The following is a 72,089-nucleotide window of genomic DNA, read 5'->3' on the forward strand; positions in this document are numbered from 1 at the left end:
GAAGTGCTTATTGCAGGACTCCACACTTTACTAGCCAGTCTTCCCTTCAAAGGGAGAGAAGTGCTTATTGCAGGACACCACTCTTTACTGGCCAGTGTCCCCCCCCTCACTCCCCTTCATTGGGTGGGCTTTGCTTTTTAATACTTCCAAGGAAAGCAAGGCATCTTACATCGGCATCTTCCTCTCCAACTTATCCTCAAAAAAAACCTTCGAGGTAAGTCAGTCCAACTCTCTAAGCAACACATTACACTGGCTTTGATTGCACTTATTTTTGTGTTTTGATTTCCTTTCATTTGTATATTAACGGTTTTTAATGCTTTATGTTGGTATGTTCTGTGTTTTAGAATTAAAATTTTGTATACTCGTTTTTACCTTAATTTTAGAATTTTTGTAAACCACCCAGAGAGCCCTAGCTATGGGAGCGGTACATAAGTGCAATAAATTAATAAATAAAATGTAGATTTTCACTCCTCTGTCCCAGGATGATGGTCTGCTGCACCTCTGAAATCAAAGACCAAGACTTCCCTGGCCATTTCTCTGCTGTCCACTTGCTGGATGGATTGAAGAGAAAGTGAATGCAGGTGCCAAAGAAGGGATGCCTGGAAGTTCTGCTGTAAAGACGAAAGAGGAAAGCACAGCCATCAGAGGGAGGGGACCTATTATTGCCAGCCTTCACACTTTACTGGCCAGTCTTCCCTTCAAGGGGAGAGAAGGGCTTACTGCAGGACACCACACTTTATTAGCCAGTCTTCCCCTTATGGGAAGAGAAATGCTTATTGCCAGCCTTCACACTTTACTGGCCAGTCTTCCCTTCAAGGGGAGAGAAGTGCTTATTGCAAGAAAGCACACTTTACTGGACAGTCTTCCCTTCAAGGGGAGAGAAGAGCTCATTGCAGGACACCACACTTTACTAGCCATTCTTCCCTTCAGGGGGAGAGAAGTGCTTATTGCAGGACACCACACTTTACTAGCCATTCTTCCCTTCAAGGGGAGAGAAGTGCTTATTGCAGGACACCACACTTTACTAGCCATTCTTCCCTTCAAGGGGAGAGAAGTGCTTATTGCAGGACACCACTCTTTACTAGCCATTCTTCCCTTCAAGGGGAGAGAAGTGCTTTTTGCAGGACACCACTCTTTACTAGCCATTCTTCCCTTCAAGGGGAGAGAAGTGCTTATTGCAGGACACCACACTTTACTAGCCATTCTTCCCTTCAGGGGGAGAGAAGTGCTTATTGCAGGACACCACACTTTACTAGCCATTCTTCCCTTCAAGGGGAGAGAAGTGCTTATTGCAGGACACCACACTTTACTAGCCAGTCTTCCCTTCAAAGGGAGAGAAGTGCTTATTGCAGGACTCCACACTTTACTAGCCAGTCTTCCCTTCAATGGGAGAGAAGTGCTTATTGCAGGACACCACACTTTACTAGCCATTCTTCCCTTCAGGGGGAGAGAAGTGCTTATTGCAGGACACCACACTTTACTAGCCATTCTTCCCTTCAGGGGGAGAGAAGTGCTTATTGCAGGACACCACACTTTACTAGCCATTCTTCCCTTCAGGGGGAGAGAAGTGCTTATTGCAGGACACCACACTTTACTAGCCATTCTTCCCTTCAAGGGGAGAGAAGTGCTTATTGCAGGACACCACACTTTACTAGCCATTCTTCCCTTCAGGGGGAGAGAAGTGCTTATTGCAGGACACCACACTTTACTAGCCATTCTTCCCTTCAGGGGGAGAGAAGTGCTTATTGCAGGACACCACACTTTACTAGCCATTCTTCCCTTCAGGGGGAGAGAAGTGCTTATTGCAGGACACCACACTTTACTAGCCATTCTTCCCTTCACGGGGAGAGAAGTGCTTATTGCAGGACACCACACTTTACTAGCCATTCTTCCCTTCAGGGGGAGAGAAGTGCTTATTGCAGGACACCACACTTTACTAGCCATTCTTCCCTTCAAGGGGAGAGAAGTGCTTATTGCAGGACACCACACTTTACTAGCCATTCTTCCCTTCAGGGGGAGAGAAGTGCTTATTGCAGGACACCACACTTTACTAGCCATTCTTCCCTTCAGGGGGAGAGAAGTGCTTATTGCAGTACACCACACTTTACTAGCCAGTCTTCCCTTCAAGGGGAGAGAAGTGCTTATTGCAGGACACCACACTTTACTAGCCAGTCTTCCCTTCAATGGGAGAGAAGTGCTTATTGCAGGACACCACTCTTTACTAGCCATTCTTCCCTTCAGGGGGAGAGAAGTGCTTATTGCAGGACACCACACTTTACTAGCCATTCTTCCCTTCAGGGGGAGAGAAGTGCTTATTGCAGGACACCACACTTTACTAGCCATTCTTCCCTTCAGGGGGAGAGAAGTGCTTATTGCAGGACACCACACTTTACTAGCCATTCTTCCCTTCAGGGGGAGAGAAGTGCTTATTGCAGGACACCACACTTTACTAGCCATTCTTCCCTTCAGGGGGAGAGAAGTGCTTATTGCAGGACACCACTCTTTACTAGCCATTCTTCCCTTCAGGGGGAGAGAAGTGCTTATTGCAGGACACCACACTTTACTAGCCATTCTTCCCTTCAGGGGGAGAGAAGTGCTTATTGCAGGACACCACACTTTACTAGCCATTCTTCCCTTCAGGGGGAGAGAAGTGCTTATTGCAGGACACCACACTTTACTAGTCATTCTTCCCTTCAGGGGGAGAGAAGTGCTTATTGCAGGACACCACACTTTACTAGCCATTCTTCCCTTCAAGGGGAGAGAAGTACTTATTGCAGGATACCACTCTTTACTAGCCATTCTTCCCTTCAGGGGGAGAGAAGTACTTATTGCAGGACACCACACTTTACTAGCCATTCTTCCCTTCAGGGGGAGAGAAGTGCTTATTGCAGGACACCACTCTTTACTAGCCATTCTTCCCTTCAAGGGGAGAGAAGTGCTTATTGCAGGACACCACACTTTACTAGCCAGTCTTCCCTTCAAGAGGAGAGAAGCACTTATTGCAGGACACCACACTTTACTAGCCAGTCTTCCCTTCAAGAGGAGAGAAGCACTTATTGCAGGACACCACACTTTACTAGCCATTCTTCCCTTCAGGGGGAGAGAAGTTCTTATTGCAGGACACAACTCTTTACTAGCCAGTCTTCCCTTCAAGAGGAGAGAAGTGCTTATTGCAAGAAACCACACTTTACGAGCCAGTCTTCCCTTCAAGGAGAGAGAAGTGCTTATTGCAGGACTCCACACTTTACTAGCCAGTCTTCCCTTCAAAGGGAGAGAAGTGCTTATTGCAGGACACCACTCTTTACTGGCCAGTGTCCCCCCCCTCACTCCCCTTCATTGGGTGGGCTTTGCTTTTTAATACTTCCAAGGAAAGCAAGGCATCTTACATCGGCATCTTCCTCTCCAACTTATCCTCAAAAAAAACCTTCGAGGTAAGTCAGTCCAACTCTCTAAGCAACACATTACACTGGCTTTGATTGCACTTATTTTTGTGTTTTGATTTCCTTTCATTTGTATATTAACGGTTTTTAATGCTTTATGTTGGTATGTTCTGTGTTTTAGAATTAAAATTTTGTATACTCGTTTTTACCTTAATTTTAGAATTTTTGTAAACCACCCAGAGAGCCCTAGCTATGGGAGCGGTACATAAGTGCAATAAATTAATAAATAAAATGTAGATTTTCACTCCTCTGTCCCAGGATGATGGTCTGCTGCACCTCTGAAATCAAAGACCAAGACTTCCCTGGCCATTTCTCTGCTGTCCACTTGCTGGATGGATTGAAGAGAAAGTGAATGCAGGTGCCAAAGAAGGGATGCCTGGAAGTTCTGCTGTAAAGACGAAAGAGGAAAGCACAGCCATCAGAGGGAGGGGACCTATTATTGCCAGCCTTCACACTTTACTGGCCAGTCTTCCCTTCAAGGGGAGAGAAGGGCTTACTGCAGGACACCACACTTTATTAGCCAGTCTTCCCCTTATGGGAAGAGAAATGCTTATTGCCAGCCTTCACACTTTACTGGCCAGTCTTCCCTTCAAGGGGAGAGAAGTGCTTATTGCAAGAAAGCACACTTTACTGGACAGTCTTCCCTTCAAGGGGAGAGAAGAGCTCATTGCAGGACACCACACTTTACTAGCCATTCTTCCCTTCAGGGGGAGAGAAGTGCTTATTGCAGGACACCACACTTTACTAGCCATTCTTCCCTTCAAGGGGAGAGAAGTGCTTATTGCAGGACACCACACTTTACTAGCCATTCTTCCCTTCAAGGGGAGAGAAGTGCTTATTGCAGGACACCACTCTTTACTAGCCATTCTTCCCTTCAAGGGGAGAGAAGTGCTTATTGCAGGACACCACACTTTACTAGCCATTCTTCCCTTCAAGGGGAGAGAAGTGCTTATTGCAGGACACCACACTTTACTAGCCATTCTTCCCTTCAGGGGGAGAGAAGTGCTTATTGCAGGACCCCACACTTTACTAGCCATTCTTCCCTTCAAGGGGAGAGAAGTGCTTATTGCAGGACACCACACTTTACTAGCCATTCTTCCCTTCAATGGGAGAGAAGTGCTTATTGCAGGACACCACTCTTTACTAGCCATTCTTCCCTTCAAGGGGAGAGAAGTGCTTATTGCAGGACACCACACTTTACTAGCCATTCTTCCCTTCAAGGGGAGAGAAGTGCTTATTGCAGGACAACACACTTTACTAGCCAGTCTTCCCTTCAGGGGGAGAGAAGTGCTTATTGCAGGACACCACACTTTACTAGCCATTCTTCCCTTCAGGGGGAGACAAGTGCTTATTGCAGGACACCACACTTTACTAGCCATTCTTCCCTTCAAGGGGAGAGAAGTGCTTATTGCAGGACACCACACTTTACTAGCCAGTCTTCCCTTCAAGGGGAGAGAAGTGCTTATTGCAGGACACCACACTTTACTAGCCAGTCTTCCCTTCAAGGGGAGAGAAGTGCTTATTGCAGGACTCCACTCTTTACTAGCCAGTCTTCCCTTCAGGGGAGAGAAGTGCTTATTGCAGGACACCACACTTTACTAGCCATTCTTCCCTTCAAGGGGAGAGAAGTGCTTATTGCAGGACACCACACTTTACTAGCCAGTCTTCCCTTCAGGGGGAGAGAAGTGCTTATTGCAGGACACCACACTTTACTAGCCAGTCTTCCCTTCAAGGGGAGAGAAGTGCTTATTGCAGGAAACCACAATTTACTAGCCAGTCTTCCCTTCAGGGAGAGAGAAGTGCTTATTGCAGGAAACCACAATTTACTAGCCAGTCTTCCCTTCAAAGGGAGAGAAGTGCTTATTGCAGGACACCACTCTTTACTGGCCAGTGTCCCCCCCCTCACTCCCCTTCATGGGGTGGGCTTTGCTTTTTAACACTTCCAAGGAAAGCGAGGCATCTTATATCAGCATCTTCCTCTCCAACTTATCCTCAAAAAAAACCTTCGAGGTAAGTCCGTCCAACTCTCTAAGCAATACATTACACTGGCTTTGATTGCACTTGTTTTTGTGTTTTGTTTCCCTTTCATTTGTATATTAACGGTTTACAATGCTTTATGTGGGTATGTTCTGTGTTTTAGAATTTAAATTTTGTATACTCGTTTTTACCTTAATTTTAGAATTTTTGTAAACTGCCCAGAGAGCCCTAGCTATGGGAGCGGTACATATGTGCAATAAATTAATAAATAAAATGTAGATTTTCATTCCTCTGTCCCAGGATGATGGTCTGCTGCACCTCTGAAATCAAAGACCAAGACTTCCCTGGCCATTTCTCTGCTGTCCACTTGCTGGATGGATTGAAGAGAAAGTGAATACAGGTGCCAAAGAAGGGATGCCTGGAAGTTCTGCTGTAAAGACGAAAGAGGAAAGCACAGCCATCAGAGGGAGGGGACCTATTATTGCCAGCCTTCACACTTTACTGGCCAGTCTTCCCTTCAAGGGGAGAGAAGGGCTTACTGCAGGACACCACCCTTTACTAGCCAGTCTTCCCCTTATGGGAAGAGAAATGCTTATTGCCAGCCTTCACACTTTACTGGCCAGTCTTCCCTTCAAGGTTAGAGAAGTGCTTATTGCAGTACACCACACTTTACTAGCCATTCTTCCCTTTATGGGAAGGGAAATGCTTATTGCAAGAAAGCACACTTTACTAGCTAGTCTTCCCTTCAAGGGGAGAGAAGGGCTTATTTCAGGACACCACACTTTACCAGCCAGTCTTCCCTTCCCGGGGAGAGTAGTTCTTATTGCAGGACACCACACTTTACTAGCCGTTTTTGCCTTCAAGGGGAGAGAAGTGCTTATTGCAGGACACCACACTTTACTAGCCGTTTTTGCCTTCAAGGGGAGAGAAATGCTTATTGCAGGACACCACACTTTACTAGCCGTTTCTGCCTTCAAGGGGAGAGAAGTGCTTATTGACAAACTTCACACTATACTGGCCAGATTCCTCTTTATATAGAGATCACTGTTTTATTGCCCATCTGCACACTTCCGTGGCCAGAGACCCCTTCAAAGGGAGAGCACTGTTTCTTGCCGGCCTTCACTCTTTAGGGGCCATTCTCCCCTCCTCTGTCTCCCCTTCATGGGGTGGGCTTTGATTTTTAACACTTCCACGGAATCCGAGGCATCTTACATCGTCATCTTCCTCTCCATCTCATCCTCGAAACAACCCTACAAGGGAGGTCAGTCCAACCCTCTAAACATATTACACTGGCTTTGATTGCACTTGTTTTTGTGTTTTATTTCCTTCTCGTTTGTTGATTGTAAATTTTCACTCCTCTATGCCAGGTTGATTGTCTGCTACACTTTTGAAATCAAGGCCCTCCTGGCTGTCCTGGATGAAGACTTCCCTGGCCATTTCTCTGCTTTCCACCTGCTGGATGGATTGAATGGAAAGGGAATGCAGCTGCCGAAGAAGGGATGCCTGGAAATTCTGCTGTAAAGATGTGAAAGGAAAGCACTGCCTTCAAAGGGAGGGGACCCCTTATTGCCGGACTTCACACTTTACTGGCCAGATGGCCCATCAAGGGGAGACCAGGGAAGCCTTCGTTTTCAATTGCATAATTCAGTTCTCCAATGAAAATGTGTATTTTATTATTGTAAGCCTCTGTCTGGGGTCTCTTGCCCTGAAAGGTGGCCAATAAATGTTTTAAATAAAATGAAGAAAGAAATAAACATCTGCTTTTTTCCTTCAACCCCACTCACTTCTGGCACCTGGCTTCCAAGAGTTGCTCTGAAATTTAATTTGGGCTCTTGTGCTGAATCAGGTTTGGCACTCCCTTCTACCACAGCCTCCGTTTTCTAGGTGTATAGGGGGAGGCCTTCCTTAGTTTTGGGCCCCCAAAACTCTGAGCAGTTGTGTTGACTTAGCCCAAAAAGTAGTGTGTTTTCTTCCAATAGGTCCCACAGTCTTTGCCAGTTGCCAATCACCAGAGAGGTCCCTCAAGTTGCTCACTTGCCCTAGTCCTACATGCATTTCCTGCACCAACCTGACTTTCAATAAGTGCGAGTGAATTAACCCGAACAACCCTTTTACTTGCAAAAATACCCTCTTCAATTATCAGGGTAGATTAAGCAATAACAATTAATAAATAAATTATGATAAATAATAACACCGTGTGTGTGTGTTTGGGGTTTTTATGGTTCTTACAGCCTTCACCCTCCCCACCATGCCAGTGTCCTTGGTGCATGGGAAAAGCCCACCCTAAGAGCTCCCCACCATCCTGACCGCAAGTCCAGCCCCACACCAAGGCAATGCCATTGCAGAAGAACTTCTATCCTGCTGTGCTGTGTTGCTGGGGGATGCAATCCGTCTGCAGCACTATGTTTTCCTTTTGCTACCCCCGTCTCAGGGTGACCAGATACCAAAGAGAACTGGGCTACTGGGCCTTTCACATGTGTGTAGAAAAGGGCATTTCACCAAGTGCCGCTTCTCACGCATTCACCCTCTTGGCAGCTTTCAAAGGTGCAGAACCCCGATCCTTCTTGGCCTCTGGCAACCCTGCTCTCAATTCAGTTCACCAGATCCCTTTAGCAAGAGGAAGTCAAAGTGACAGAAGTGGATTTTCATTCTGGGACTGGGGGCAACCAGCCATCTCCCTGTTCACTGTTGTGTGGGAGTTCGGCCTGTTTTCCCCTGATCTCTCCTGGGTCGACGTCAGGAGCATGGGAGAGCAGTCTGGGTCCAACATGGGTGTTGCCGCCTGGCTTGAATGGCCCCCGAACAAGACACATGTCAGGGGGAGGTCGCACGCATACTCCTGGGCAGTATTCTCTCCCCCCACCGGCATGTTCCCCACCCCGCCCCCCAGCATAGCTCTCTGTCTAGTCTTTCTCCCACACACACTTACTCTACCTCCTTATCAGGATCTTTTCTCTTTTTTAACTTTTAGAAGAGTTTGGGCACTGCAGAGCACAGCTGCAGTTGTGCTGCGAACCTCTGTCCATGTGGCAACGTGCCCCAACCTGTTTTAAAAGTTAAAAGGAAGTTTTAAAAGGGGAGGGGTGAGGGGGGAGATGGCACGGGGGAGAGTGAGCGCTGAGTGGCAGGGGCAGGGGGGGAGAGACTGTATTTTTGGTCCCGGACCTCTGCCCGGCCTTTCTGGCGTCACTGTTTGACATGTAGGGGAAAGAACTTTGGTTGTCAAAATATGCAGTCAAACCTCAGGTTCTAAATTCAGAAACTTTATGAAGCTCAAGGTTAGAGGGCAAGTTTAAGGGAAGGGGGGAAAGGTACAAGTAGCAGGAAAGCAACAAAACAGTTTACTCTGGTGTCCCACTGATAACTGCAGAGGACATATGTATACCAAAGAATTAAATTGGATCATTAGCTATTCCTTTTCCCTAGAAAATCCTGGGAACTGTAGTTCTACACCCTCACCACACTACTTTTTCCGGTATTCTTTGAGGGAAGCCATGACAATTCAGCAAATATAAATTAATAAAAAATCATGCCGCCTTACCATGGCTTTCTGCATTCGCTTTCTTTTGGGGTTATGACCGTCGCCATTACACAGGCAGCCACGTGGTTTCAAATTGAATATTCCTCCCTCGGCATGCTTCATTCAACTGCTTAATGAGGATGGCAAATTGATAACAGCGATATATGAAGGAAAATTAACATTGAGCCCAGTTGGTGAATATATCCCCTTAGAAATCACTAAACCAAAGCCGTGTAGCATACTGAAACTGAGCCCTGGTGAAGATTGACAAGACCTAGATAAAAGTTGATGTAACAATCAAATTTCACCTCCTGATCTAACTAAAAGGTTCCATCTGGAAGTGCAAACAGAGTCGCTTAAACTACTGTCTTGGAATATCGCGGGGTTGGAGAACAAGCTGAATGATTTGGAGTTTGTACAATATCTGACCAACTTTCATATATTTAGTCTACAAGAAACCAGGGCACAAAAAATAGAACTACAAGGCTATCAAATATTCTCAGTACCAGCAAAAAAAAACTTTCAAGAAAGGGAGGAGCTGTGGGGGCCTCGCTTTGGGTATATCTGCCAGTCTAAACGTTGTGACCCAGGAAATAGTTACTGACTCACCATTTTTGCAAGCCATTCAGTTGACTATCCAAAAAGGGGGCAGACTAACATGTATAAACATATATATCCCCCCAGAGGATCCAATTACCATCCTGCTAACATTTGGGACACATTGGAGGTCCTTTTAGATACTGTTATCAACAGTATCTTTTATGCCCAATTACTGTAATGGGAGACTTTAATGCTAGGATATGAGATGAATATACTATTGCATTAAATAACCTAACTCTAAACATGGAAGATATAGCATACTTGCCACCTAGGAAATCCAGGGATAAGACAATAAACAAGGCGGGTATCTGTCTAATTAGATTAATGTTCAAGTTTACAATGTTCATAACAAATGGTACTGGTTTAGATGAATCAGCCGGAAACTTCAATTCCTACTTTGGCTCAGTCTTCTCCCAAAAGCGGGTCTATGACCCCCCCCCCCCCTGGAAAAAGTGAAGTACAAGCTGACGGGGCAAAACTACAGTTTGAGATTGATGAACAAATGGTCAAGTTCAAATGGTCAAATTTCTTTGAACAGGTTCAAATCTCTAGGGCCCGATGAACTGCATCCTAGAATAATAAAGAAGAATTCTCAGAACCACTGTCTATTCTTTGTGAAATCACTGAAGATGGGTGAAGCACTGGAAGACTAGAGGAAGGCTAATTTTATCCTTATCTTCAAAAAGGGCAAAAAGGAGGGACCTGGGAATCACAGACCAGTCAGTCTGACAGCCATCCCTGGGAAAAATTTTGAGCAGATTATAAAGAAGTCAATCTGTAAGCACCATGAAAACAATGCAGTGATTATTAGAAGCCAGCATGGATTTCTCAAGAACAAATCCTGTCAGACTAATCTGATTTCATTTTTTGATCAGGTAACCTCTGTTGTGGGAATGCTGTGGACATAACATATCTTGTCTTCAACAAAGCTTCTGACAAAGTGCCCCTGATATTCTGATTAACAAACTTGCTAATAGTGGGCTAGATGGAACAACTATTAGGTAGATACACAGTTGGCTGCAGAATCAGACTCAAAGAGTGCTTATCAATGGTATCTTCTCAAACCAGGGGGAGGTAACGAGCAGGGTACCACAGGGATCAGTCCTGGGCCCAGTTCTCTTCAACATTTTTATTAATGATTTGGACGAGGAGGTGCAGGGAATGCTTATCAAATTTGCAGATGACACAAAATTGGGTGAGATAGCTAATATCCGGAAAGACAGAAACAAACTTCAAAGTGATCTTGATAGGCTGGAGTGCTGGGCTGAAAACAACAGAATGAAATTTAATAGGGATAAATGCCAAGTTCTACATCTAAGAAATACAAACCATATGCACAGTTACAAGATGGGGAATACTTGGCTCAGCGATACTACAAATGAGAAGGATCTTGAAATTGTTGTAGGTCACAAGCTGAATATGAGCCAACAGTGTGATGTGGCTTCAAAAGAAGCAAATGCTATTTTGGGCTGCATTAATAGAAGTATAGCTTCCCAAACACACGAGGCACTGGTTCCCCTCTATTCAGCCCTGGTTAGGCCTCATCTTGAGTATTACGTTCAGTTCTGGGCACACTTCAAGAAGGATGCAGACAAGCTGGAGCGTGTCCAGAGGAGGGCAATGAGGATGATCAGGGGTCTGGAAACAAAGCCCTATGAGGAGAGACTGAAAGAACTGGGTATGTTTAGTCTTGAGAAGAGAAGACTGAGGGGAGACATGATAGCACTCTTTAAATACTTAAAAGGTTGTCACACAGAGGAGGGCCAGGATCTCTTCTTGATCATCCCAGAGTGCAGGACATGGAATAATGGGCTCAAGTTACAGGAAGCTAGATTCCAGCTGGACATCAGGAAAAATGTCCTGAATGTTAGAGCAGTACGATAATGGAACCAATTCCCTAGGGAGGTTGTAGGTTCTCCCACACTAGAGGCATTTAAGAGGCAGCTGGACAACCATCTGTCGGGTATGCTTTGAGGTGGATTCCTGCATTGAGTAGGGGGTTATATTTGATGGTCTTGTAGGCCCCTTCCAATTCTACTACTCTACGATTCTACTGAAACAGCATCATCTAGTGGCATAATTATAGAACAATGCCAAGTTTACACATTAGGAGATTGCATGATTTCTCAGATATTCCCACATTATATCTGGTTTTTTTAAAAGCAGTGATTTCCAGGGGTGGTCCTGGAGGCTGATGGCATCTTGTAATGGACCCGCAAACCTCTGTGAGTGGCCAATCATGAGCATTCTATAAATTGTTCATTTAGAGAACCTCCAAGATGAGCAATGAACAGACTTGGATGGAGTGTATGAGATGCATGTTGTGTGAGAGAGCGCTTGCAAATTATGATCTAGAGAGGTGGCTGAAGATCTGGGGAGAGAACACATGTGTGTGCGTGCGTGTGTCTGCACACGCACATTTGTGTGTGTGCATGTTTGGGAGTTGATTTAGGAAAGAGTTAAAGTGATTGGCAGGGACATGGCTGGCAGTAGAGAAATGAACTCAGTTTAATTGACCTGAATAGGAATTAGCTTAGGTAATAAATTTGGGAAAAGTTGATAGGGGTGATCTTCTTATCAATCTGTTGGAATAAACTAAATTTAGAGGGATTTATTTAGAGGTGATTTCAGGAAATAAATTGGCCTGCCTTCTGTGAAATAGGCATTCTGCAGGTTCAAAGGAATGTTTTGGTGATTGGGGGCTCAGACCCTTGGAGTTAGGTTCTTGGGTAAGTTACGTGCCTTTCAGTCTCACCAGTTTGCCTTCCACCCCACACATCATTTTGTGAATGGGCACAGAGCCCTATGGCAACCCTTTGGTAATAACATCCACAGCACTTTCTTAAAATTTCAAATGTGGAAACAGGACCGAAAACATTGGGGATCCCCTGATACAGGAACTATTAAAAAAAAAAAAACCTGAAGTGGATGAATGACTGATGAAGTTGTTGGAGTTGCCGGAGATGGCAAAACTTACGTCAATAATCAATGAAAAGTCAACATCTGTGTTTATAACCGAATGGAAACCTCTTATAGACTTTTTGTGGGGGACTAAAAAAAAATGATTTCTTTATCTGTGGATTCAACGAATAAGAAGAAAACTTTAAGATACTAGGAAGAGGGGAATTTTTCTTCTTCTTTTCTTCTTTTCTTCTTTCTCTTACTCTAATTATAGAGTAAGAGAAAATATAGTTACATATTTTTGTTGTGGAGGAAATAGGAAGTCCATTTTCATTTTATGTGTTTTTTTGGTTTTTTTTATTGTTTTTTTGTAGTGTCTGCCTGTTTGTTTGTGTTTTGAAATAATAATAATAAAAAAACATTTAAATCGCAAAAAAATATATCCTGGTAAACGTATTTAATTCCCCATCTTTAAAAACAAACATGTTTATAAATCGTAGCACAATTCTTAAGTGATGGATTCCAGACTGAATACCAGATTCCATGCTTTTGAGTGGAATCTGAGAAAATACACAGATTGCGCCTATTTCCTATAATGTGCTAAATTTAAATATACCACCAGTAAAATGTTATGTTAAAGAAATATCATTCTTGTCCTTTCCACCCTCTGGCATTTGTGTCCTGTGACCTTTTGTGCTATTAACGCCCACAATCATTGTTCTATCAATGCTGTAGTAGACTCCTGACACTGTTGCAGATACTCAGCAAGCCCAGAGTCAGCAAGGCAGGCTTTGAACCAGACTCTTTTGATTCTTCTCTGGGAAGAGGGAGGGGGGAAACATTGCTTCTACCAGCAATTTCCGTTGCCTGAAGACAAGCATATGAAAACCTGCTGATACAAGCTGTGATCCTCTTCCCTACCACCCACATCATAAGTTATCAAGAGACAAGTGTGGGTTTTCAAAGCCGTGCCCCTCACAGGTGTACTGCTCCCCATTCATCTCTGCCCTTTGGGCAAAACAACACAGATACACAGAAATTATCTTTAATAACACTCCAGTGCTGACTTCTTAACCACCCTTCTCTGGAAAGGGGGAGTTTCACGCTGATGGCAAGCGAGCTTTCCTCTCGTTAAATTAATTCATGCTGAAACAAGAAGAATTGCACCTAGTAATTTCCTGGAAAATGTGGTGCTGGATTTTGGAAACTAGGAAGCTGCCTTATACTGAACCTAACCATTGGTGTATCCAGCCTAGTGCTGACTGCACTAACTGGCAGTGGCTCTCCAGAGTTTCAAGAAAAACCCTGTCCCAGCCATACTTGGAGATGCCAGGAATCAAACGAGGGACCTTCTATACGCAAAGTGTGTGCTCTACCACTTGGGAGTGTGTAACTATGAGAACAGGTGGGGACAGACACAGGATTATGTATGTAGGTGTTTATTGGATTTTTCACCCCATTTTTTTAATACAATACAATCAGTTGGTGCTGCACAAGAATCTGGAGCCAAGTCATGGATCCTTATGATTTTTGGACAGAAAATCCCCCAACTTATTGTCAAATCACAGAGCATGTCTACCTCCATGGACTGAACCATGAAAATCATGGCTCCACCACTCATTTGTGCCACCAAAGTGCAAAATCATGGATCTGAGAAATGGATCCTTATGACTTTTACATGAAGCCCCTGCCCTGCCCCATACCCCAATCAAATCACAGGGAACATCTGACTCCACTGACTGAATCATGAAAATCATGGATCTTCCACTCGTTGGCACCACTACAGCACAAAAACATGGATCCTCATTATTTTTACATGGAAAACACCCCAAACCACAATCAAATCACAGAGCCCATCTGGCTCCATGGACTGAACCGGAAAAATCATGGACCTGCCACTCATGGAGGAGGATGCAGCACAAAAATATGGATCTGAGACATGGATCCTCATGATTTTTACACAGGACTGCCTCCCTCCCAACAAATCACACGTCTGCCTCCAAGGACTGAATGGGGTCATCTGGATTGTGGGAGGCTAAATTTCTCCTTGCCCTCATGGTGGCTATTTATTTCCATTTAAAAAAATAACAACGAACAACCGCAACCACCACCATGCATGTACAGTACAGCAATGCATTTAATATGACATCTATTTTAACCTTAACTATTTTATTATGCAACGGTGAAGTTCTTCTTTCCAAGTGAATTCTATTAGTAACTATAAGCTCCATCCGACGAGCATTTTACTGCACGCTCGTTACTGGGCACTCACATGACATTGTCTGCCTCTCACACATCTTCCGCCCCTTCTGGCCTTCGTTGTCCCACCCACCCACCCAGAGAAAGTCTGGTTGCTGCTCTCTCCTACCAGACTGAATGGGGCTAATTACTTCCTGTTTTCAGGAAGCGACGTTGGAATGGCAACAGAGAAGGAACGGGAGCCATGTGGTTGACCTAGATGTGATGGGGCTTTATGTGTGCTGATAAGGAAAGAGTAAGGCATGCTAAGGAATCTTTGGGCCAAAAATATATTCAACTTACGTAGGGAGGGGATAAAATAGGAGCAGCATACAATTATCCCGAAGGGATGCACAAACCAGTCATGCCCTCATCTAGTTGCCCGTGCTTAGGGGGGCCCAACCGTTTTGTGTCAATGGGCGCATTTTGTAATGTTGAGCAAGCATAATTTGTATTCTCTCAAAATGGCTGCCACATGGCAGCTTGTTGATTCATAAAATGGTTGCCACGGTCCGTGACTGATCACAAAACACTCATTTCCCTGAAGGCAAAGTGAGACTACAAGAAAAACAGCTTGACCAAGAACTGAAGAACAAGACAGAGGTGGGATTTGAACTGTGAAACACAAAACCACTCTTTTGAACCCAAATAAAGATGGTACGGATATTTAGCAAGAATCTTGGCACACAGAAGAGAAGTCTTTTAGGCCAGTATTACAAGGCAAGGTAGCAAAAGCAAGTAACCAACTGCCACAAGCAAATGAGCCAACATACGGCACCATAGATTAGAAGTACAGTAAATCTCATTATGTGGATCTGCAAGTGTTTCTTCACCTCTTCAAAGGTAGGGCTCAAACTTAAAAACTTTGTATTTTTAAGGTGAAAATGACAAAGCTGCACACAACAGGATATATAAACAATATTTCCTCAAGTACCAAAAGGTAGTTTTTAACCATCTTTATTTATATTTGCATCACATTGTGACACTGTATAAAACTCAGGATTTGTCTCTATTTGCATTAGGAAACAGACATACATGACATGTTCCTACACATACTCAGAAGATGAGAAATCCTTGGCTGTAGCATCCCTTGAGTTCATAATTATTATTAATTTATCAGCAAGAAATGTTTTTAGTCAAATACGACCAAATATTTTCAGAGAAACTCTCATGCCTATTCCATAAACACCGTTAGCCTGCAATATTTTTGCTTGTGTCCTTTATTAGTTGTGAACATGATTCTGTTATCCTTTTCATAAATACATTTACTCAGAATTAAATCCTGATTACAATGGTGTTTTTTAAAAAAATTCCAAGTGAGACTATGATCATATGTGCACTTAATTGAGAGTAAGTCCCATTGAAGCCAGTGTACTTACTTCCAAAGTCAGTCGGCACAGGATCAGGCTCTGACTGCATCCTTACAGCCAATTCAAACGTGCAGAAATAACTAGTAATATAACTCTTTGGGGCCTATCAGTTAAGAGTTATACATTTGAATGCATCCCTGTAGTAAAGAGAACTAAATATGTTCCACAGTTAGCTTAGCTGAGAGAAGTGGTTAATTTAAGCTTGAGCCTGACACACTAGTAAACCAAACTGTCTTGTTTGGTTTACATGTTGGAACATACTTTAACACCAAATCTCCATCCAGCATTCTGAAGCAGTAGAGCCCAGGTAAAGCTGTTCCACATGCTGTTTCTGCACATCCAATTGGCTCAACTCCAGGAGGCTTGTGAGGAACCCAGAATGACTAAAATTATTTAAATTATTTAAATAATTATTAAATTATTTAATTTAAATAATTAATTTAATAATTAATTTAATAATTATTAAATTATTAAAATAATTTAAATTATCTTAAATTATTTAGGACACAAACTTATGCATGTTTAGACAGGGGGGGAAAAGTTCTACAACTCCCAGCTTCCCTCTAGCTAGCCATGCTGAGTGAGAGATGCTGGGAATTGTAGGACTTTGAATGAATAAACAACAAAAAACAGGCATAGAATTGCACCCTTAAAAATGGTGCTGGGTAACTGCCAGTCAAGTTCTAGTCGCCCCTTGCTTACTGTGGATAAAGTTACTAGATGAGACTCTACTGCTTCGTGTATTGTTTATTAGGTATGTATATTTTTAATTGCTATTAGTGAAGCATAAAATAAAACTCCAAAAAGCTACTTCTTGCTTTTAAACTGCGAATCAGTTTTTATAAAACTTTGCCTCAAACCATTATAGATTTTCTTCAGGTTAAGGTTACTGTAATAACCATGTGTTTTTTTTTTTGCAAATCAATACAGTGAAATCCGGAGACGCTTTGCCTCTTAAAACTATGTAGTCAAGACCACTGTTCATTTTCTCTTTGTTTTTTTCCTCTCGCTTTCCATGCTACTGTCACTGTCACTTGTTTCTTGAGGTCTCTTCCTTTTAGGTGTACCTTCCTTAACTAGATACTGTTGGTGGTTCTTTGGTTCAGGGTAGACACATTCAAAAGAGGCTTGTCCTGGATTCAGGTAAGACGATACAGGAAAACTTGGAAATGGTGGTGGTGGTGTCATCATCTGATAATAAGGGAACTGCTGTCCCATTGGACTGTAAGGAGTATATTGCTGTGCTAAGAAATATGCCATCTAGAAAACAAAAGATAAGTTATAAATATCATTTTAAAGTTTGGTATATAGATAGTTATTGCTTACATTGGTTCCAGAGAACAAAATATATTGAATCAGCTTGTTGGTATGAAAACTTTCCAATTATACTGACTTGGTTTGCACTTGGTTTGGGAGGGATAGAACCCACATCTGGCATGCAGAAAGTCCCAAGTTTGATCCCTGGCATTTCCAGGTAAGGCTGGAAAAACTCCTGCCTGAATCCCGGAAGAACTGCAGCCAGTCAGTGTTGACAATACTGGCTAGGTGGACCCATTGTCTGATTCGGTATAAAGCAGCTTCCTATGTTCCTAAAGCTAGTCCATGGTTTATTTAACTCATCCTTAGCTCATGGTTTGTTGCCATACCAAGGGTTTGTCTCACAGACAAATGAACAAACTGTTTTTCTCAATTCCTGTTTTGTTTCCCTCCTCCTGCACCCACTATTCCTATATCCCAAATACTCTGGCATGTAGGGTGGCTGGAATTTTTTTTACCACTCCTGCCTGCCTCTTCTGTAGCTTTGTGAAACAACCCATGATCAACCCATGGGTTGGGGTTCACACGTGATGACAACCCATGGCTTAAACAATCTTTGCATAACGCATGGTCTGTTCTAGGTTGTTTAATCCTCACATAACCCATGAACACCAAGTTCATATGACACGACAACCCCTGAGTGGGGGTTGGATATGCAATAAGACACCTTTCAGTCCCATGGCTTGTTTTGGGTTAAATAACCCATAACAAGCTGCGGCATGTCATGTAAACTAGGTCACGGTTGGTTAATGTGAACCCAGCCCACAGAATTCTTTGTCCGGTATACTGTAAATGTAAGACACTGTTAGCTACACATGCACAATAAAGATGTTTGCAGATACAAAGTTAGTCATTTTAAAGCAGGCTGTGGCCTGCTGACAAAGTAATTTCCAGTTCAAACAACATGACAGGTTGAGGAGCTGAGGTTTTAAAGATGAACTTTAAAAAGCCTGAAAAACAAACAAACCTCTGCGTACCACAGATTAATCACCTAGATCACGTGTATCAGAAATGCCACTGCAAACAACCAAGCTTTTGCTTATGGTGTGTGAATAATGCCACCTTCCCTTATATATCAGTGTCGTACAACTATAGGCTAACTACTTTACTCTGCCACCATACTGCTCCAGCCCGGAATGCTTTGTATTAGTATAGCCAGAGGGCATCAACCCATCAGAGACGGCTAGACCACTAGAAGATGCTGAAGACAACATCATCACACCTCAAAGGGTATTGCTGCAGGGTGTAGCTGATTTCTCCCTTGAGTTGTGATAGGATGTTGGTACAATGGACAAACTGCCAGCTATAACCTTGGTTTAACTTGCAAGTTGGTAAGGAGTCTGGTAAGGGCCTGGGAGCAGGTAGAGAGTTAAACCTAGTTGGCAGTGCAATAGGAAAAAGGAGAAAGAGTTTCTACAAGTTATGCGTTTGACAGTTCCTTGCATTATACATCCAAGGAAATTATTGTTATTGTTGCAAACATTGCAAAAATTATTATAGTTGCAAACATTTAAAGTCACTATTCCAAACTTACCATGTTTTGAAAGGTAGAATAACTCTGATGTGGATTATTATTCACCTGAAAAGGACTAACAGGTAATGGAGTTCCACTATAAGGCTCTACATTCCTATAAAAAATGGACAAGGAGTGAATTCTCATGGATTTACTCATCAAACCAACAAATACATATAGATGTTATTTGGGCTCTTTATAGTGCAATTATATACATGTCTACTCAGAAGCAAGCCTCACTGAGTACAATGGGTCGTATTCCCAAGTAAGTCTGCATAGAACTGCAGCTTTAATGTCTCTTTTCATCTGAGTGGATAAGAAATTCAACAGACTTCTTATCCATTCAGACGAGAAGAGATATTAAGGCTGCAATCCCACACACACCTACCTGGAAGTAAGACCCACAAGGGAGTATCCTGTTGTGCCCATGCTCTCGTGGGACTCACTGCTTGTGCAACAGGGCATTGGTATTTATACAAAAATAACCCAAAATTAGTGGAAATGCTAGTTTCTAGAATGAGGCAGTTCAGCGGAGATCCCAGATGGGAGCTTCACTGACCTGTCCTGATTTGGAAACTACAATTTCTACTAATTTCCAGCATTGTTTTTAGAAATGCCCAAACCCCATTGAAGAACTGTTGGGTCCTGTGAGTGCCACAGAACCAGCTGAGGTGAAGTGACCCCATTGGGTACTCCACACTGTGAAACATATTTCCAGATAAAAACATACATACTATAGGACTAGACAGGCATTAAAGTTGAACATTCCACCTAATGGAAGAATTAGTTCTGAGAGGAAAGGGGATTGGATTATTGCTGGAATGATTAGGAGCTACAATTAATTGCCTGTATTTAAAGCTGATAACAATCAGCACATTTATGAAAATTATATTATTATTATTTTATTACATTTATATACCACCCCATAGCCGAAGCTCTCACAAGAAACAAAAATGATTTTATATAACCAAGACTGGGAGGCTCATGATAAAAGCTTAAGCCTACAATCCTATACAAACTTACCTGGGAGGAAGCCCCACTGAACTCAAGGGGGTTTACTTCTAATTAGACACACTTACAATTGCAAAGACAGGCAACTCCTATTCATGCAATCCTACGCTCACTTACTTGGGAATAAGCCCCATTTAATTTAGTGGGACATTTCCAAGTATGTATAAGATCACCCCAAAAGGCTACTTTCCAAGTGTTTTAATGGTCTCTTTCTATATGGCACTAGAATGCCATATAGGAAAGTCAGTAAAAAAAAAACCCTCCTCATTGCATATGTACCAGTCTGTATGTACATGAAGCAGGAGGCATTAGAGCGAAGTTTTGTCTGTAAACTAAAGTCTTTGATGTTTTCAAATTGGGGGAAAATACTTTCACTATGGCTGCAATCATATGCACACTTACCTGGGTATAAGTCTGAACTAAATGGGGCGTATTCCTGAATAGACATGATAGGATTGCACTGTATGTATTTCTACTACCTGTATGTTGGAGACTGTTCATCGTTTTCCACATTCTGACAAGGATTGCTTAACTCTAGACAGTGAGAACTCCCTGTGAATAGAATAAAAATTGAATTTTTATGATTGAAGTTTTTCATTAAGGTCACCATACTGAATATAATATTGCAGTTTTTATCTGAAAACACAGTATGTTACAATCAAGATAATATCTGCTACCAAGTAATTCTATTTATTACTCCTTTATTGCAAAGGTGGGAATCCTTAGAGGGCAGAAAGGCAATATTATCAGTTGATTAAAAATAATAATAATAAATCATTATGTACTTTCTATTTTTTCTCTCACACTATATATGAATCCACCAGTATAGAAAAAATACACCCTTCCCCCCTTCCCAATAGCAGGTATTATCTTTTGTTCAGCTGGACACTTTTACACAGATCACCTCTCATGCAGGGATTTGGCACGATCCATCACTTTATAAAGAATTACATTTTTGTAAAGAATTATTGGCTGGTAGCTAAACCTACCAAACCGATATTGCACTTTAATTGGTCTTCCATATAAACGAATCCCATTCAGCAAAGCTATGGCATAAGGCACTGACTCTGTGTGCTTAAAGCAGACAAATCCAAAAGTCTTGGGTTTTCCATCTTTGTCCTTGCATATGGTCACTTTGGTTACCGGTCCAGCCTGCAAGAAACTTAAACATTACTTTCTCATAAATCCCAGGTAGGAAACAGCTTTTTATTTGCAGTTTTAAGACTTGCTGGACCAGCGCATAGAAAGATACACAATGTTGGATAGAAACCATTACAGAAAACCAAACATTAAACAACTGGCATCATGCTGCCAACGTAGCGGTTTTTCTTCTATATACAGATGAAATGCACTGCCATTCCCATGGCCTGTTCACAGCCTGCACAGTTATCTCACATTTTATCCTTTTTGGCTTATGAGTCTAATTTATGTGGACTTGGGCAACTAGGGAAGCACTTTAAGAATTGTTTGTTAAGATGTAAGCAATCCAAACACTTAATTGGAAAGGTAATTTGATTGCTGCACATAGGTTAAACTGAACAAACAACAGTCAAACATAAAATTGCAGAGGAATTTACTAACAAATGTAAAGGTTATAGGCAAATGTAAGATATCCAGATAGGCTGTATCACCTGGCGATTGCAGATTGTATGAATAGATTGTATGCATATTGCTCTGCTACTTATACTTTTTTCCCATACTAGATTAACAATGGAGGAAAGCTGCAGAAATCCTGAATTTTCATATATGTGGAAGAGTTGCAAGACAGATCAGTCTGCAGCACAAAAGCAGAATGAGTCAGTATTTTCATAATCCAATCTACATTTGCTCGTCAGATATACAGACTTGATCTCTGATCCAGCAGAATGAGAAATGACAGCAAGAAGCTTTACAACACAGGGCAGAAAAACTTAGGTTAACAAGTAGTCTTGGTCCATTTATAAGAAAAGTTTTGTTGCTGTTGTATTAATCAGTACATAGCATAATTCAGCAATGAGACTATGAAAAGAGGTAACTATATGCTTGAAGGCCTTATCAGGCTCCATTCATTGTTATGGTCAGGAATGTCTTTCATCGCCTTGGTCATTAATTACCTGTTTGTTGGGTCCTATGGTTGTTTGAGGGGGAGTGTACCACAGGTGGTATGCAAACCAGCAGAGATAGGAACCAATGAAGAGTGAGGAAGAAAGCAAGGAAATTGCTCTGATTGGTTGAAGGAATATAAGTGGACATTATTCCTTCTTTCAATTATTCAGTTTTCTTTTTTTGTTGAGATATGATTGAGGGACAGGTATTCAGATACCTATTCCAGATTAAAAGCTAGCAGTACATGATTTTTTTTTTAATCTTTAGCATCATCTAATTATAACAGCTTCAGCCATTAATTTGTGAATTGGCGAAAATCCCAAAAAACCCCACTAGATATGATGAAGCGCACAGCAATCCACAAAACCTGATTCTTACTCTCTTGACAAAGAAACTTAGAAGTGGACTATGATCAGAAAAAGACCACTCACAGAAAGAAACAAGATATCTTTGATATTTTGACACTAGTGAATACTGACAAATACAGTTTATGCTCAACATTATGGCTCTATATGCTTCTGAGTGTTTCTAAAAAGAAATGACAACTCTAACACAATAATAACTTAGCCCCTAGCATTTCCAAGCAAAACCATCATTTGCTTTATCTCTCTCCTGTTTCATAGAAGTAAAATAGATTCCATCCTTCTGCTCAGGATTGCCTACTGAAGATGATGACGTTCTTCAAGGACAGGAAGTATCAAATCAAGCATTCTGATGTTTGTTCTTTTATACATGTAGATCTTCCTGTTCATAGATAAATAAAAAAAATATGCTAAAGCAAGCTACATACACAGCTAGGTTCTTAAAAGACTTCACATTAACAGTTATTTCTCCTTCACCAGCTACAACCAAGTACTACTGGATGGGTGAAAAGTATATGTGTCACCATTAAGTTGTCAGAAGGATTATTAGGTGCCAAAATAAGTAAGGAAGATAGATGGAATTCACAGTATGTCCAATTGGATTTTTTTTTATCAAATGACAATTCAGTAAAAAGTGATAAAAACATGAGGATTTAAATGAGTCAGACTGATGACTGAGTTGAACTGTTATGTTCCATACCATTTCAACATAGGCTTTAAAAGTGTTTTAGTGGAATACAAAGTAGGACCTTCACATCAGGAAGATCTAAATATTTCTGCTTCAATCATGAGATAACAAGAGCAATATAAGTAGCAGAATGGAAGCAAGAAGAGGAGACTGAGATAAGACAATGGCACACCAGGCAAGGGGAAATGTTCCAGCAATATTACTCTGGCAGGGAAGGGAGGGAACATAATTCAAAGAAGATACAAGAGTTGGCCTGGAGCAGTAATACATATAAGAAAGTCGTGAACCTTCACTATTTATTCTCTGTTTATTGTTAAGGGTGGGGTAAACTCAGGGCAGGTGCCAGACTAATTTGTGCCCTAGGCAAGGCGAGCGATTTGCGCGTGCACACCCACCCACACCCAAAATTGCCAAATTCGATTCAGCTGTTCAAGAAGAGTTTCTGAACTATTATATTTTCCTTTTATTATATTTTTTTTCTTAAAACAGCTAATTTGTATAAAACTGTGACCCTTAAAGGTCAGTACTGTGCCCTTCTCAGGTCTGTGCCCTAGGCGGCTGCCTAGTTGGCCTTTAACAAGTGTTTGACATGAGGTCTTGTGAACTCATCTGCAGGCTAAAACACAACAAGTTCAATGCCTCAGTGCTATCTTTTAAAATGGAAAGCACCAGGGGGCGACATGTTTACCATAAAGCAACGAGGATAAATGAGAGTATAGGAGCGACTTGATCCCGCATAGCCCCGCCCACTCCAAGCTGGCCCCGCCCGTCTTGCCCCGCCCCGCCCCGCCTCCCCCTGCACCTGCAGGAAAAGCTCGAAGAGAATCTCCTCTTGCACGCGACTCTCCAAGTTCCCCACGAAAAGGGTCCGGTCAGGCTCGTCCGCTCTCCCTGAGGTGGCCATGATCGTGCCGAGTAGTCCGGTTGTGCGAGAGAACCACTCAACGCGGGAGCTCCATCCGTGCTGGGAGGAGGAGGAGGAGGAGGGGGCGGGGCTGCCGGCGAGCCGAGGACAGCGCTCGTGAGGCCGTAAAGCGTACAGCGCGCGCGCGCGCACGACACACGCGCAGCTGCAAAGAGCTGGGAGGGCCGTCCGCGCGCTTTGTGGCAAATTGAGCTGCTGTGTTACTTCGTTCAACAGTATGAAAGAGCCTCGAGGCACCTCAAAGAGTAACAAATGTATTATGGTATAGACCAGGTCCCCCACCCCGATATGTGTTGACTACAACCCCCATCTGCCTCAGCCAGTGGTTAAAGATGGGAGTTGCCCAAAAGCATCTGGAGAATCCCAGATTGGGGCAGGCGGGCTTAAGCGTTCCTGGACTAGAGGCCACCTCTTCAGATGCAGCAGGGTTGCCCTACGTTGGCGGGGGGTGGGGTGTGCGCGCGCCTGTGTGTATACACATACACGCGCACACACACGGGTGGGGTGGAAGATGGGTAACAGTGAAGTCAGCGGAAATTGAAATGTAGAAATCTATGGCGGTGGCACAGCTGCGCTTTTAACTGGTCGTTTATGAAAGAGTTGTTGCAGAAAGCACAAATGGTGGTGGTGGGTGGTTGTGTCTTACGACCTCGCTATGCTACCATAGCAACGAACTGTGTTGGAGAATTCCCGTTATGAAGGGGCAGGGTAACGGGAAGATTGGGAAGCCTAGAAAGCGATGCCTAAAGCTACAATCCTGTACTTGCCCAGTTGAACTCAGTTGGGCTTTCTTCTGAGTAGAAATGTGTACCACTGCGCTGTACCTCCTTCCTTCCTTGATGGCGTCAAAGAATTGCCCATACCGTGCTCTCTGAGCAACCCCAGGTTTCTCTGAACCCCTCTTTCTATTAACCCCCTTTCCCTCTTCACCTATTCACACATACTCTCTCTCTCTCTCTCTCTCTGTGCAATCTCTTTTTGTTATCCTTTCTTCCCCTCCCTTTTCACTTTCTCTTTCCCTCTTGTTGCTGAAAAAAATCCATTTGAAACTTGCTTGTACCTATAGTTGAAACGTTCACAGCAAACTTCGGATTCCATTGTGAGGGGAATATACTTGCAAAGTATCAATAGGAATTACGTTTTTATTCTAGAAAAGAAATGTCAAACTTGGTTTTCACATTCGAGAAGAGCTATATCTTTCAATTCAGTTTGTGATTTTTGAGTTGAGAACCACATTGAAAATAGAGATGCCTCTTCTTATGTTAAATATCAATTAAAAATCTTGCTGGACTGCAGTTATTCTACAGTCAAACTCATTTCAGTGATGGTCACCTGCCTCTGTGTGTGTTGAGATTTAGAATTGGAAAATTCCTAAACTTTGGGTGCCATCATGTGGCACATCCTGATACTGCACTGTTTGTAAAAAGATTTAATTGTGGTGTGATTAAAGTATGGTGAAATTCTAGATCAGCAAACCTACTTTTAGTCATTCATGTAAATAATTTAAGCTGAAATGTATTCTCATTTAATTCAGTTTAGTACAAATTGCTTTCAGCAATTTAATTGAATTCCAGAAGTTGTTTCAGTACAAATCTGGTACCCTCTAGGTGCTTCAGACTTCAACTCTGATCAGTTCAAGCCAGCATGGACAGCAGTCAGGTGTGCTGGGAATGGTTATCAGAGACATCTGGATGACACCAGGTTGTGGATGGCTGAGCTAAAGCAGATTAGTAATGCATATATATATATATATATATATATATATATATTTACAAAGTTATTATATAAGAACAAAGCACTCACATATTTCTCCAATTTAGAGGTAGTGGCCATCTGGCTGCACAACAATTCATAGCTTGGTCAAAGAAACAAGTTAGTAGTGGAACACATAAGATCATAAGAACCATGCTGGATGAGAGGAGTACCGTCCCCAATACTGGAAGTAATATATAGCCATCATAACTATTTTCTCCTCTCATACTACTAGAACCCAGGGTCATCCCATGAAGCTGATTGGTTGGAGATTCAGGACAAATAAAAGAAAATACTCCTTCAGTATCAGAGACAATATACCCATGTACACCCATTTTTAGGGAACACAGGCAGGATGATGCTGTTGCTCTCGTGCCCTGCTTGTCGGTTTCCCATGGGCAGCCGGTTGGACACCATGTGACCAGAATGTTGGATTAGATGAACCTTTGGTCCGATCCAGAATGGCTCTTATGTTCTTATCACTCAGCAGTGCATTTCCAGCAGTCAGGCTTGACATCTTTGTGTTGGGGACATCATCACTGTTTAATGTGTAAAATGCAAAACATGGTTTAACTTATATAAACCTATACTGATACAAGTCGATGTATGTTATGTATGCCCTGTTGACAAAAATAATATCTCCTTAGCCAGAATTTGAAATATTTTCTTAAATGTGTCCATGCCCTAGGATTCTGATTTCCTTAAATAAATCCATGTGCCTATTGATTTCACTCTTACTGCCTAACCATGCATAATCGCTCTTGTTATAACACTACTAATAATGAAGTAATGGGGTGGGGGAGTGAGTTGTAGTAGAAGTTGGGATGTCCAAACAAGCATCACACACTTTGTGGTGGAAAGTGATAACTACTTGTTTTTGTGTATTCTTGTGTGCTCTAAGGGAAATGGCTGTGGTGTGTGTGTGTGTGTGTGTGTGTGTAGGGTGTTAGTACACACCTCTGCTTGGCTCCCTTAATTCTCCACACCTACATGTGGTCTCTATTTGAATGTGCCCTTCAGTACATATATGTAATGCAAATCCGTGGGGCACACAGTAGCCATCCATGTGTACTCTATACATACAGCCATGTCTGTGTAAGTGTTATTACATTGCATGGGTGCTGTCCAGGAGTGTCTGGTCATTCCTGTGTACACCCACGCTTGTATGAAAGCTGTGCGTGCTGGCAGCCTCCCAACCTGATTGTCAGGGTTTTGAGATCATAGTTGTATTTTATTGTCATAGTATTGTTCTGGTGTGAGGGAATGATTCTTGATTTTGTTGACCTACAGTTGCTTAAGGTACGTCAGTCACCCACTGCCCTCTCCTGGCCTGGCCACACTCTTCTCTGCCTAAATTTTACTTCTGCCAGCTTTGTATTGTGCCGTTGTGTCATCCTGAACTGCTGTATTATTGTATGACCCAGGAGCCAATGTTTGCCCACTGGGTGCTGTACACCCCTCCAAAAGAACAACAACCCCCAAATCCAGTAGAGTATGATTTTCCCTTAAAACAAGGTATGTGTTCATTGTGCAACTTATTTTAAAGGGGGTAAGTGTCTTATTTGCAGTTCAGTGGTGTGACTGTGTCACTTTGGAAGGTGGCAGGAGCTGCAAAACAGGCTGGGGGTGGGCATATGCAGCCCATGAGCCACATGCTGTCCAATCCTGTTGTAAGGTCATGAGTATTTTGCTCTATGGCTGCAACTCTGACTCACAGCATAACTTTGCTACAAGGGATCTTCATTGTATTTGATCCTATTCACTTTATGCCATAAAATGCATTTTGAAATATTTTTATTAATTAATGTGTACAGCATATACCCGATTTTATAGCATGGGTCCTTTTTGGTTTTTAGTCTTTAGTATCAAAGGTGGAATTAAACATGCATAGAATATATAGTAGTGTTCCATCAATTACACCCTCCAACCCACTCTTCAGTCCTGAGGAGTTTGCCCCCCCCCAATATCACTGCTGATTGTTTGATCCAGCAACTGGTAATTCATTGTTATTCATGATCTCCATTCCTGTTTTACTTAGGGTGCAAACCTATGTATGCTTAGATAGAAAAAAGTTGGGAGTTGTAGATCATTTTTCTGTATAAACATGCATAGGATTGCAACCCTAGAAAATTAGGCAGAATTTCTTTTAAAGAAAACCCTCTCCTGTTTTTTGCTTTAAGAGGCAGAAGCAACGACCATATTAAATGTTTTTAAGAACTAGGAGGAGCACTAAAGTTAATTGACATCCCTGGGATATTTAGTAAGCTATTAATAGTGAGCCAGAAATGGTGTGTATGTGTTTAAATCAGAGGGGGTGCCTAGTAGAATCTCAAGATTTTCCAAACAATTACATTACCAAAATGGCTGTCTGCTACAAATCTTATCCTATCATCTTTTCCATTTTTTGATGTTTATAATGTTCTAGATGTTCAGCAGACTTTTAAGAAACCAAGTAAAAGGTTTTCTCCACACTTTTCTTCTTCTGGGGCTGAAGGGAAAGCATGTGATATATTTTGTTTCCTCTCTAAATTCTACAGAGCTGGCACAGAACTGTTCCCATTGCATGCCACCATAGGAACGGTTCGGAAAATTCATGTAAAACCAGGTTCTAGGAAGTCAGAGGGAACGAGTTCCTGTGATTTAAAAGATGCAGCAACTCTGAAGAAACTGAAACTGCCTCGCCTATTTAAGTTGGAAAGGAGGGGCCACGGATTGCAAAAGCATAAAGATTGGGTTTCACTCTACCAAGTACTTCCTTCTATGCACCGCACCTATTTTATCAGTGAAGTTTAATTGGAGTACGCTGAAGTGAAAGTCCCTGCATGACAGAAGCAAACCTCACCATCCTCTCGGATGTGGATGTTATAAGCTGCTTTTCAAAGATTACCAATGTTGGGGTTGTGTTTCTTCACCTTTTTCATGGCATGTTGTGTGAGAACAGGTAAGGTAGCCGTTTAAAAGCTCTTCTTGTTTTGTTTTTGTGTTGTTCTAACAGAGGAAAGGTAGTGTACATGTTTGAAATGGACTAACCTCCACTGTGTGAGTCATGATTCTAAATGCTAGTTGGATGAATGTGATCCTTTCAAATATAGTACAAAGGTCTTCTCTTTTGTGCAAAACAAATATACTTTATTTTTGGTACGCTGTACAAAATATTCACCTAGATTGATTTTGTGCGGTATGAACTGGTGGGGGACGACGACTCTTATTATTGAGATGTAATAGAGTAGCTATAGAGTCCTGGCTCAGTGAAATGCAGAAGATCCCAGGTTCCATCCCTGGCCATATCCAGTGAAAAAGATCTTACCTTAGAAAGTCAGCCCATTACTGGGCTGGATGGACCAATGGTCTGAGTTGATATAAAGTGCCTTCCTACGTTCATATGACTTAAAAATTTAACACCCTGATTCTGAGGTATGTTTAATCAAAACACGTTGCACTGAATGTAATAATGGAACTTACTCTCAAGAAAGTGTACATAGAATTGCAGCAGCCTAAGCATGTTATAAACACGTAGCTAGTAATGATTTACTTCTCCTGTTAACCATTCATGTAATTCTGTCTATAAAAACATCTTGCTGCATTGGACACATACAGTTAAATGAAGACCAGTGTGAGATTTTGTGCTTGGTATTGACTTATATAATACAGTGAAACAACGCAATTTGCAGTGTTATGGTAACCTTTTAAAGTTATATGTGCCCAAATGTATTTTTGCCACTAGCAAGTTACACAGAAAGTATTTTCAGCCTAAAGAGATGATCTTTGACACAACAGGAACATTTTATCACAGAAAGGGAGGGGAGAAGAGGTGGAAGCCAAACAGTCTAGTGAAAACAAACATTCGAACTAGAAAAATACACCCTTTCTACCAAAAGCTAGCACAGCGTAGGCAGGTAGGAAGTTTGCTTCTCTGCAACAGTGCTGTCTGACAGAGTTCACTTGTCTGAAGGTCAGTAATTGTAAGCACATTTTTAGATACAAAGCAGAAGAATAAACTAGCAATTCATAATGGTCAAATCTGTGGTAATGTTGTGAAAATAAGGAAGAAAATTAAGCCAGTGTTATAACAGATGTGTGTGTTGGGGTGGGGGGAGGACACCCAGACCAGTTAGCTATGGGTTGAAATCCTTTCTTAGACATGTAATTTGCTGAGTGACTTTGGGAAGTCACTAATTCTGAGTCTAAGCTCTTGACTGGTCTGTCTTGAAGAAAATCATGATAATCTTCTCATGCAGGCTCCCCTTGGTGCTTTGTAGAAAAGGTGAATAAAATGTGTTTGTGTATGTTTAAATTACCTAACTGACAAAGTCTTTCTTTTCTCCCTTATTTCATGTTTCAGATATGGGACAAGAATGCCCTGTATTTACTGATCTTAGCCTGGGTGATGCCATAATCGGTACAGATCTGAAAGTGCACCTGCTTTTGTACACAGAAAGAAACAAGGACTGTGCTGAGAAGCTCAATGAACGCAACCTAACAGGTTCTACATACCTCAATGTGTCCAAGAAAGCTATTTTCATTATCCATGGTTACAGATTTACAGGTTCTCCACCAATATGGATTACCAACATTAAAGATCTTCTGCTCAAAAAAGGGGACGCCAACGTCATAATAGTAGATTGGAATCAGGGTGCCACAACAGTGATTTATCCTAAGGCTGTTTCCAGAGCTAAGGAAGTAGTAAAAATCTTGAAAAACGTGATTGACCAAATGTTGGTAAGGAAGTCATGTACATCACAGATATTAGAGATCATAAGAATGTTCTTATTATCCCATCTAGCCCAGTTTACTTATTTTATACTGGTGACATTCATTCTTGGGAAATGTACACAGCCTGAGGGTATAATGTGATGTGTGATATGCAGACTGTCACCTGCAATACTTGCACAGTTGTATATTTTCCGATGTATAAGTGGAGTGTACTTATGTGAGGAGGCCATGGCAAATCGTATCTTCCCAGGACATGGACACAGAGTAAAAGGTACATAAGTATGCTTCTCAAACTTGACCTTTCATAGCGTTCATATTTTTTTCCTAGATGAAATTCCTTTCTATATAGAAAATGAAAAATAGTGTGAAACAACCCTAAGAGCTAATGCCACAAACATCATGTGATGGCCGCTTTTTGTTTGATTATGCAATGATTCCAATCTCCTGGTACTCCTGCCATGTCTGTCATGTGTAATTTGGATAGCTTTAGAATGGCAGGAAAACAGTCTAATCTGGAAGGGCTGTAGCTCAGTCATAGAGCATGTGCTTTGTATACAAAAGGTCCCAGATTCAATCCCTGGCTTTTCCAGCCAGGGCAGGGAAAAATTCCTGTTTAACTCCCTGGAGATCTATTGGCAGTCAGGGTAGACAAAACATAGCTGTATAGCTTGACTAACAAACTGGTTTGGTATATGGCAGCTTCCTACCTATGGTAGTCTATGATAGGAACAGCTTGCCATAAGTTCGGAGTCACAGTGCAATAAAATACAAAGTAGCTGCCATGTGTCTAAGGTTAGTGTTTGCCAAAGTACATTACCCAGGATACAAATTTATGCAGCTCATATTGTTCAGATCTATTACAAGTAAAGCCACCCCACCCCAAATATCTTCTCCGGTTCAAGATTTGAAATGATATTCTGTGCGTGCACAGTCAATATTTAGCAGGCCAGACGCCTAAAGCTCTGGTTGATTACTGTGAAACTACATGAACTGCAAACCCAGTTGCATTGTAGGCACATGCACAGAATTTCTGTTAAACCCTTGCTCTTGTTGGAAGTCTCATTGATTGCTGTGAGCTACATGGATAGACCAACAAGTAGCCTTCTATTTAGGTCTATTCTCTCAGTTGTTTCTTGCAAATATTTTATGTAGTTGTTGTTCCTGATCAAAACCTCTCTCTTGTTCCTTTGGGTGTTTATTGGGGTGGGGTGAGGGCTGGCACTTGAGTTTCCAAGTGGCTCTCTGCCATGGCTGGTGCTATAGAATAATGTGCATGTGATCAGCATTCATACGACATCAGTGCAAGCTAAGAAGGAACTGTGTTTTCTGAATGCTCACTGAGAACATCTCTCTTCTTCTTCTCCTTCTCCTACACACTATTGTTGTTGTTGATGCTGTTGTTATCACTAATAGTAATCAAGAACTAATAGAAAAAATCATAGCATAAAGAAAAGGACAATTTATTCTTTTTCTCTGAATATAATGGCTGCATTGCTTAGTGCTCAGAAGGAATTGTTAGTCAACGTTGCTGTAGATTACTTCGGCATGAATATATCACTATTTCTTGGTATTGCTCTAGAAGCAGCAACAGAGTTGGTTCTGTGCTACAAAGGACTTCCCTTCTGAAGTTATTAAACAAATGGCTCAAGGTCTCATCCTTGAAAAGTCTTTGGCCTTCCCAAATGAAAACATGGCTGTTTGAAGAGGAGGAGGAATAAGTCCTGGATTAAACCATATTTACCAAACTACACCAAATACCCTACCATTCATATTCTGATAATCTTCTATCTGTGTGTTTTTACCCACAGGCAAATGGAGCTTCTCTCGACTCAGTTTATATGATTGGAATAAGCCTTGGGGCTCATATAGCTGGATTTGTTGGAAAGGCATACAATGGCCAAATTGGCAGAATTACAGGTAAGACTTACAGACTGGGCATCAATCCAACCTGCATTCCACATGTAGAAATGGCCTGCCCTGGCAGTTGAACCTTGCTTCTAGACTGGCAGTGGAGCAGCATTCCCCACCTCACCAGAGCAAACTAGCTTTAGGGGTGGGGGCATAGAGCAAGCTGCTTGGTACACACAGTTGCTACCTCTCACTGCATGCTCCATCTGACACCTGCATGTTGTTCATTCCCCCCCCCCCAAAAGGGGGGGCTACAATGTAGCACTTCCACCACAAACGTGCATCATCACATGAGCTGAGCAGCGAAGGCATATGCATGATGCCTGCTGGAATGCATGATGTCACCTAGATGCCTCCCCAATGGCACTATTTGTGACACATTGGGAGCAGATGGCTAGGTGAGATCGATAGACAGGCCATCAGGAAGATGGGAATGGTCAGGAGGGGCTATCAACCCCCACCCCTCAGCAACTGCTTCCTAATGCAGCTGTCTCACTCTGCCTAATGGTAGGGCTGGCTCAAGGTATCCCAGCTGTGACTTGCTTATCAATGTGAAATTAATCAGTAATAAGAAATGAGAGTCTGTCACCCTAATTCGGAATACTTTGTTTTCTCTTACTGCTACCATTTGTGTGGCTTGAATTGATTAAGCTTTAAAGAAAGGACATTTTTTATTACATAGTGACATGTTTTAGCCTAGCATAGTCTGCTTCTAGTCATTATTTTTTAAATAAAAGATGTTTATTTTTCATGCCAGCTCTTGACCCAGCAGGGCCATCGTTTACAGGAAAGTCACCAAGTGAGAGACTGGATCACACTGATGCCCAGTTTGTTGATTGTATTCACACTGATATTGATGGTAATTATTATACAGTTTTCTAAATGATACACAGACCACATTAACTTCCTGGGAATGTCTTTTGGAAAGTGTATGATTTTAGTAGGCACCAAAAATCCAGAAGCACCTGCGTTATTTGTAGTGGTAGAGAGTTCCAGAGGGTGGGTGCTATGTCACAAAAGGTCTCATTCTATGCCATGATGGACCAAACCTTGGACATCTTGGGTACCACCTTTTTCTGTCTTCTCCTCCTCTTCCTCTTTCTCCATCTTCTCCTTCATTATTTTTTAAACATCCTGACAAATGTGTAACTGAAAGAAGGGAACAGGTGCAAATATTTTGGATGGGCTTTTTGTGCTTAATAAGCATGAAATCATTTATCCGAAAATACCTTTTGTGTTTTCCTTCACTCATGTATTGCATTTTCGTTAGCTTTTGGTTACAGGAAACCCTTGGGAAACATTGATTTTTACCCAAATGGAGGAACTGATCAACCTGGATGTCCCAGAACAATACTTGGTGGTAAATACATTAATTATAATACACAAGAACATCAGGAAGGGTCATGGTATGGAATCATTTGGGGTTTCCAAGATGCAGCTGGTGAAGTTATTTAATCATTTTGCTACCAAATAACTTAGCATTAGGAAAGCATTTTGACTTAACTTATTGTGTCTTAACATTGTGAGATAACACAGATTTCCTGGCAGGATGTGAAAGTGTCCTGACTGACATTCTTTACATGCATCCTTGATGGTGTCATTCCCACTTTTGAAGTGAAAGGGAACAGCACCAATGGCAGAACTGAAGTTTTAATATAGATTTCACCTGCCTGTCTTGGTGCTCTCGCTTCTAACAAGGGATGCTGTGGCGTTACGCCCCACAAGTCAGTTCCCTAATGTATGTCTGGAATTGGTAAGTCTGTGGTGCTTAGAATGTTGACCTGAGTGGGTGGAGTTAGAATGTCTTAGGAGGGGTGAGGAGTGATATATAAGGGAAGACTTTTAGGTACTCTTAGAGTCTTTAGCCTTTAGTGCTTTAGCTCTCTGTGTGTAGAATACTTGGGTTCTGGAGAGTTTGAGGTTCAGTATAGAGAGTGGTGTCTTTTGAGTGGGGTGTGCAGATAGACAGTTTGTGTAAAATAAACAATACTGATAATATTCAAGAGTGAATGTGTGTGTGACAGGAAAGTGTGTATGTGAATGGGTGAAAGGATTGGATGAGAGGTTTCAAAAAGGTTTTTAAATGTTTTATTTTGAAACAAAGCTTGTGAACTTTTAAAATAAATTTTAATTATTTTGTTTTAACTATCACAAAAATCCCACGTGTCTGTTTGGCATTTATCATCTGAAGTTTGTTCATTTAGCACCCACTCTGACAAAAATTCACCTTAGCACGTATAATTCACAGCACATTATTTTATTATTGAAATCCTTCTCCATTTAACCCCTTTCTCCACATAGTTTGGAGAAAGGCAGTGTTTGTCCCTCACCTCAGGAGCATCAAGCGGTGGTGCTTGGCTTGAGCAGGGAGTGTCCACGGCCGGGTCTGTTGTTCAGAGTCTGTGTCGTGGCAGATGCCACTTATGGACAGAAAAGAAAAACCTTTTTGTTTGTTTTTCTATGCCTTGTTTATTAACTTGAAGATGAAATTGGTAGGATTTTGAACTTAGTGAAACATTCCATTTCTGGCATCATGCATTGATTATCATAAATGTCATGTAAATAAAAAGTGATAATGTTTATATTAATGTATGTGAAAGAACTGCATGTAGGTAAATATAAAATGATCCAGAGAGGGTTTCCTCAGCTTTAGCTCTTCCATGTGGAAGTGATTGGGCACTTTGAAAGATGTCCATAGCAATGCTTAGTGCTTGGTGCAGCAATGTTTGCCAGACAGATTTTCTTTTCTTTTTGGGGTCAGATCCACTTCTTCATTAGTTTGCAAGTTTTCATATATGCTTAGATGAAAAGCCTGTCTCAGCCTGTTAATATTAGTATTATTTTTATAAGTTATATAACATTGCATTGTTTCTTTCTTTACTTGAAGGATCTGAGTATTTCAAATGTGACCATCAGAGATCTGTTTTTTTGTACATGTCATCTTTGAAACAGAATTGTGATGTGACTGCATACCCTTGTGACTCGTACAAGGATTTTATGAGTGGGAAATGTGTGAGCTGTGAGGCTTTCCACCCACTTCCATGCCCAGTATTGGGTAAGAATTATGCATTCTCTTGCAAGTGGAACTAGTATCTTAGGGATAGTTTCAAACGGTCATTCTATACTGAAGATAAGTTATGTGCTCCTTGCTTCCCTGTCTCTGTTTTAAGACTACTGCTTCTCTCCCCCCCTCATGTATATATATCTTACATCAGCCCCTTCTCAGGGATAGGCAACGTAGTTCCATGGGGCACCAACATGCATCTAGACACCTTTTTTGGTGCCCACCAAGGTGCCCTTCCCTTCCCACTTTTTTAAAAAAATAAATCACACATTTTCTTAGCAGCTGGGATGGAGTGAAATTGGTGTGTTTGTTGGGTCTCAAATTCCGTCTCTACCTTGTTACTTGTTCTTTGCCACATATCCCATGGCAACCATTTTGTGGTGGTGCCTGGGACAGTTGATCAAATTGCCAAATGTACTCACAACCCTGAAAGGTTGCCTACCCCTGCCTTAGCTGAAGGGCAGATATGAGCAGATTGTGTCCTGCCAGATATTTTGGACCACAACTCCCATCAGCCCTAGCTAGAATAGCCAAAGGTGAGGGATAAGGGGAGTTGTAGGCCAAATCAACTAATGAGCCACAAGTTGCCCACCCCTGCTGTAGGTGGAAGGGATGTTACCTTTCCAATAATGTCCTTCATTGAAAATATGCAGAAGAGATTACCTTCCGTTTCTTAACCATTAGCTGCCATTGCATCTGTTCAGACAACATGCTAAGCCTTGGTTAGGCCACTAACCCTTTTGCAGCAAGTGGTTAGTGAGTGTGTTTAAACTGTGGTTATGTAGCCACCATGGTTTGGAATAGTTCACATGACACCCTAAGCCATAACGTTTAGCTCAAAATGCTTAATCACTGTGGCTTAGCATGTTGTCTGAACAGGGTCACTGAGAAAGTGGGTGCTTTCAGACAGAAGGCTCCTAGCAGAACCAATGACAAGGCATTGTGAAGCTATTCCATTTCTTTCTTTCTTAATGGATTATCTGTGGTAAGAGGGCTAACAGTTGAAGACCCTCTAAAATTTTGTGAATGAGGCAGGGTGTAAGTGCCATAAAAGCCTCATCTGGAAACACCCAGTATTTACCAGTCGTTCTGTGCCATTAACTGTAACAATACTTTTCAGGTGCCACGGATAAGTTGTTCCAAGTGGACTGCCTCGTCAATCCTGTATTACAAAGTCCATTGTTAAAGGAAGCATTTCTTATATGAGGCATACGAATTCTTATAGGAAAGGCTTCTGTGCATAATTGTTGCATATCTCCAAACAATAATTGTGTTCTGATCCCATGGTAATTGTTCTGAGGTCTTAGATTAGTCAAATCAGTCAAGTACTTTCACAGGAATGTTATTTATTGAATTAATTAAAATTTATAGACCGCTTAATTTGATCTAGAAAGACCTCTCGAAGCCATTTACAGCATACAAATTTAAAGTACAAAACATTTAAAAGAGAATTTACAAAACAGCCCAGTTAAAAACATTTAAAATATTTTTTTAAAATGTATATCCTCAATGAGACCATTTAAAATCAGATAACAATCAACAAACTCACAATACAGTCACAAAGGGATGCCCTGGGTGGCACCTAAAACATGTACAATTGTAACAAAAAAGTGTTACCCTTAACCTAACAGAATACAATAGACAACAAAGAAGTTAAGGAAGACGATTAAAAATAACGATTTTATAAATTGAATACCAATGTTTAAAAATAATATATACAAAGCATTCTATCACATGTGCAAAAATACAATCAATCCATCAAAGAATTCAGCAAAGAATGCTCAGTGAAGTTGTTTCCATTGGCCAGACGCATTTCGACGCAAGGTTTTCCTCAATGGCCTGTGAGCTATGGAACAAATGCAAACATAAATACAAACATTTGTAAAGGCCAAGGTAAAGGCAAACTCTTGTTACTGTAATGTTTTAGACAAGCAGAATATTTTAAAAATAAAATAGACCTACCAAAGCTGGTTGGATCCAAGGCCTATTTTTGTTGTTGTTATTGGGACTGACTTTACAGGTTTCAAATAGTAAAGGAAATAAACGAAATCAAGTGTCACTTCCCACTGTGTAGTTCCTGCACAATAAAGCTGATTATTTTCTTAATATTGAGGAAGACCTTGCGTCAAAACGCATCTGGCCAATGGAAACAACTTCACTGAGCATTCTTTGTTGAATTCTTTGATGGATTGATTGTATTTTTGCACATGTGATAGAATGATTTGTATATATTATTTTTAAACATTGCTATTCAACTTATGAAATCGTTATTTTTAATCTTCCTTAACTTCTTTGTTGTCTATGGCAGCTAAAACATCCCAGTTATGTTTAACTGGCACCTAAAACATGCCACAATTAGCACCTCCACCATGCCAAGGGGAAGGACCATGATGGAGAAAGCCCACTTCCAGGTGGCCTATTTAGCAAGATATCTTTTTAAAAAGGATCATAGAACCATAAGGTTGCCAGGTTCTGAAGATCTAGTCTAACCTGTAATGCTGATCCTCCATAAATGTAATTCCATACATTAAACATCCTACACATTAATCCACGTTATCTTTATTGTAGTGTGCTGCAATCTGAGCAAGGAAGAACAAGGTCCCACATCGCCAAAATGACTCCCGGTATGAGTAGGTAGTTGGCTTAGCTGCCAACCTTGAATGATGATTTATGGGATCAAATAATATAATATAGTTATGTAGCTTTGTCTCCTACTCCAACAGCTCAGCTAGACAAATCATTCTCCAGAGAAGACAATGATCCAGTTTATGAAAACACCAGATGTTTTATTTGTCAACTGTTGATCACACAATACCATGCTTCTGTCTTTCTCAGAGGCCTTCTCATCAGGATAACACACACGCACACACATGTCTTCAGGCTTCCAGAACTCTTTTTGGCCATGTTATGCCTTTAGAGATGCATTATGCAACTGACTTTATGTTACATAATTATTAGATTTCTCATAGGGCTGAGATAGACACAGTTACATTTGCTGCTTTAGGCTTTTTATTTATTAAAAAAATCTAAATACTAAGAAGCTCCTTATTTCCCTAGTCTTCCAATAAATATGATTTATGGGTGCCATTAAGTATGAACAAGAAGGAGACCATCCCACTATTGCAATTCCCAGTACCTGGTCTCAGGGCAGAATGGTGTCCTGAATTAATATGAAGTCCCACATCCCCGAAACACAGTTAATGCAATATTAGCTTTCCATTTTGCTGATTACATAGCTTAAATGAAAGACTATTTGGCTAATTAAGAGCAAATGTGTACTCCCTAAAAGTAAATATACAGAATCAGAGAATTCAACACTAAGTCAATTTTAATGTGGCAAGGTAATCATTGTTTTAAACCTACCCCATGAAATATTCCACTGATCATAAGTGACATTAATTTGTGGGGAACTGGTCAAATGTATCATGTTTGCCCTGATGTTTGTTTATTTTGCAAAGGCCATCTAGATTTTATATAACTTAAATTCTTTAGAGTTAAAAGTTTAAGTATAAAGTGTAACTCCCTGCAGGCTGAGTAAAACTTCTGTATGGTTGTTAGCCTGTTTTGAGCTGTGTGAGTGCTGCGAGTGCAAGTTTAAAGGATTTGATAAAGAAAAAAACTTGGCTTTATTTCCCAATGTGAAACTTACATTTCTTTATAGTTCTCTATTAGCACCAGTGAGTGCAGAGTGAAAAGTTCTGAGAGGCAGAATTTTGAAAGTATTTAAAAGCACAACAGCTGATAACAAGTGGATTTCTTTTAAATCAACATGAAAAGCAAAACATTTAACAAGATGTTTATTGAGTAAAAAGTAACTTAGTTACAGAAACTCAAGATCAAATGCAACTGATGGTGCACATTCCATGGAGGCTGGGGGAGTGTATTTCAGTGGGGTGGTGAATGCACTCTGGGTTACAGTCAGAACTAGCCAGAACTCTAAAGGAGCTATCCCAAGTTCTGAACCCAGGGTTCAGCACCTTTAATAGCTCCATTAGTGTTCTGATTAAAACCCAGGGTGGATTTAGCATCCCACTGAAATAGGAGGTGACTTTGAATGTGTGTCTTTTGGTCATGCTGAATGTCCACTCTGTGTGGACATACTTTGGCAATCTGCATTCTAGAAGTCCTACATGGCATGGTATTGAAATTGTCAGATGGCCTCCACCATTGGCTTCCAGCAGTGTCCCTGCTTTGCAAGGAGAGGCCACCCCAGGAAGGCAGTCCTGGATCCTGTTCATCCCCCCCCCCCACACCCACACACAGCTTCCAGGCTGAGTTTAGAAGCTGGAAGGGGAGATAAAGCACATTATAGTGCATCCCCAAATTTTCATTCAGGGATTTTCAGAGCTTGATCAAAGAGCTGTCCATGCTTGTTCTGTCCTTTGCAGTTCATTATTGGGCATGTGCCAGTGCATACACTGGCCACATTTGCACATCATTTTAAGTCAGAAATTCTGGCTTCATAAACCCTGATATGAATGAGTAGTGCACTGGTACATATAGCCTGTTTGCTCTCACTTTACTTCTCCCTTTGTGCATGTCGGTAGACCAATCAAGAAGGGATAGTTTCACATTACGTTCAGTGCATCCAAATCACCCAGAATACCTAAGCCAACTACAAACCATGTTTTAAAGCTGGTTTAAGTCCCTGGCTTGTTTGGGTGCAATTAACCATAATCCCAGGTTTCGATGTAACATCAAGCTATCTGTTCCAGGTTTGCTTACCCACTCACACAAAGGGGGTCAGGAGCAAATGCCACATGCCCCAGCCTACTGCTTGTTCACATTGTGGTTTATTAAGACAGCATTCCTGGAATAAAAGTACACAGAAAATGTTTATTGCTCTGTCCACAGATCATTACAACACATACTAACTTGAAATTTTACTGTACTATTATACAATACTACATATAGTTAGAACAACAGAGCTATCAAATACATAACATCCATTACTGAAATGATGGGAAAATGGGTGAACAGCAGACATACAGAAACCTTTAATTACTTCTCAATCACAATTCATTTACATCTCTGAATATGTGAGTGGTATGGGGAATGAGCCAAAGAAGAAGCTTTCCAAATGAGGGCAGTGTCTGCAGCTACCTTTGGATCCTGGTAAATCAGTTAAAACCAGATGACTGATAGTAACTTCAAACAGAAAATAATGAATGTGTATATATAGGTTGCAAACTCATCTGGTTTCCTGTGCATAACCTACTGACTGTGGTGGAACTTAGCATTCATAGGTTCTTCTGACTTGATATCAGTTTTAATTTCCCAGAACATTATAAAACAAAAAAATATCTTCAGGATTTTATCTTCCTTTTGTTTGTTAATTTTCTGTTGAACGCGGTCCAATTTAAATTTCAGGTTATTATGCTGATAAATGGAAGGACTATTTAATTGAAAAGAACCCTCCGGTGACTACAGCTTACTTTGACACATCAGATGAAGAGCCATTCTGCAGTAAGTGATTAACCATTCTCCTTAAATTTACCACAGGTTTCATTATCTAGCAGTGCTATGAAAAAAACAAAACCCTGTGCCCAGATAACCTGGCACATTCTTGATTAGACTTCGTTCTTTATTGCTGTTTCATTTAGGAAATACTATTGTGCTCAAAAGATCTATGTGGCAGGAAGAGGGTGGGGAGATGCTAAATGCAGGAAATTATCTGTGGTCAACCCAGGAAAAGATGAGAAATGAGCTGATAACAGAATGCAAAGAGCTGGATTTGCACTGGATAATCATGAAAAGATGAATTTCAAGAACAAAAGTATAATGAAAGATGGGCAAGTTAGCCAAAGCTTTACTAACATGCATCATAAGACCTATGACCTGAGATGTATGTCAATGTCACTTTCCAATAGTCACATTTTTGTGGGTTTTTTAAATTTGAGAATTAAACATGTGCATTCATCCATCTGTCCAATTCTTGGAAGCTGCATGGTGTCTCAAGCAGGGAAGATGTGAATGCCAGCACCACCACCACTGGTTTTGCTTGTCCGCATGACCAAAGGGAATATCTCCTTTATATAGAACTGTTCCTTCCTGGAGCCTCTTGCATAGTAGACATAAAACATTACAATAACACAAGCAGAATATTATAATTTTAATTCCATCGAATATAATGCTGTCAAAGATCCAAAAGGCACTAGAGTGGCCTGCAATATTACAGCAGCACAATGCTGCAAACATAATGTTATGAGTTTGGCTGTCTCAATGAGCATGAATGGGCCTAATGCTATGGTTGGTGTGTGTGTGTGTTGCAAACTTGATGGGTCATCAGGGATGCAGAAAAGGGGCTTTAATAGGTTTTCATAGTCTGGAATTTTTCTCAAGCCTTTGGAATGTGACCCTGCAGGAAGGGACAGAGGGAGTGTTAAAGGCATTTGGCACTTTGGCTTTGGAGATGGGGAGATACATGGACAGCTGATAATTTTTAATTCTGAGTTTAGATAAACTGGAAGCAGCCTGGCACCTTATTATGAGAGCCCATGTTGTTGCTCTGTGGATGCAACAATTGGTAGGAAGGATAGCTGAGTCTGCATTCTGTTGAGTATAATATGAGTAATACAATGCAAAATTGTATTCATTTATCTTTCTTTCCTCCCTCTCTTCCACTAGTGTATCATTATGCTGTGGATATTATTACCTGGAACAAAAACACTAGCAGAGGTTTCATAAATATCAAAATAACAGATAATGCAGGAAATACAGCAGAGTCCAAAATTAAGAGGTAAGTTTTATTATTTTACTTGACCTTTTCTTAATACCAGGCAGACTTCTGCTATGATTATAAGTACGCCTAACTTGGAACTCAGGTTCATTAAGATCTGTGATACTTATTTTTCTGTAAATGACTTTTGGGTTGGAGTGTCACTTTGAAAATAAATAACACAGAAACACCACAAAATAAAAATACTATGTATCGGAGTACTGCCATTTTTATCTTTTATTATTGTGATGTGGTGATAAAAGTACCAGTCTGAAGAAAACTGGACTCGGCTCATCAATGCTATAATTAGTCTAATAAATGGATCTATTTGTTTGGTTCTAGTTGTGTTTATCCCATCGTTCTTGCATCTTTAGCTCCAGAAAGATAGAATGTCTCCCAGCCATTTTCCCCTTTCTTTCCCCTTCCTGGGGCAATTTCATGGGCGTTCACTTTCCCCCATCCACCCCCGATGGCTCTACCTCCACCCTCCCCTCCCTTTTCCTTCCACAACATACACACTTTTCTTCCACTCAGAGCAACTGCACTTCACTCTCCATCTCTACTGCGCTATTAGTCCCACTCACCTTGCCCCACTCCTGAATAGCATCATTTTAAAGCATCCCAGGCTGCTGCAGCCATGACCACTCCTCACTGGCCATGGCACCTGAATGCACTGCTAGTGCTTGGGGTGGTCTGCTTCTTCCCAACTTCTGTAGCTGGCATGGGGAGTGGGTCCTGGCGGGTTGCAGCAGCCTTACATGAGTCAGACAGCTCTCAATGCTCAGAAAGAAGAGGGATTTACAATAGGTAGAGGCTCACTGCTCGAGATGCTCGCTCCTCTTCTTCCTCCACCTTCCTTTTCCTGGCATTCCTCTTGCTTCGAGCCAGCCTCGGTGGTACACAGCTGCCACACAGCCACCAAGATAAAACAGCGCTGCCCTAGTGCAATACTGCAGCAACTTGAAACTGGCTGGTTGTGGGCTCTACTGTGAGTGGGGGGGGGGGGAGAGAACAAAGCAGCACACACTTCCACAGTATCCATGAATTCCAGGTTTTTAGAGTAATCTTTTGGAAACTGGGCATATCCCAGACAGAACCTTAAAATACAGAACCATCCAGGAAAAAAAGAGGCCATCTGGCTATCCCATTGCCTAGACTTGCAACAAGAGAAGGGCTGTCAACTAGCTGCTTTGCTGAGCCACAAGCTGTGTGGACCTATAATAGGATGATCTTCATAGACCAGTCAACAGTGGCATTATTATAAATGTACTGCATGCATCAGGGAATCTGGGTGTCAATGTATCAATACATTTTGGTTTCTCTTTAGTGAAGCAACCACATTTCGCCAGTATAAACAAGCCAAGATATTGGTTGGATTTTACTTGGATTTCCACAGTATATCAAAAATTGCCTTGACGTTTTCTACAGGGAATATAATAGGCCCAAAGTACAAGCTTAGGATCCTTCAAATGAGTATAAAATCTCTCTCAAATTCGGAAAGGTAAGCATTGATTACTTGATTTGGGATATTCTGGGTGGAAATATTTATATTGCCCTGAATGTGATAATCAGTAAAGCAAGTGTTATAAGTAGCCTGGGGTGTCTACCATTGCATTGTATGAGACATAACTTTGTTTTGAGGTACAGAAGAAATCCTTACAAATCCTTACAACAATCCTTAGGAAAAGATTGTTGAACAACACTAGGCCATCAACTTCTTCTGCTCAAAAGAAGTGTCATGAGAATAGTGTTGACAGGGATGCTGTTTAAAAAGACCACATTAAAACTGAGGCAGGCTGAGGGAAGACTAGTTGCTAGGTTCAAGACCTCCAGAGTTGTCTTGTTGTCTCTGTGTGTATTTATAATGGTGTCTGCCAAGTTTTACTTCTATTTCTACGGTTAAATTGGCGTAAAATTCCAGAAAGTGTTTTTTTTTAAAAATGGTCTGTAGAATCCATGTTAGTCAGGAAAACCAGTCTGCTGCGGAATCCATGGATCAGATTTATAGAAATCTGAACTCATTTGATTCCATTGCTGATTTCCCTGACATCCTTATTCTTGTATATGTTTCATATTGGCTCCATATATATATATATATATATAGAGAGAGAGAGAGAGAGAGAGAGAGAGAGCGCTTCACATTGTTTTCTTGTGTAGTTTTTGGCTTGTCTACAGTCCTGCAAGTTTTACTTAGATGACAATTGAATTATTACATTGCATAGAGTTTCCTATTATACAATCATAGGCTGTAATTGCATAATTGCATCTTGCAGTTTGGTAAAATATGTGGAGTTGATGTGAACACACATATGGCTTCTGCAGTTATTCGTAATTATTATAATTACATAAACACTCAGAGATATGTTAAAAACAAGAGTACTTAACCAAGCTCTAAGTGTTAATTAAATTAGAACAAAAATAGATAAGGAAGTGTACAGGCACGAGAGAGTAATGCTCCAAAAATTATATTAATTTGTGACATGCCAACAGTATCAAGTAGGAATGTGAGAAGCCCTGGAGGAAGAGTTAATGCAATCTGACTCCATTTCCCTAATTCATATGGCAAAATGGTCTTCAGAAAGGGTCCCACATGGTAAGACTGCTCTTTTTCTCTGTGTGCTTTGAAACCAGAGAGAAAGAGAAATAAGGAGGAACCCTCAATGGAAGAATGAAAAGAAAGGTGTTTAATATTGCACTTTAATATACTCAGCAGTATATAAATGCCACAGTAAATAAATAAATAAAACATTTGTATTGGCTGTTTTGCCACACATGCTTTTCACAGAACTAAACGTCTATAAGGTCTTCCCCAGATTCAACGTTAGTGTAAAAACAACAACCCTCCTTTTTCTTACCTTTCAAACCAGTTTACAGTCTTGCTTTGGTGAGTTGTACTTCTTCTGAAAGTAGTACAACATAACTTGATTTAAATTAGCTTTTGGTGTCCCGGAGTGAGGAAAAATAGGATAAAATAGAGAATTCAAATGTTGAGAGGTAACTACTGGAAATGTCTCCCTCGACATTCTTGACATATAGTTGGTGTATTTAAAAGAACACTCTCAATTGATCTTAAAGGTCATGGTGGAATATAGGGATGGATGCATACAATTTATGTATGAACCTTCATATAATATAATATATAAATAAAAATAGAATATGTTGCCTTTCTGTTAATGGCATATTATCTCCCTTCTTTCTTTCCAGGATTCAGCTATGTAGATATGATTTTATACTCCTGGAAAAGATTGAAGCAACCTTCAGGCCTATTCCATGCCTTGAGACCAATGTGTGAAACAATAGTCTCTTTTAAGTGTTCCTTCTGAAGCACACTGCATACATGAAGTTAAAGATAGCAATGAGAAATGGACTCAGGCTCAAAATGGCTAGATTTTCAATCATTATGGATACTTTTTGAGGATCGCAGAATGAACTACAAGAAATTCAGAGGTTTTTGATGTGTTAAGATGTGTATGATGCCCGCAATCCATTTCTAATTAACAAGAAGAAAATCAATGCTGTGAATCATCTTCCATGTAGACTTACACTTCAAGACCTGCACGCAATGGTAATAACTGACATCCAACTGAAATTAACAGTAATTACAACTTCAATGCTATGTACAGAATCACAGCACATATGGACATCATTTTTTTAATGTTTTGTATTAGATACGTGTAGCTCCTTTTAATGTGAATTTGGGATGTCAGAAATTGGGGAGTTTTACATATGTCCTTTGGGCATATGTAGAACAAAATTGGAAAAGTCCTTGGTGGAGAAGTTAATGTGAGCATTGGAGCCCCCGTCCCACAAGGACCTGCCAGGACAAAGGGGTAGAACAGAGAGTGTTATTTATTATAAAATCTGATGCATTTCGGACCCTTGGATCCTTCCTCAGGGTGTTGTTCCCCGCCTTCATCTAGAGGGAGAGGCGGGTAATAATAATAATAATAATGATAACGACAACAACAAAATGCAAGGTATCTCTACTGTTTCATTCCCCTCAAGTCTTCTGTACTCAGTATGCAGCAGAAAGGGATGTGTCCAGGGTACGCATCAGTTTCTAGGCTGCAGGCCTAGCCCATGTGTTCTACATACCTCCTTCACACATTCATTATCCATGAGTTTATTTTTATTTATTTTTAAAAGTATATAGGCATGTATATATTATTATTATTATTTCTATATATGTTTACTTTTTTTTAAAAAAATGTTTATTTAAAGACAAGGGCAAGCTGCTGATTGCAATGTAATGCAGAAGGAATTGCTCTTGGGATCCAGCAACAATAACATGGAATATATTTTTCATGAGTGTGTGTTTGTTTCACAGACTACATAACGATTATCAATGGTTTTTTTAGGTCCAATCCTCCTTGTTCATACAGAAAGCAAGGAACTGGAAATGTGTTTTGTGTTTGATTGATTGTTTCTCTTTTAACAGTACAGGCAGTGTGCAGAAGAGGTGCTGAATCCTCCACTTTTCCGCAGTTGTTTACAATGTCTTCAGACACTGTTCTCTGTGTCTGGCTCTTAATACTAGACCTGGGAAATGAGCTTGAAACAACAGACTGAGGGGAAGTAAGGTGAGGGAGGGAAGAGTTTTCACTGCAACTCTATCGTGCATTCTTTTTACTGCTGAAGTAAGCTCCTCCCATTGCCACATTTATATGTAAAGTAAGCTCCTCCCATTGCCACATTTATATGTAAAGTAAGCTCTTCCCATTGCCCTGTGCATCTGGTTGGCCACTGTGCAAACAGAAGGCTCGACTAGATGGGTCTTTGGTCTATCGTAGGTCTTAAGTTTTTATATGTGAATGGGACAGACACACAAAAAAGAAAGCACACCTAGTCACATCTAAGTTTCTATGCAGAGCATAGAAGTACAATGGCATTTTATATTGTTGGAAGAAATACAGATTTCTGAGAATCCAGTCCCACAGCCCTTCATGTAGAAAGACAAAATTACATTGCATTCAAAATTGTTCAGAATGATTATAAAGAATTCTAAATTAAATATTTCTATTAATAAAAGTGAATCATTCACATTTATACAGGTCCTAAGTGCTAAATGCACCTCAAATATACTAGCAAGAACCCTGTAAAGTAGGACAGTATTATCATGCCTTCTTAAAGAAATGAGCCTGAGGTCTGCCTTAAAACATCCAGCAAATTCATAGTTGAGTTGAGCTTGTGGTCTTATCCATTATCTACAAGAGCATGCCATTGATCCAGAAGTGGGATTCATTGTGCACAGTTACCTTCTACAATGGGGTGTGCACCTTTAATAGCTGTTTAGAAGGTGGAGTTTCACCAGGCATGGATTAGAATAGAATCATAGAATACTAGGGTTGGAAGGGGCCTATAAGGCCATTGAGTCCAACCCCCTGCGCAATGCCAGAATCCACCTTAAAGCACCCCTGACAGATATCTGTCCAGCTGCCTCTTGAATGCCTCTAGTGTGAGAGAGTCCACAACCTCCCTAGGTAATTGGTTCCATTGTCGTACTGCTCTAACAGTCAGGAAGTTTTTCCTGATGTCCAGCTGGAATCTGGCTTGTAATGAAGCTACACAGCTATTGAAGGTGTAGGAGCCCTGCCCTCTTTGCAACTGTCTAACATATTCTAAATATATTAGAGGGCCCCTTCATGTTGGAGTCATCCATATTAGATCCCTACACAACGCTGTAGCCTTTGGGGTAAGTAGGACAGCTACAGCCCTGCTTCTCTCTTCCTCCCCTCCTACAAACCTCTTACTTATGCTCTGAAAACTGAGTTTCTCTGTTTCTACTAGTAGCACTCCTTTCATTGGTTTAATTCTGAAGACAGCGGTGTAAAATGGGTTGACAATGTGGCACTGGCAGGCACACTGGCACCCCTAGTCCGCCTGCGAGGCAGCTTTTCCCAACTTCTATTACAGTCATTCCATCAACTTTAATAGGGCTTCCCCTGCCTCAAACCCTGCTGAGAAATGGCATGAGGCAAGGGAAGCCCACCAAGACCTTTGGGGCAGCAGGGACCTTGGCGGTGAGTGGGCTTCCTCCCCCCTCTAGACCAAGAAAAGAGAATCCAGACAAAGGAGGGCAATAAAGTATCCCCCCCCCCATGATAATTTGTGGTGGTGCCCAAGATACTTTCCCAAGATGTCAAATGAGCCCACGGGTCTCAATAAGTTTCTTACCCTCATACCCACGGTGTAAAACATGGTAGTTTGGCAGTCCTTAGGTAGCCCATCTAGGAATAGAGTCTTAAACAATTGCTTTTGTCTTAAAACTAAGCTAGGGAATCGTATAGCAACCCCCAGAGTCCAGGCCCCAGAGCTCCGATGTGAGTGCAAAGATGCCTTAGAGTGGCTGCAGGAAAAGGATTAGAGGAATTACAGGTAAAGTGTCCGTTAGCCAAAAAACAAACACACCAGTCAAATTCTTAGGGGACACAGGAGTTCTGGTGGAAAACCAGTTGTTCTACTCTAGCAAGCTCTCTACCAACCAAGGGCATGATAGAAAGATTTGGAATGATGGAACAAAATGTGGCGGCAGAAAAATCAGCAGAAGAAAAGGCAGAGGTGATCAGGAAAAGGTCATAAAACGTTTGGGATCTCTCAATTCTGGCTGTCAGTTGTGTATCTTTTCAAGACTTCCTGACAAGTTTTGAATATGCTCATTTTCTTGTGGCATCTTGTACCACCTAGGAAGGATAACGTGAGTAGCGTGCTTCTATATTTGAATATTGCTCTAGCAACAGGCTAGATTTTTGGGCATCTTTTCTTTGGGCAGGAGCAATATTGTACATATCCCTCATCTGTCAACTTGTGCTCTTTCTTTTGAAAGAGTGGAGGGTTGGCTTCATTATCACTTCAGAAGCAAGAGCGCTGCTTGGACTCACACTGCTTAGTGCAGGAGCAGAGCCAAATGAAAATGCAAAAAAATCTGGGAAGCTGTGCAGCACTCGTATGGAAGTTCTATCTTACAAATTGGGGGACAAAATTCTGACTTTGTCCAAAAAGAAACTAGGATTTGGCAGCAGCCGTAACTCTTAATTAAACAAACAAAAATTGACATTCATTTCAACAGTCATGGAACGTGTCTGCTCATCTGAAGAAAATATATCCCAGGAGTAAATATAGACTCTGTAGCTAGTTTTTTGTAGCAATGTCAAAGAGACCTCATTAGCCCTTATTTGTAGTAAAGTACTTAAACCTGTTCTGCATCCATATGCTAGGCTGCTTGGGAAGATTTTGGCAGTGTTTTCTTTTACCATTTATTCAATCGGGGCAAGTGGAAGTGGATACCTTTGAAAATATTATTGCAGCTAAATTTATGTCAATATTCCCCCTTCCCTGTGAATCCAAATATAGCCTGCTGCTTTTCATAATAGTCACTGTCCTCCTAACCTTTGTGTGAGCAAGGTATTATCCAAAACCCAATGGTATGTCAGCAATACTTGTATGTAACAATTTAGCATTGGAGGAACTTTTAAGTAAGAGTAAATCAAAGAGTAAACTTCAGTCCCATGATTTCAATGGATCTATTCTAAACATGCTTAAGTCTGGATCCAAGCCAATACATACACTTAGCTTCCAGTTTAACTTCAGAGCAGGTCACCTATGGTGGCCAGGAGTCCTACTCTATGGAGGGTAGTCCTCTAATTTAGAGAACTGGCAGAGGAAAGTTCTCTATTTGAAGGTGTTCTGTATTTGATGGGCTGTCTAGTCCAAGTCTGGTTTAAAGTCAAACCATGACAAAAGAGCAGCATGGCTTTGAAGTGGCTCATCTCTACAAAAAATATTCATAGAAAAGTTACCTATCTGATGAGAATTTTCTAAAGTCACAGTTATTAATTGTAAATCTGACAGTTTCTTTAAGGAATTATTTATGTATGTTTTAGTGTTTTGACCTAATCTGTTTCTTGATTAGTTGCAAAAAAAATGCAATGTCTACTTATCAATTCATTGTTGTTTTGGCATATTTTAAAAAAACATGGAATGTGCCTTGAGATGACAGCCTATTGGGCATAAACAGCAAGGGATGGTCACTGCCTTCATGCACCTTTCTGAGCTTCCAGAGGCTTCTGCTTGACCACTTTTGGGAACAGAAAAAATAGTTAATTTAAAGGATAAATACAAGGAATATTTATTATTTCATATATATGCCAATTTTTTCCCCTCTTGCAAGGAACCCAAGGTGGCTTACATCCCTCCATTTTATCTTCACTGCGATCCTGTGAGGTAGGTTAGGCTGAGAGTCAGTGACCTTAATGGCTGTGTGGGGACTAGAACCCAGATCTCTTGAGTCCCAGTCCAACACTAACCACTATGCCACACTGATATGATAGAAGTTTATAAAATGATATGTGCCATGTGGGGAGAAAGTGGATAGGCAGATGTCTGCTCTCCCCACCCACCCCAGCTCAGAATACTACAATTTGGGATTATTTATTTTTATTATTGCATTTATATCTTGCCTTTTTTCCTCCAAGGAACCCAAGGCGGTGTACATAATCCTCCTCTCTCTTTTATCCTCACAACAACAAACTTGTGAAGTAGGTTAGGTTGAGAGTCTGTGACTGCCCCAAAGTCACCCAGTGGGTTTCCATGGCCAAGTGAGGACTTGAACCCAGATCTCCTGACTCCCAGTCCAACACTCTAGCCACTACACCACACTGGCTCTCTTCTATCGAAACTGAATGGTGAGAGGTTCAGGACAGACAAAAGGAAATACTTTTCCTTCAAGTGTATAGTTAAATGAAGGAATTTGCTCTCACAGGATGTACAATGCCCACTACCTTGAACGGTTTTAAAAGTGAATTAGACAAACTCACAGGTGATAAAGGTATCAATGGCTACTAGCCACAGTGACTATATACTACCTCCAAGAACAGAGGCAGCATACCTCTGAATACCAATCACAGCCAATGCCCTCATGTGCTATTGGAAGGTTTCAAATAGGTATCTGGGTGGCCACTGAGGGAAACAAGCAACTAGACTGTAAGACTCTTTTGGTCTGATCCAGCAGGGCTCTTCCTGTGGTCTTGCAATGTTGGTCAATCCAGTATGGCATATTTTAAGCATAACAGTGCATGGGTTTTATCCTGCATATTATTTAGCATTGGAGATTTCACAGAAAGATTGAAGGATTGCAAAGTATCAGTTGTAACAATGACCAGAAAAATGAACATTTCCCCCCTTCTCAGTTAAAAATGTTGTCTTCCATCTAAAGCCCACACAGGTAATTAAATGTTTTAAACCAAAATATATTAAGTTGCGGAATGAAAAGGAATAATTTCTTTTGAAAGAATGAAAGCTCTGCTGTCAGAAGGGGGCAGCCTTTTCACATACACTGTAAACAAAACAACACATAGAAGATATCGCCTTAAATTATTCCATTCATTCAGACTTAATATGCCACAAACAATTGTGGAAAGGAGATGATTGTTAACAGACTGCATTCTTGTTAATTTTTTTTTGTTTTGTTCTTGGTGGAAGACATGATTAAAGCTATTCTGCAAGGTGAGAGTGCCTCGTTTTTTCTTTCTTTCTTTTTTTGGTGCACCAGCCTTTCAGTGGCTGGTTCCCTAGTGGAATACACAGAATTGTGGAACATCAATGTTTCTTGTCTTGAATCTTGTGCCATGAATTTGGGAAACCTCTACAGCTTTAGCAGGGGACTTTGAATTTGTGTGCATATGGTAAAAATTAAGAAAATATGTCATCTAAAAATTCACTGGCTGAGACAACCCCACAATTCAGGTGACACACATGACTTTTCCTTAGTCAGGGATATATGAAAACTTAGTTTGTGTATGTTTATTGAACTTCATTCAAGAGGCCTACAAGCATATTTTGATATTTTGCAAAGCAGTAGTATAATTGATTGTTATTTTATCTGTCAAAACCGATATGCTTGTTTAAACATTTTCTATTTTGTAGAATGATTAGTGTTATTGAAACCCAGCAACTAGTATTGAACACATTTCAAAACAGTAGAGATTTTAAAGAGAACAGAAACAGGAATAGAACGCTTTCCAGATTAAAGGGCGGGGGGAGCACCTTAGTAGCATGTAAAAGAATAGTGAGATCAGTTCTCCAAGTACTGATCCTTATGTAGCCAAAATGGCACCAGCTGCACAGAAGAGGGAGTTATAAGGAGGACTGGGGAATCCCAAGTTTTGTAGAAGTACATAAAACCCGGGGCAAATGTTTTAAAGAGTACTGTGCGTATTCAGTGGCCACAGAATACACTAATCAGGGTTTCACTGTGCCCCTTTGCCATGAAATGCATGGATGGAGAGAGCTTCCCAGAGCAACTGCCTAACCACACAACCACAGAAGCAGAGTTGAAATACAGACGACAGCCTCATGGTGTAGTCTTTGTAGTCTCCCAAGCATCCGGCCTGCAACATGTCCTCTTCCCTCCCCTGCCACCCCCATACATGGTACCATGTATCATGGTGTCTGAGCAGTAGGAGCCGGTGGTGGTGGTGGAACTAGCTACACATAGAAGGCACCAATTGGATACTGCTCTATATAGCCTGGTTGTGCCATCCACTGCTTACCTGTGTGGGGTGCCTTGTGTCGCTGCTGCAGTTATCTTCTCAGAACCTTTACAGATACTGGGCCTCAGGGTTACCAACACCCACCAAGATCCCCAAGTGTTAGAAATGCGTGCTGGCCACATAGTAGTGAGCCTTGGCGATGTGCTGAAAGTGTCCCTTTTATCAATTTCTCACTTTGGGCTCTGCTTCAGGACTCCAGTTACAAAACCCACTAGTGCAGCCTCCCCAACCTGTTGCCCCCAAGAAGTTTTTGACTTTCATACCCAGCATTCCTGAGCATTGGCTATGTTTGCTGGGGCTGCTGGAAGATGAAGTCCAGCATATCTGGACAGCACCAGGTTTGGGGAAAGCTGTGCCAGTGCGTCAATCACCAGGTTCTATCCGTGTGCTTTAAGTTCTATGGATATGGGGGCAGCGTGGCGTAGCCCCATGTTCTGCACCATGATAAGTCCCTAGTTGTGCACCAAGATTGGCTGCAGAGTTAGTCAGAGGCTTATCTTCTGCTTTGGCACCAGATGAGAGAGTGGGGGGAAATCAGGAGGGACAGTTGGCTACAGCTGCCCATTATCTTCAGTGAGAGCATTTTAATTTATTCTACCCATTTTACAGGCATTGCCTTTAAAAGAATTCCTCTAAAGGCAGGTGTAGGCAATGGGGGTTGGCCCTGAGAGTGGTACCATTTGTTGGGGTGGGGACTATGGGTGCACCCATGCACACACACAAATATGCACACACCCACAGACCTAAGGCCTGCTCCTCCCTCACTGTATCACCATCTCTGCTGGAATTCCCTTTCCCATTGATGTCAGTGGAAAACTTTGGCATAAGAGTTAGGCTGATAGATATCACTATGGTATACTTATTGCTTATTGTATGAATTGCCATGATCATCTATCAATTAATGTACCCTCACTGAATTTCCCTATGAGATACCCAACTTTTCTTGGTTGTCAAATTATTAATGAATTGTTGAGAAATTGTAACTTTCTCTGCCAATGTGGGTTTGTCCTCTGGCAACATATGGAGACAGAACAATTCCTCAGCAGTCATAACTCAGAGATAGGAGTCTTTTGTTAATGTCCCAACAAAAAAGCAATGCTTTTTCCACTCTTATTATGTGTCATTCTGGTTATCGTCTATCTGAAGAATAGATAGTAAAATCTATTTTACCACCCTGGTAAAATCTGGGAGCTGGAGCAGAGCCTACTGATGTTCTAAATGCTGGATACCAGCTTCGAATGGGTATTTGACATCAAGGCTGGATAGCCCAAGGGTGCAGCGATTGTGAATGTTCAGATAATTAACCCATCTCCTAAAAGAAGATTGGTAATAGCTCGGTGACAGCAGCTGTTGTGATAAGAGATGAGATACAGGGGCAGGAATAAGCCCACACTGGTACTCAAGTTGCAGTGTGGCAGTCAACAAGTCTGGCTACTGGAGATTCACAGAGAGATTATGTTGACATCAAATACAAATCTGAGACCAATGAAGGGAAAAAATCCATAATCACTTACAAGCCCAGACTACAATGCTAATGAAACTTTGAGAACTCCGTCCATCTTTTTAATAAAAATAAAGCTCCATCAGTAGGCTCTCATTATCTACAAGGCCATAGACATAACACACAATTTCTGTTTCATGAAAGATTCTGAAAAAGAGGCAGTGCTTTGCAGAATACAAATTATTATAAAAAGAAAAAAGAAAGAAAAAGATGTGAGACTGAAAACAAAAAGCTCAGAATGATTCTCTAGATGAAGGCACTTTTTTTGCCTACAGCATTAATGCATTACACTTTGGCATTTCTAAAATATAGCTGTGGAAAATCTTGTGAATCCACTAATTAATCTGATGACTTCTTCTTTTCTTTTTTTGCATTAGACATTTCATTAACCTACATTTCCAGACTTGCATGCCCATTTTTAACCTCTCCATGATGGCTCTTAATGCTATAATTCATGGGTTTTCCACAGCAAGAAGACAATAATAGCTTGTGTGGGTATTTAAAAGAAATATTCATAATGTATACTGATGGATATTGTCTTAACGGGTTTGCACATGAATCATGTATAATCTGTGCACTGAAATACAAATGTCCTCAAAAAATTCTCACCGGCAGCTTAAACCAGGGCAGGACGCAGGGCCGGGGAGAAGGTAGAATGGGTTCTAATGATAAATTACTGGGTGATTTGCAATGGACAGGCAAGACCTTTTTGACTCCAACAGTAGAAACAAGGCCATCTGTCCCCTAATATAGGCTGTCAGAAGCCCTAATCTCAGATGTAGATTTGTACTTGTATATTCAAATATTACCCATGTATGGCTCATGGGATATAGTATGCCAATTTGCCCCAGGCTGGTGCCCTTCAGATGTTTGGGACTCCAACTCCCGTCACCCCCAGCCATTATGGCTAATGATTAGGAATACTGGAAGTTGTGATGCAACACATCCGGAAGGCACCAGGTTGGGGAAGACAGCAGTAGGTCATTAGCTCACTTCCTTGAGCCACCATTTTGCATCTGGCTCTGGTCAATGAAACTTGGAGTTCTAGTAAAAATCAAAGTAGATCCTGGAATCTTAAATTGTGTTGACATCTGGTTTAAATAGTTGTAATATACTTTAGGTCAGATGAGTGCAATGGATGGTTCAGATCCATATGTACTGTATGTTGTTGCACAGACCATGTACTGTCTACCTACTATCAATTGATTGAGTTGATTTGAACCCTGCCTTTCTACCAGGAAAATGTACTCATAGATTTTAAAGAAAACTGTAATGTTGCACAGCTATATATAATAAACTTGTGGTTATAGTTATGTGTTTCTGTTATATTTCTGTGTTTTATTGTGAGTATTTCTGTGGTGAGAGAGAGAGATGAGTGACAGGAAGAATTGCGGATTTTCATATGTGTGATAATTGGCTGAGTGTATGAAAGTGTGTGAAGTGTGTGTGCTATATCAGTCAGATATGGATTAGGAATTAGGGATAAGATCATAGTTAGGATTTGTAATCAGACAGCGATAGAATTTTAGGATTGAGGGAGAGAGAGGTCTGTCAGGATTTTGCAGGAATTGTTTGAGAGTGTAATCTAGAGTATTGTGTATGAGGAACATATATTGATAGAGCCATTACAATTTTTGTTTATTATTCAACAATGTATTACTGTAATTAATAAAGCTTTCTTTGTTTATAAATTCCTATGCCTTCTGCTCTTGGCTATGTAAGAGGGTAGTAATAAAGGGAACAGTACAAGCTTACAGAGTAAATTCTGTGTGTCCTTGAAGACAGAGGACTTGAGTGTGGATTAAAAGTTGGGGTGCCAGCTAAACCAGGTATGTGTGGGAGAAGGTGAATCCCGCTGAGGGTGAGAAAGGCCTTAGAGAAATCAGGAACACCAAAAAAGCCCACCTACTGTAAATGTATAGTTGAAGGATTGGGCAGGAGGCTGTTTATAAAAAAATGGAAAAAGCAGTGTTCTAGGAGCAAGTGTACCATACCACAACTGTTACCTATATAAATAGAATCACAGCCTTGTCAGATTCGCCACCCCTCATAAGCAGCTGTCAGTAATGTTCAGCAGGGATGTAGAAACTCTCAACACTCTTGCATTGCTGAGCACTGTATATGTTCCAACCATGGCATGGTGCTTTCTCCATGGGAAGATTGTTTGAGCAGCCTTGCCATGGTGAATATAATGAGCACTCCAGGCTTAAGGGTTCATACGTATGGAGGGATAGCCAAAAATAGTCACCATCATTGCTCTCAAAGTTTGTTTTCATGATCTTTGTAATATTTTGTGAACTGATGGTCTTGTATGGTATTTCTCATATCACATCTGTTAATGCATATATGCAGACATTTTATTGCATTTTTGAAACTGACATCTTGTTTAATTGCCCTGAATTAATGATCAATACAATTTCATTTATAAAGATTTTCCCGATAATGTCAATCATCTGCATTCCTTACATTTCTAATACAATTTATAACCATGAGCATTGAGAAGTTGAATTTATATGATGGGCCAGTGATCCCTGCGGGATCGCCTTCTCCCATACAATCCGCCCCGCACATTCAGGTCCCCTGGGAAGAATTTACTACAGTCAGCCAAAACTAGGCTGACAACTGTTACCCAGAGGACCTTCTCCTCTGCCACTCCCAGACTGTGGAATGGCCTGCCGGGAAAGATTCCCCAATTTAACAGTCTTCCTGAATTTAGGAAGGCCATAAAGACTGATATCTTCTCGCAGGCCTACCCAGTTGAATTTTAAGATGCCTTTTAATAATGTATTAGTTTTATATGTTTTTAATCAATTATATGTATTTTGTGGTGTTTTGTATTTGTGTTGTACCTCGCCTCGATCCAGAGGGAGAGGCGGGTAAGAAATTATTATTATTATTATTATTATTATTATTATTATTATTATTATTATTATTATTATGGTAAATGATGGTGGTTGTTTTATTTGGTGGCAATAATGGGGATAATTTGTTACCAATGAGATTGGGATTGCATTTACTCCCATGTTTGTTCACTTTCCCTGCCTTATGTAAAACCTGGAAGGTGAACTGGAACCTATGCACAAAAATGCCTACAAAATAGGCTTCCATCCATGAGTCCACCATGAAAAAGGGGATGTCCCATACTAATCAGTGTTCACCTCTAAAAGGTTTAGTCAGTGTGGCTTGGGAACCTTTTTTTTCCTGTGGGGGGTGGGGGGATAAAATAATTGAATTAGATATACCCCAATGAGGTGCACATTTACTCCAAAGCAAGCCTTACTTTGATGGAGCTTATTCCCAAGTAAGTGTTCTTATGATTACAAACTACAGGCCAAGAAGTACATTCACAGTGAATTTCTTTAGAGTCAGACTTTCTTGTTTTTCTAATTTGGTATACTATAAATAAACATTGAGCCCTGTAGCTATGCACATCAGTGTAAATTCATGAAACTTTCAAAAAAATAAATGGGTGAGCCTTTCTCCTTCTAGTAGTCATTCTGTTATTCCCTCTGCAATTGTTGTGACTTAATTGGTGTTTATCACATAGTTTCCTACTAATTATATACTTGTATAATTGCCAAGTTTACAACTCAAGTGTCTGGTATGTGTCTATTCTACAGCTCTTTGTTAATTTTTCCAATATGCTTTGACAAAATAATCACTCTGGAAATGATCCTTAAAATGACTGATGGAATTTTAGTTTGTAAAAGAGGGCAAAAAACATATATATTTTTTAAACACGTTCGCAACTTGGGATAAAAATGGTATAATATTAAGCACTGGAATAATCACCTTTATGACAGTATTCCAGAAAGAAGCTCCATGCATGAAACCATCACTATAACTGGCAAAGTTCCTATGTACTGTGGAATTCTGTCTCCTGGCCACTAGATTTCTGAAATATAGGCTGTCAGTGTTATAGATTAGAATCATAGAATAGTAGAGTTGGAGAGGGACTACAAGGCCATCAAGTCCAACTTCCTGCTCAATGCAGGAATCCACCTAAAAACATCCCTCACAGTTGAGTGTTCAGCTGCCTCTTGAATGCCTCTAAGGCGGGAGAGCCCACAACCTCCCTAGGTAATTGATTCCATTGTTGTACTACTCTAACAGTCAAGAAGTTGTTCCTTATGTCCAGCCGGAATCTGGCTTCCTGTAACTTGAGCCGTTTATTCCATGTCCTGCATTCTGGGATGATTGAGAAGAGATTCTGGCCCTCCTCTGTGTACCTTTCAAGTATTTGAAGAGAGCTATTATGTCTCCCCTCAGTCTTCTCTTCTCCAGGCTAAACATGCCCAGTTCTTTCCGTCTCTCCTCATAGGCAATACAGAGCTGAATGTGAATGAGCAGTTGGATGCAGAGCAATACCAGGATCAGGCCAAAATATGTTGGTCCAACAAAATAGAAACCGCAACAATAAGCTACCCAAGAGTATAAAAAAGAAAGAAAGAAAGAAAGAGGAATGAAATAAACAAGAATAAATATTTCATATAATCCAACATGTTTCAGACCATTGCAGTTATGATGGTCCTTCATTGGAGAAATTCAGACAAAGGCATTTTCAAATTTGAGTGTGCTGGTGAAGTAGCACAGGAGACTGAAGAAATTATCTATAATAGTAAAAGATGTGTGTGTGTGTCTCCTCCTATCCATGTCATAGCACCAAGGCGATGAAATACAAACCCCAGAAATATGACATGCATACAAGAGAATCTAGGGATATGCACCTCAGAGTTACTTTGTTTTCAAAATACATTAATTATTTTTCATTAATTTTAATGTCTCCATTTGGTTGACACCTGCAGTAACATCTTCAGCCACTAGGGGCAGATTTCCCTAGCCAGCCCATAGCTTTGCAGTTTGTACAGTTTGAAGCCAGAAGAAATTAGTAGGCTGCGAGGCAAGAGTTTTACACCTTCACCAACCTGCATTCCATTGGGCAGCCCCCCACACCCAAGGAAATGGAGAGGACAGACCCGTTCCTCAAGGGGCTAGAGTTGCAATATGGCAGGGGCCATGCTTAGGGCATCCAGTGGGCATGGCTTAACTTCAATAGGGTGTCCAGCTCTGACAGCTGTGTAAATTTGCTTGAAGACTTCTCTATATCAAACGAAGGGTTATTCCACCCCATGTGAAGCCAGGTCCATTTGCAAGTAATAAATAGAGAGCCAGTGTGGTATAGTGGCTAGAGTGTTGGACTGGGAGTCAGGAGTTCTGGGTCCTAGTCTCCACTCAGCCATGGAAGCTCACTGGGTGACTTTGGGCCAGTCACAGACTCTCAGCCCAACTTAACTGACAGGGTTGTTGTGAGGATAAAATGGGGAGGAGGAGGAGGATTATGTATGTCGCCTTGGGTTCCTTGGAGGAAAAAAGGCGGGATAGAAATGTAATAATAAATAAATAAATAAATATTCATTTTTGTTTCCCCATAGTGTTTTACTCCTGGTGCCTGAAGCAATATTCCAAATTATTTCCCACTCCCCCGCTCTCACATAGAATAATTAGCATGGGGTACAATCCACTAGAACGTTCATTCCTACAAACCTCATTGAAATGAACCGGAGTAGTGCAACAGCACAGTAGTGGTCTTGTGCAGGTTATGTTCATTTCATTTATCTTCCAACTTATTGTCCTTAGTCACTCAGAGTCCATTGTCAGTCTGCATTATTTCATGGTAGGACTAGCTCTGATTCAGACTAGTCTTGTGCCCTGATTATGTTATTTACCCACAAAACTCAAAGGCTGATCTGCAGTAAGTTATGTGCTTTCCAATGGTGGAAGGCTATATATATATATATATATATATAGAGAGAGAGAGAGAGAGAGAGAGAGAGAGAGAGAGAGTCTGTGTAGAAGACTTATCAGTAAAGCAAACACCCATTTATCTTTCGCACTTCCTGAGGTAAAACGCTATTTTTAATAGCTTGCTCATGGTATGGTGAAAGTGTTTTAATTACTTGATTTTTTTTTACTTCCATTCTTTAAAGTAAATTGTTATTAAAAGTCTATGCCTTATAAAAAGTGAAAGATTTGTGGAATATCAAACAAGGGCCAAAAGTGTAATCACTGTAATCAGTTTTCCTTGAGCACAAGTGTTAAAATTGCCAGGGCAGGTAATAGCTTTGATTACAGTTGCTTTCATTAAGAATTCATAAGGAGTTCCTTTTAATAGGCACTAGCTGATATGCCCAGCATTGCTTGGGTCTGTGAATAATCTTTATAACATTTATTTGATATATAATAAATTTCTATGCAACTTATTCATCTTTACGTTGGTTGGGGTTTTTTTTAGTTTGGTTGAGTTAGTAAATTGTTTTGTTCGAATAAATGGAAAATGGTGTTAATAAGAACTGTATTTTAAATTAGAGCTTCAGGTTCCTTTCTACAACCCCCATCATTCCTCAGACAGCACAAAGAATCTGTTGGGTTATGGATTAGGACTTTTTCTACTCCATGTGAATTTAATGAACTCGAAAGACAAAATTAAAATTGAATCAAAATTAAATCTGACTTTAATCTTCTTGTGTGTCAGTTTTCTTGGATGTGAAGGGTCAATTGGGTGCCCAAGATGAATGGGAGTCTACAGCAGCTGTCCTTTGAACACCAGACAACTTACTTCTGTATAAACATCCATGGATTGCACTATAAGTCAGAGGCCCTGTTCAGAAGACCCCTTAAACCCAGCTGGTTAAGACTTTTGGTTAAGCAGCAGGGTTTAAGGTATCTTGCTAAAATCTGGTCACTTTCTAACCCCATTCAAACTGTCTGCAGCAGGTTTACTGGCTCTAAGCGTGGCTTAAAGTGTTGTGTATAACAGCACAGCTTGTGGTTAGTGCTAACCCCAGAGATCCACAGTTTTGCTAACCATAGTCCCTGAAGTATCATCTGAATAGGGGTCGTAAGTCACTTGTGTCATCACTTTCCTAATGTCCTCAATAACAGTACTATGAATTCTTCTCCTGTTCCTGCCTCTTAGGGCTTTTGCATGGAAGAGCCCTAATTCAGCCCTAGCATAACCACACCATTGCTTGTCCTTGTCTTCCTTCAATGCCATGGCATGTTCAAAGGGCAGGATACCAAAGAATCAGAGCCCTCTACCAGCAGGAGCAATACTGACTCTCACCTGCACTCAGCTCAATCAGTGCTGGCTTCAGTTTTTTGAGGTTCCTTGGGCAAGTTATTCCAGGGGGTGGGGGCTTCTCTCGGTGAGTCTATTTTTCACTGCCATTGTGACCAGCTCTTATTGCTCTTCATCCTCTTCATCAAAATTGCTACCACTTGCTTGTTTGGCAGGCAGAGAGTCAGTGAGCTAGTAGGCAGTGGCATCTACTGTTCCTCCTTACCACCACCATTGCTGTCTGTTCCAGAGGGAGACGCAGGTGAACAAGGAGGTTGCAATGGTGAAGAAAAGGAGCAATTCCGGGGGGGGGGGGCTGTTATTGGTGGGCCCCTGCTGGAGTGTTGGCCTTCCGCAGGGGCCCAACCAGGCCTACTTTTGATGCTGGCCCTGCGCTTAGTTGCCATATAGCAGGCATGTAGTACTAAATATGGAGAGATCAGTGCTTACAGGTTTCTGGACTTGGGAGAAGAGAGAACAATGCACATGACTGAAGCTGCTGGATATTCAGGATTCCCTCATTACACATGCCATGGGATCTACTCACCTACCAAAGCCTGGGACATAAACGTGGAGTGATTTTTGTCCTGAAATAACCTTCCAGCCGGATTGGAATATTCAACCATGAGGAAGTTGTTTGATCATGCAACTTTTCGAAGCAATTACTGTGGTCCTTCCATGTAGGATTAAACAATTACTACTGTCATTCTCTATATCGTAATATAAACTTCAGTAAACACATTGCAACCATAAATTATAAGAAATGCTTACCTGTTAGCCTCATGAATCAACCCAGTGATGTCAAGGCTAGTTTATCACATGGTTTAAAAGCACCCTGCCTTTGAGTTCTGACAAAGATTTAAATATTGGGATACAAGCCATCAGGCTTCTTTTCTTTTCTTGCAGCAAGCTTGAGCTATTGAAGGGCTTTTAATTAAAGATGTTTATTTCCTCATTGGTCCTTTGTTTTGTGGATTCAAAGAATAATGATCCTTTTCTTTTTAAACCATTAAAGAATAAAACAATGGTAGGCAGCCATTTTGAATATACCCAGCCATTGACTTGGCAAAACTGTTTGTGAAAATTATAGACATTTTTACATTTATAATAGGGGATTCATCAAAATAGGCCATTGTTTAGAATGAATATGAAATAGAGGGATTGGGGATTGTAAAATTGATTAAAAAACCAATGTGACTGGATTTGATGACAAATCCACATTTTAGTGATGTAATGATTTGTGGGCTGAGACCCAGAAAAGGAAACTTGTTAGATGGGATTGTCTCCATATATTGAGGTTACTCTCTTGGAGAGATCATGAATCTATAGCTGTACTTGGAAGTTTGCAGCTGTAGGTAGCTCCACATTCTGTTGTGCCTTTGTCATGGACACTGCTGAGGCCTGGGTTAAAAGGGCAGAGTCTTCGCCCTGAAAAATTAACTCAGGAGCCTCTAAGGATGAGACTTCGGGGTCCTGGGGTACATCTATACGGCCTCTTTAACCCGACCTAAACCCGCATATTCGTGTTTCAGGGCACATGGCATAGCTGTCCATTCGCTGCAGTGCTGGTTCTTTAACTCGATAATGTATATATTAGCAACAGGCGATTTACCACAACTTTTAGATAATGTTGGACTGTGCACTGCGTTATGCTTATGTGACCCCGGGGGTGTTGAATTGCATTTTGACAGGTGGGCGGAGCTTTGAAGCTAGGAGAATGTGATTTGCCAATCTCCCATTTTCCCACCTATCAGCAGCTTCGTTCCTTTGCGCCATTCCCCCCCCCAATTTGTTTTTATTCCTTCCTCCTTCCCTCTCAGGAAGGGGAGGGGGCAGCTGGTGGTGAGGCGATCGAGGCAGCCTTGGGTGGGCTGTCGGCTGGCAAGCAGGCAGGCGGGCGAAGGAGCAGCCCCCTTCCCCTGCGAGCTTGCTTGAGCGTGAAGCCTCACTGCCCCCATCGGAGAGAGGATTGAGTCCTCTTCATCAAGATTACTGACCATCAATGCACACACACACAGCTCTGTGCAAACTCCTCCACTGAGCCTTCAACCAAGGCAGGGGAAGAGGAGGAGAAGGAGGAGGAGGAGGAAGGACGGGAAGGGAAGGGAGGGGGGATGACACCGCCGCCGCAGGCAAGCCAGCAGGTGGACAGATCCAAATCATGGGGGGCAGAGCTCTCTCCTCTCTTGCTGAGGGGCAGCAGGGTTTTTGCATTTTGACAGGTGGGCGAGTGGGGCAGGCAGAGGACATAAATCGCTGTTGCTGCTGCAGTGTGACGCTCTTATTTACACTCGAATCAACAAAAAATCTGGTTTATATTTAATGAGGTGCAATGGTCTTCGACACTCCCGTGGCTCCTTTCATTCAAATCTAATGAGAAGGCTACACTTTCCTTCAATCAAATGTGGACATGTGACAAAAAATCATATTTTCTTCACCTCAGAGCTAGATTGTTTCAATGTGTCCGGTTCCTCCTGTGGAACAAGAAGACAACAACTCAGGATAACAACTCAGAGGGTTAGCAGCAAGTGGACAGTAGATAATAGTGAATAAGGATAGAGTAGAAAGGGAGCAGGGTAACAAGGCAGTGTATAACAAGATGGCACAGTGCATCACAATTGGTTGCAGTTTCAGGTTTCATAGTAATGATTGTCCCTCTCACATATTACATTTCTCCTGTTGTGTATACCTAAGATTGCTCAGACTGGCCATGCGGGTGTGAGTGCTCTGTTAAACTTGACATCTTCTACAGGACTAAGCAAACAGAAACTTGCCAATTTCTAAATTTAAACTTTGTAGATGAAGTCGCTTGTTTTAATGAGCAGAAGGTCTTTTGGGTAATATTAAAACTTTCACACAGTTGCACAATGCCTAACATTTATAGCACATCTTTGAAGTGTAAATTGTATGTTTCCGCCTAAACAATTAGAGCAAAGAATGGGAAACAACAATTCACACTATAGGAAGAGAGAGAGAGAGAGAGAGAAGACAACTATTTGTCACAAGAAGAAAGGTTTTAAATTTCCATGTTTCATCCACATGGTAAAGTGTAAATGAATTATATTTTTATCCAGATGGGTATGTAAATTTCCCAAGAGCTTTGTTACTGCCCAACTATTGTACAAATACTGTAATAGGAAAAAAATAGTCTGTTTCAAGGTCATTTTACATGCTGTGAGTTTTCTAAGATGTGTTTTAGTTTGTCACATCTGCTCTTCTTCTAAAGCTTATTGAACTCAGTGGTAGCCATTCCCCTTTCCCCCTTAGCCAGACCACCCACTGCGCGGGACTGGAAATTACATTATTGGTACTGGATCCGGAATAATGCAAATATAAAACTGACGATAGTTTTTATAAGTCATTTGGGAATGCTCTTTAGCCTCCTAAGTACAACTATGGCTGGGCCTTAAGGCCACTTATATTGTAAGAGATGGATGTCTATTTAGCAGAAATGTCCCTGTTGATTGTTACTTTCTTGCATATCCAAATTCCTCTGTACCAAGAAAATAAATATGTTCATATAAAACCCTTTCTCCTCAATATCCTATTTGGTCTTCTTCCTCCCCAAATATCATTTCCCCATTCTCATATTCCTGAAATAGCATTGCAAAGAAACAAAACATTCATGTTGGAGTCAAACTTTCCAAGGCATGGTCCATTCAATGTTCTAGCACTTCCAGGATAGAAGATGAGAATATACTTTGTCCTGGCTGTAAATAATGCATTTTCTCTTGGCTATCATCCAGGTGATCTAGCTGCTGCTAACCACCCTTCTGCAGGAGCCCTTCCCTCTTGACCAGATACAAAAGAGGGCAGGGCGCCTGCAGCTTTAACTGTTGTGATGAAGAGGGAATTTCACCAGGAGCTTCATGCATACAAATGACACCTTCTGCAATTCCCCTTTCAATATAACTGTTAAAGATACAGGAGCCCCCTCCTCCTTTCCATATGGTCACCCTATTGGCTAGGATGTCTGACTCTCAATAGCAGCAACAAAATGAGCCGTTTCCCCCCACCTATTATCCTGCTGAAAATAAGAAAATTTAGCATAACAAGGAGTGAACTTTTGTGAGCTCTTTTCAGTTTTAGTACTTGAACAGATTTCTGGGCTTAGTATCTTTAAACCTATGTGTATGTCTTTTGCACCAGGCTCTAGTTGATGCATCACACAGTTCTCATCAAAATGATTCTAGAGATATCCTTCCTTGTTCTTCTTATATGCATAACTTTTGGACAGAGAAATATAGTGGTTTTGCAAACATTTTCCCCTCACAATGATGTTCCACCTTTCCTCCAAGAATAAGGCCATCCAATCTCATTAGCCCTCAGATTCCATTCCACACCAGAAATAAAATAAATGTATGCATGTTTTTGACCCAAATATCAAACCACTGCGCAGACTTTTATGTAGCTGAGAGTCACGTGGTCCCATCTAATCTAATTGTAGCACTTCAGAGATACACGAAGGTCAAGGAGAAAGAAACGGAATGAGGAAAACAGAAAGCAGCAGAAAGGAAGTGCCCATTAACTAATTGCAAGAGAGAGGTGTCCATCTCATGGTCAAGAAGAATTGTATGATTTAATATTTTTGAAAAGCTTGGGCTTCCACCTTTGTCAGTGTCAGTTAGTACAAGAGCTGTTGGAGACATCCACAACTGATTCAAATGAGTTTGAGTTTCTTTCTTTTTTATTTTATTTTATTAAGCACATCCCACAGTACAAAGCCTTACATCATGAACAATATCTGTTGTCCAATAAGTTGTTCATATGCAAACTTTCCAAACAGGTAACTGGCAAACATAATTACACATTAGAATGAGACTGTCACAGTGCCTTGAAATATTAATCTAGCAGTAACATACAATTAGTGAAGCAAAGTCCAGAGTACAGCCAGTACTATCATTAATCCCAGGAGCCAAGTTCCTTGGGTGCCAGTCACAAACGCCACAGCTATGTTATACCAAGTACAATAAAAGGTAGTTTAGTCTGCATTTTCAAATGCTATTATTTCCCATGGGGGGAAAAAAGGAATTCCATCTTACACATACATTAAAAAAGGATAGTTCTCCATAACTACCTGTGTCTTCAAGGAATGCAATAGGAAGTCATTCATATTACAGCTATTTGATTTATTTATTTTATTACATTTATATACCGCCCCAGAGCTGAAGCATTCTGGGCGGTTTACAAAAGTTAAAAACAGTAAACATTAAAAAAGTATACAAAATTTTAAACCATCAAAAACATAAAAACAACAGTATAAAAACAACAGTATCCATTTAAAACCAACAGTTCTGGGGGTTGTTAAAAAAACAAACTTAGCGTTGTTAAATGCTGTTAAATGCCTGAGAGAAGAGAAAAGTCTTGACCTGGTGCCTGAAAGATAACTGTGTGAAAGATAACACACATCAAGTTCGAGTGTCTGAGCTTGATGTGTGAAGGTTGCCAGTCATTAAATTTCAAACTTTCATGGCAACAGTGACATTTGAGGGGGAAGAGACAAGAGAATGGGGAAGAAACAAATATCAATTAATAAGGCCCAGGCCACAGCTAGACCTAAGGTTTATCCTGGGATCATCCAGGGTTCGCCCTTGCCTGAGCACTGGATCCCCTGTGTGTCACCTAGATGAACAGGTTTGACCCCTGGGCGATCCAGGGATAAACCTTAGGTCTAGCTATGGCCCCAGTCTCTAAAATGCAAGTTTAATAAATCGCTCACGTGGTGCCCAAGTTTAATAAATTGCTCCATTGGCCAAGTTTAATAAAGTATTTTTTATTTAATGGGATCTTGATGTGGTTGGGTTGATTTTTTTATTAACTCTGCTTGGAAGGTCATGAATGAAGTATTCACATATGGTTACTGAGATGTTTGTCAGGCCATGAAGAAATGGGAGCCAAGCACTGAGCTATTGAGTGGCAACCTATGAAAGGTGCTTCCACATTGCCATAGTTGTGATCCTAATTCTTAGGCCCAGAGAGGTTTGCACCCCAACAGATGCTTTGGAGCAGTTTCCCCCAACCTTAGAAAACAAAGGCCAGATCTACACCAAGCAGGATATTGCACTATGAAAGTGGTATGACAGTGGTGTATAAGAGGCAGGAGCCACACCAAGCAGGATATAACACTATGAAAATGGTATGAAAGTGGTATATGGTGTGTGTCATGGCCCCCAAAAGTTGTCGGTGCACTTCAGTACCACTATAAAGCAGTAATGAGTCCGCTGTTCTAATGGTGCTGCTTCTCCTGCACACAGCCGGAGAGAGCAGCAATTCTGAGTTTTTTAAAAAAATCAGACTTAATGAGGGTTTTTTTGTCATGCAAGGAAGGCCAGAAGGGGTGGAAGGGGTGTGGGAGGCAGACGGCATCATGTGAGGGACCTGAGCAAACTCCCTGAGTGCCCAGTAACGAGTGTGCAATAAAACGCTTGTCGGATGGAGCTTATACTGCTTTCATACAATTTTCATAGTGGTAGATTCTGCTCTTGGATTTCACCTCCATGATACTTGGCCTTCTCACCAGCTGAGCCAGCCCCACTGCGGATGTTTAGAAACTGCTCTCTGACCTGCTTCAGGTCAGAGTGGCTGCTGACACCTAGCCCCACCAGAGCCATTCGGGCACTTGTGATGTTGTTCTGTACAAAATGCTGCAGCTGCTCTGATGTAATCTTTCCAACACTGTAGTCTGGCCAGTCTACTAGTCCCTCAGCCCTGTCGAAAACCAGCCATGTGACAATTGAATATAGCTAAATAATATAAGATTAACTTTTTAGTGCACTCTCTGATTTTGAAATAGTACCTTTAGTGCAACCATTCAACCCAGGGATATAAGAGAACTTTAACGCTTACGATTATAAGACCCCATCAACCTAATCTGGAAGACAAATCAATGTGTTCACTTATGAATTGCCAAGAGGAAAAAAGAGGACAGTGATCTGCAGAACATTTGCATATGCTAATTTATAGGTGTAGAGGCAAATGTAGAAATATTTTTTATAATTTCAATAGAAATGCAGCACATGTCACTGTAGTGTGGGAGACTGTGACCAGGTGATTTGTGTGCCTGTCTGTTTCACCTGCTGTCCAGATGCTCACTGTTGATGGGCAACAGTTCTTAGGGCTCATTATGTTTAAACTGAAATTGGACAGCGCAGCCCTTCAAATAAAGGGTAATCCTCTGGAAGCCCATCAAACAGAGAACTATCCTCTCAAAAAGAGGGCACCTGACCACCCTAGTTTTGATTTCTTTCTCCCCCCTTTTTTAAAAAAAACAAATAAACAAACAAACAACTCTCTTGGGCACACCATATTTTTATATTATTCTCTTCTAAGGGCCAAAACAGACATTATTGTAAATCTGGTAGCTACTTCTCCACACCCTCATTTTTCCACTAGAGAGGGAAGGGGACCAATCTGAATCAGGGCCCTAATGTGGGGATAAGGAGTCTTTATTTTAAATCTGGATGTAGCTTTACTTTAAATCTGGATTTACAGTAATTTCTGTTTTGGCCATGAGTGTTCTTGAAACAATCAACTTGGCTCCTAGGCATCATTTAAAATCACAACTGTGTTACTAAGGAAGATGAAATGTTTAACTACATATGTTTATCTTTGTCATCCACTATTTTTAATATATAATAGTTTGGTAGTATCCTTCTTATATTCAGAGCGTACTTGTTTGCAGTGCTGTTTGGTTGCTTGCACACATATTTCTTTTGAGTTGGCCTAATAAAAGTATTATAATATATGGATTGGGATTCCTACCCCTCCCTTCTTAACATAGCTATCTTTAGTTTTTGCACTGCTATTTTAATTTACAGCTGGTTTATCTGTTATGAGCTTCAGTTTTGCAGAATTTATTTCAATTTTGTTGAATTATATTTTTAAAATCTGATGTTAGCTATGTTTAGAGGCTGAGTGGAAATGCAGGTGCAATCCTGTGATACTGGAAATGGCAGCAGTGTTTGTTCATCATGAGCATATATGTGGAACCCTGGTTCTAGCTGAACCTAGAACTTTTAGTCCAAAAATTGTTTGGAAGTATGCATCCTTCACGCCTTTAATAATACAGTGTACTCCACTGATTTCTGTGTTTAAACTGAACAGTGTATTCCAGATTGATGCGTTAGGGAAACTGAGACCCACAGATGGCTAGCAATCTGTAATTAAGCGCCAGCTGGTTGACCAGCATGAATGTTCAATGAGGTGATGCCTGTTTTGTACCAAAATAATAATAATAAAAATCCATGGCAGAGAATGGGGATTTGTTGGGGGACTGAAGGTGGAACTTGGTCACTGCTATCCTTAAGGAAGCCTTAACCTGGCTGAATTTACAGCATACCTGCATTTAGTCGACAGGCTGTATCATACATTCCCTTCACCTGTACACTGGCCACCTCTGCCTGATAGATATATCAGCATCACACATTAGTTTGATCCCCTTCCCAACAAGCTAAGGAAAGAATGTTTCACATCATACATAATCCTAAATGGTTCCTCCAGTGTTTTGCGCTCACTGGCTCCATTCAGAAGACACCTTAAACCATGGCTTTAACCATGGTGAATAAAGCTTTTTGCCGTAGTCACCATGGTTTAAGGTGTCTTCTGAACACAGCCCAGCTTTCAGGCTTAACCAGCATGGTAGAAGCTGTGGTTTAAGTTGTCTTCTGAATGGGGCTACTAAGAGTCAAACTACATGATACGTTAATTGTGTAGCATTCAGCTGACTCTTCTTCTTCTTCTTCTTCTTCTTCTTCTTCTTCTTCTTCTTCTTCTTCTTCTCCTCCTCCTCCTCCTCCTCCTCCTCCTCCTCCTCCTCCTCTAAAGCAGAGTGGGGAACCTCTTTAGGCCCAAGCACTTCCTGAAGGGGGCCCTGTGGACCATGCACCCTCTCAGGCATTTGAAGGGATCATGAAAACAAATAAAAAAAGAAATATAATGGCAAGTTGAGAATATACAAGAAGAAAAAGACTTAGAAAGAGTGAATAAAATGCCTCAATTGATTCTCTCACAGAATCATAGAATCATAGAATAGCAGAGTTGGAAGGGGCCTACAAGGCCATCGAGTCCAACCCCCTGGAAGAAGCTCCCAACAAGGTTGTCACAGTGGCGGACAAAGAGAACTGAGTGATTAGGCGGGAACTCATTAGGACATGTGTAGTAGACAGTGGGGAAGAGTTCCCACCTAAAATGTCTCAGCTTTTTGGGATGCACAGAGACCAAGAAGAAGAACTAAGCTTTAGGAGAGGCATGGCTATTGTGACCACTTACAAGTAGGGAGGATTTAAACTTACCCCCAGCACTGGTATTCCGAAATTTCCCCCTCCATGCTCATGGGGCTAAAAACCAGGGAAGTCTCTATTGCCCCCACTCCTTGTTAGCACCCCTGCATGAATGGAGACTTTCATACAGAAGCGGCTGGGGGAAGATTTAAACCTCCCCTGCCCATGCATGGTGATTCCAATCCAGATCAGGAGACCATACACTTACTTTAAAGTTGGAAACAAACAAGGGAGACAGCTGCATGCTGTGCATTTAATATATGATGTAGTTTGGTTCTAAGAAAGGAACTAATTCCTGCATTTCTGTTTCTTACTATTTATGTATTTTAGGACATTCCACAACACGTCATTCCAAGGTGAAGGGTCTCCCTTTTTTTATGTTCCCACATATATCTTGCTTATTAAGCAATTCATCATTTCTACAGCTCGTCTTTGAACCCTCTTTCATCTTGAAATGGTCTTCAAAGAGCAGCCCCATTCTCATCTCCCTACTTACAGACTCCTTTGATTAATACATCCCAGAATATAATGTATGCTTTTTGTTACAGCACCACATGTCAGACACTTAGGAACAAATAACACAGAGTGAAAAGTTGTAATGTATATGCAGAACTGCAAGGAAGGCTGCAATCCTAAGCAGACACCCTATACAAAAATAGAGGTCTTGTGGTATCTTAATGACTAACACGTTTATTATGGCACATGCTTTCACAGGCTACAGCCCACTTCACGGAAACTCAGGGTGATGCTTCCTGCATCTGATGAAGTGGGCTATAGCCTACAAATGGTCATGCCATAATAAAAATTGTTAGACTTATTGAGAGTTCTAGATTCGAACTTGGGAAACCCAGCTTCAAGCCCCCATTTGGCCGTGAAGCTCACTGGGTGACGTTGGACCAGTCACGGACTTTCAGCCTAACCTTCCTCACAGGGTCGTTTGGGGAGAATAAAATGGAGAGGGAGAGAATCATGTAAGCCACCTTGTGTTTCTTGGAGGAAAAGGCAGAATATAAATATAAATCATCATCATCATCATTGTGGTTTTTTTTAAAAATAATAATAATAGAAGCTTAATGCAGAATAAAATTATGGGTAAAAATATGACTGTGGCACAATTCAGAAATAAACTGATTCACCCAACCCTTGCAAATTTTGGACTCTTTATCCTTCAATGCTGCCAGATCTACACCAAGCATGATATGACACTTTGAAAACAGTTTGAAAGATGTACATGTAGTGTGTCCTGGGCCCCAAGAGTTGTCACTACTGTTATAAACTGCTTTAAAGCAGTACTGTAGATCCTGCCCTAGTCTTTCCTTATCTGAATTGGCTATTGCAGGCTTCCTCAACATGGTGCCCATCAGATGAGTTGGACAAAAACTGCCAGCATCCCACATCCATCCATGGATTGGGCTGTTACCATGTTCTCTTGTAGTTTAAGAGGCTTTTTGATAGGTGCTGTCTGCACCAAAGTTAGCTTGACATATGTATACAGAGTGCTATCACTTTGCTTAAAACTATCTTGGCCCTAATTTCCCAAGCAT

At 41.1% G+C, this 72,089-nt stretch overlaps 2 protein-coding genes across 2 annotated transcripts; one reads left to right on the forward strand and one right to left on the reverse strand.

The window, feature by feature from the left end:
* Positions 1-16,639: 16,639 nt before the first annotated feature.
* RBM11 (RNA binding motif protein 11) lies at positions 16,640-23,960 on the reverse strand. Its single transcript, XM_063127593.1, has 5 exons — positions 23,825-23,960; positions 20,877-21,039; positions 20,367-20,439; positions 18,898-18,991; positions 16,640-17,306 (listed from the first exon to the last, which is right to left on the reverse strand). The coding sequence occupies exons 1-5, from the start codon at positions 23,924-23,926 to the stop codon at positions 17,028-17,030; spliced, it is 711 nt and encodes a 236-aa protein (XP_062983663.1). The 5' UTR covers positions 23,927-23,960; the 3' UTR covers positions 16,640-17,027.
* A 4,420-nt stretch (positions 23,961-28,380) lies between these two features.
* Positions 28,381-46,345, forward strand: LIPI (lipase I). The gene is made up of 10 exons (XM_063127594.1): positions 28,381-28,640; positions 30,042-30,418; positions 32,221-32,329; positions 33,078-33,179; positions 33,591-33,680; positions 35,208-35,375; positions 40,755-40,850; positions 42,012-42,123; positions 43,430-43,603; positions 45,307-46,345. The coding sequence occupies exons 1-10, from the start codon at positions 28,589-28,591 to the stop codon at positions 45,392-45,394; spliced, it is 1,368 nt and encodes a 455-aa protein (XP_062983664.1). The 5' UTR covers positions 28,381-28,588; the 3' UTR covers positions 45,395-46,345.
* The last annotated feature ends 25,744 nt before the right edge of the window (positions 46,346-72,089 follow it).

This window comes from Elgaria multicarinata, chromosome 5, assembly GCF_023053635.1.
Source record: "Elgaria multicarinata webbii isolate HBS135686 ecotype San Diego chromosome 5, rElgMul1.1.pri, whole genome shotgun sequence".
Lineage (NCBI taxonomy): Eukaryota > Metazoa > Chordata > Lepidosauria > Squamata > Anguidae > Elgaria > Elgaria multicarinata.

Bases quoted from the DNA above. Each gene is read 5' to 3' on its own strand.
- RBM11 (XM_063127593.1), bottom strand. From the start codon at position 23,926: ATGGCCACCTCAGGGAGAGCGGACGAGCCTGACCGGACCCTTTTCGTG. The intron at 20,440-20,876 runs GTAGGTTTAGCT...TTCTATTCACAG, and splicing joins TAAAGTGCAATATCGGTTTG to GGAGTTCTCACTGTCTAGAG. The intron at 18,992-20,366 runs GTAGTAGAAATA...CATTTTTTATAG, and splicing joins GAACAGTCTCCAACATACAG to GAATGTAGAGCCTTATAGTG.
- LIPI (XM_063127594.1), top strand. From the start codon at position 28,589: ATGTTGGGGTTGTGTTTCTTCACCTTTTTCATGGCATGTTGTGTGAGA. The intron at 28,641-30,041 runs GTAAGGTAGCCG...TTCATGTTTCAG, and splicing joins GGCATGTTGTGTGAGAACAG to ATATGGGACAAGAATGCCCT. The intron at 40,851-42,011 runs GTAAGTGATTAA...CTCTTCCACTAG, and splicing joins AGATGAAGAGCCATTCTGCA to TGTATCATTATGCTGTGGAT.